Genomic DNA, 72,089 nt, shown 5'->3' with positions numbered 1-72,089 from the left:
ATGATTTTGAACATCTCAATTCGGATAAAGATTCAAGATTCATAAATTAAGCAAATCTAGTTGATCAGTTTGTCTCATGAAAAATATAATCAACAAAGTTACTCTAAAGGAGACAAAAAGATAGTATCTATAAAAATATTAGGGTTGAAATATTTATACAACTTAATATAAAACAAATTAGAATTTAGCATATCCTTTATTTAATAGAATTAGCTCTGAATTTATTAGGTACTTCATCAACAACCAAGAGAGTTCTTTCTCCATTAAAAATACTATTATGCTCTATAGAGGTGGTTCAGTTGAAGGTGTAAATAATTCCTAGTTTATCAGCAATAAAGTGCATTTTAAAGAAGACTGCCAGCAATTTTGTAAAAAGAATAGACCATAATAAAAATATAGTCTTTGGAAAAATACTGTTGTGGTATTAGATACAGATATACCTAGGAAATTGATTAAAATATGTGAATATGCACTGAATATTTAATCACTTATGATTAAAGATTTTAAATTTTGCTTTAATGTACAAGGTTATATGTTGTTTTGTTTTGTTTTTAGAAAACATGCTTTAACTTTTTGTTAGGGATTAATGTCAAACATACAGAAAAGCTGTTAGAATAAAAACTGTACAGAGGATAGCTATATATCCTTTGATCACATTCACCTGTTGTTAACATTTTGTCCCACTGCTAACATTTAGTCATTTGAGCCCTCACTTGTCTCTCACCTTTGAGAGTAAGTTGCATATATCCTATCATTTTTTTGCCTTCTATTCCTAAATACCTTGGCACGTATTTCCTAAAAGTAAAAATATCCTTTTGTAAAACAACAGTACAGTTATCATTACCAGTAAATGTAATACCGATATTAGATCTTTATCTAATCTAACATCCATATAGTAATTTTGTCAGTTGACCCAAGTCGATTTACAGCATTTTTTTTTTCTTCCAGTGCAGGATTGAAGATCCACTGTAGGGTCAGATATTGCATTATTTGTTGTACTAATTATCTATTTCTGCACAACGAGTTATCCCACAACTGGATGGCTTAATGCAATAAACATTTATTTTTTAAATATTTTATTTACACTCTGAAGAGTTTTAATCAGGAAAGGATGCTGTATTTTGTCAAATGCTTTTTCTGCATCAATTGAGAGGATCATATGGTTCTTGTCTTTTCCTTTATTAACGTGTTCTCTCACATTCATTGATTTGCGAATGTTGAACCACCCTTGCATCCCAGGAATAAATCTCACCTGGTCATGATGGATAATCCTTTTAATGTACTGTTGGATCCTATTGGCTAGGATCTTGTTGAGTATTTTGGCATCCATATTCATCAAGGATATTGGTCTGTAATTCTCCTTTTTGATGGGATCTTTGCCTGGTTTTGGGATCAAGGTAATGCTGGCCTCATAGAATGAGTTTGGAAGTGTTCCTTCTGTTTCTATTTTTTGAAACACCTTCTGAAGAATAGGCATTATTTCTTCTTTAAATGTTTGGTATAATTCCCTGGGAATCCATATCTGGCCCTGGACTCTTGTTTTTTGGGAGGTGACAAAATACAGCATCCTTTCCTGATTAAAACTCTTCAGAGTGTAGGGATAGGGGGAACATTCCTCAATTTCATAAAATCCATCTATGAAAAGCCTACAGCAAATATCATTCTCAATGGGGAAAAGCTCTCAGCTTTTCCCTTAAGATCAGGAACACGACAAGGATGCCCACTCTCGCCACTATTGCTCAACATAGTACTAGAAGTCCTAGCAACAGCAATCAGACAACAAAAAGAAATAAAATGTATTCAAATTGGCAAAGAGGTCAAACTCTCTCTCTTTGCAGATGACATGCTACTTTATGTGGAAAACCCAAAAGACTCCACCCTCAAATTACTGGAACTCATACAGCAATTCAGTAATGTGGCAGGATACAAAATCAATGCACAGAAATCAGCTGCTTTTCTATACACTAACAATGTAACTGTAGAAAGAGAAATTAGAGAATCAATTCCATTTACAATAGCACCAAAAACCATAAGATACCTAGGATTAAAGCTAACCAAAGAGGTAAAGGATCTATACTCTAGAAACTACAGAACGCTTATGAAAGAAATTGAGGAAGACAGAAAAAGATGGAAAAACATTCCATGCTCATGGATTGGAAGAATAAACATTGTTAAAATGTTTATGCTGCCCAGGGCAATCTACACTTTCAATGCCATCCTTATTAAAATACCATTGGCATTTTTCAAAGTGGTGGAACGAACAATTCTAAAATTTGTATGGAACCAGAAAAGACCCCGAATCGCCAAGGAAATGTTGAAAAAGAAAAACAAAGCTGGGGCATCATGTTGCCTGATTTCGTGCTATATTACAAAGCTGTGATCACCAAGATAGCATGGTATTGGCACAAAGACAGACACATAGACCAATGGAACAGATTAGAGTATCCAGAAATGGACTCTCAACGTTATGGTCAACTAATCCTGACAAATCAGGAAAAAATATCCAATGGAAAAAAGACAGTCTCTTCAATAAATGGTACTGGGAAAATTGGACAGCTATATACAGAAGAATGAAACTCAACCATTCTCTTACACCATACACAAAGATAAACTCTAAATGGATGAAAGACCTCAATGTGAGACAGGAGTCCATCAAAATCCTAGAGGAGAACATAGGCAGTAACCTCTTTGACATCGGCCACAGCAACTTCTTTCAAGATACATCTCCAAAGGCTAGTGAAACAAAAGCAAAAATGAACTTTTGGGACTTCATTAAGATAAAAACCTTCACACAGCAAAGGAAACAATCAGCAAAACTGAGAGGCAACCCATGGAATGGGAGAAGATATTTGCAAATGACATTACAGATAAAGGGCTGGTATCCAAGATCTATAAAGAACTTCTCAAACTCAACACCCAAAGATTTTATTTATCTATTTGAGAGAGAGAGCATGCAAGAGTGCATGAGCAGGGGGAGGGGCATGGGGAGAGGGAGAAGCAGACTTCCTGCTGAGTGTGGAGCCCAATGTGGGGCTTGATTCCAGGATCCTACGATCATGACCTGAGCTGAATCACATAGACCAACCCTGATTCATTGTGGGTTAAGACTACACAAAGGTGTGAATACCAGGAGGTGAGGCTAATTGAAGGTCATCCTGAAGGCTGTCTACCAAACTTGTCATTCATGTCTCTTTTTACCTCTTTTAATTAAAAATATTTATTTTTTAAAAGCTGTTTCAAAGAACTAATTTATATTTTATAATTCTTTTATAGTGCTTTAGCTGACCAGTATAATAAAATAAGATGGGATCAGCCAAATAAATTATTTAATTACGTTTATTGTCATGTTTACCCTCAAATTTGTCCCAGTTTGGACAATAACTTATTTTGGTCACCCTAGTCTTAGCTTAAAAGGTATTTCTTCCTAGAGTTTTTTTCTGAACCCACCCTAGAATCAATTATTTTCCCCCTTTATGGTCTCTCCTTTTATCTTGAACTTTTCCTTACATGACACTAATCCAACATTCTCTTTGTGTTACTTCCACAAAGGCAAGAACTATGTTTAAAATGAATAAATAGATAAAATACTACCCTAATTATCAACATTGTTTAGTGTTTGATCATTATATTTAACCATAACTATACTCCAGGAAAATGTAATCATATAACAAAATACAAAAAGTAAATTTAGCCAATTAAAATGCTAACTAAAAACACTTTATTTATTTATTTATTCATTAGACACATGTTTACTGAGCATCTCTACTATGTGCTAGAAGGTATTCCAGAGGCTGCGGACTCACTGCTTAGGGGTACATATAAGGTTCTCTCATGAAGCTTCCATTCAGGAGTATGACTAAAAATGAAGCAAATAAACTAATAAGTCAAAAAATAATTCCACATTGTGATGAGTGCTACATACAGTAAAATATCTTAATGTGATAGGTAGTTACCAGGAGTAGTGGTAAGAAATGGCTACTTTAAACAAGAGTTTATAGTGACTACTCCGAGGAGGTAGCATTTGAGCTGAGATTGGGGCAGCAAGGAGCCACCCATTCCAAAAATAGGAAAGTGCTGTGCATGAAATATAGAATAATCTGTTTTAGAAATGTCTATGTACAAGAACGGCTAAAGATTAAGCTATATTTGATGAGAAATATCCTTAATTTTTTCAAAACACATTTAATTTCCTTAAATGGAAAAGTATTTCTCTAGATTATTGCTATTACTATTATTATTACAGTATCAATACTTGCCTTTATGCAGTTGCTGTTGTCTGGTGAATACATATGTGGCTAACTGATTTCCTCACCATGTACTTTGTAAATTTAAGCCATCTGTGAGTGTTTAATAATATGTTAATACATGCACCTGGTTGTGTCTCAGCTCATAATAGAGTGTGAATCATCACATTCTCAGTTCTAAGGGATTGCAGAACTATTCACACTGCTCAAGCACGCTGCTCAACAAATAGGATTCTGATATAAAAATACAGCCTTAACTCATTCAATTCAGGTCATGTCCTCAAGCCGATGCTTTTGACACATGTGCTCTTTACCAGTGGTGGGAATGTTTACTTTATAAACCAACTCTGACATGGAGTTTTGTATCAGAATAACCTCAAACTGGAATTTCAGATTGCTAAGTATGCACCTGGGTTATAAATCTTGATTATATCAATACATTGTCCTTATTCTGCAGTGTAAATAACCAAAATAAACTAAATATTTGGTTATGTTGGGTTGTCCATATGAGTTTATTATCCCAAATTATTTCTTCTTTAATCCTCTCTAAATATTGCATTTATTCAAGTACACTTACACATGGCTTATGGTACTTTGTGCAGCACATATATGTCTGAGAGATCTCGTGCAAATCCAACTACTGTAAATGGAATTGTTTTTCGAAAAGCCTAAGAAGAGGTTGGATTTTAAAGAAATCCTGAAAAATCATTTTTCTAAGTAAGAGTCCTTCTATAAAGCGACTCATCACTTCTTATTTCATCTATAGAGAGGTCAGATTTTAATGAATCAGATTTTCTTAGAATACATTTATATACATCACATTCCCTATTCACAGATACTGCTGTATGTTGAAAAACACTTTAATACCTGCATATAATCTATAATCATGCGATCTATTTTAGAAATGATCAAAGATGATGACAAACAGACCCTGTATCTGTTATTCATGAAACAATGTACACAGTGTTGATCTTTGATCTCTCACCTTCTCTAACTGATTTTGCATGTGGATGGCCTCAGTACTGCATGCCAAGAAAGTCTGTCATGTTATATTCTAATTTTTTTCCCAGCATTTTATAACTATTTATACATTTCTTGAAGTTTGACCTTAGTGTGTTCTAAGAGTATTATCTCATTCACACTGTTTTTGGTCATCGTGCTTCCATTTGACATAAAACAGGTAATTCTTACGAGCATGCAATAGTGCAAAGAGCATGGATTTTAGATTCAAAAAGAACTAAGTTTTAATAATGGCTCTGTTTCTTATAAACTGTGTGGTCTTAAGCTGTTTATTTATATTCCCTGGACTCTGATCCCTCATCTAAAAGCCAGATAATGATAGCTCATGGGGATTTTGTGTTGATTAAAGGCACTAAGTGGTAACTATAATTGATATTAACAAGTGGTATTATTACTGGAGAGATTCAAAAAATTATGTTTTCCTTTCGTATATATGTAAATATACATACATACACACAAACTTGTGTGTATCTTTCTCCCAAAACATCATTACCCAGAGGGAGAAAATCAGATAGTGTCACATTAGAATTTTAACTTTCAATCACCTTTTAATTTTTTTTTCTTGAAACCTGAAAAATAGCTGCATGAAAATAAACATAATTTAAGAATGAGATCAACTTAGAGAGATGCCCACTCCACATTCTAAATACTTCAGCAGTCTCCCATCAATTAACAGTATCACCGAGGCACCCCATCCTTCCTAAACACCAGTTTGTTTCAAAAGGGTGAGACAATACATTTGCATTCATCTTGCCTCAACATAACCTCTTCCACCCGGTGTTTATATATGTCAAGATATTGCCAACAATTCCCTACACAACATTTCACCACAAGTATTTGTCTTACCTTGTTGACAGGCTAATTAATATTTTCTTGTTGAAAGGAGTCCTACAACCACTTTTAAGGTATGAATCCAGCATATTTCACTATGCTAGAACTTACTAAATGGTGCTCAAGTCAATTTTTTCTGTTGCCTCTCATTAAGATAAAATAGAGGAGACTTTAAGACTAAAGTATTACTAGAGATAAAGAGGAACATTTTATAATGATAAAATAATCAGTTCTCCACAGTCATAATAAATTTGCATATAACTTAGCATAACATCAAAATATATAAAGCAAAAAGAAATAAAAAGAAAAATAGACAAATTCATAATTGTAGTGGACATTTTTGACACCGATTTTTCAGTAACTGAAAAATTTAGCAAGGATATAGACAATTTTAACTACATAATTAATATTTCACCTAGCTGACCTAAATAGAATACTCCCAGCTATTATAGAATGTACATTTTTTCATTTTAAATCTCAATAAATTGCCAAGGACAGTAAGTTAGAAACTAATAATAAGATAACTAGAAAATCCCAATACTATGGAAAATTATAAATGAAATTCAAAACAATCTTGGATAAAGGTGACCCTAAAATGAAAAACAGAAATAGTTTTGTGCTGAATGAAAATAAATTTGGAAAACATATATCAGTGTGAAACAAACAAATGAAAGTTCAAACATTTAGGTATATATGAAAACTACTGAATAAATAGTTGTGGGTCTTTTTTTTTGTTCTGAAATTATTTGTACTTTTGTTGAGAAACCAGTAATTTTGTAGAAATTTTGTAAAGAAATTTTGTAAGGAATTTCAAGTGAGGTATTGGTATGATCATAAAACACTATTGAGTCACTAGGTACAATAATAGCAACAAGAAAGTATCACCAACATCAAGTATTGTAATTCAAAATATTCATATGTTAATGTGTTCTTCTTTGGATTGGTAATATTTCTTTTTATTTCTTTAACTTAATTTTTTTACTAGCATAATTATATATCAAACTTCAATAAAGAGAAGTTTTACTGTCTCATTACATCATTTCTTTGAATTCTTGATTCTTACTGAAAATTATTTAGTTTATAGAGGAAGGGTGTGAAATACACTGAGTAAAAGACTAATAACTGAGTAATCAGTAAGAACTGTTCTTTCAAAAGATACCATTAAGACACTGAAAAAGTAAGCCATAGACTGGGAAAAAATCCTTATAACACGTATGACTGATAATGGGCTTAAATTCAGAATAATATACTCAACAAGAAAAGATCAACTCAAAAAAGGAAACTGGCAGAAGACTTAAGTAGCCACTTAAAAGTCAAATACTATATAAAATTAATGCAAATTACATTCACAATGAAAATCCCACAAGTATCACTAAATTAAAATAACTGACAATTCCGAAGGTTGATGAGGAGGCCTGCCAAAATGATATTGACACAGTAAAATAGCATCATCACTTAGGAAAAGTTCTAAAGTTGAACACATGCATTTTCTACAACTCAGCAATTTCACTCCTAGATATACCAATGCTTGTGTATACCAGATGTTCATAAGAATATCCAAAGCAAGTACAAGGATATTCACAGCAACAGTATTAATAAAGTCCAAAAAATGGAAGCAATGTTAGTGTTCATCACAGTGAATATAATAAACTTGGGTACAAAGGAATACTATATAGGAATAAACATGAGTGAATTACAGCTACAAAGAGCATGGAGGCATCTTGCAATCATAATCAGCTAAAGAAATCAGAAACTAAACAAAATATAATGTGATTCTTTTCATAAAAGCAGATTAAACTAAACTGCAGTCCTTAATGATTCCTATTTAAGTGGTAATTTGAATGAAGAAAAGCAAGAGAAGCTCTACTATTAAAGTCAGGACAGCATTTATCTTTGAGGAGAAGGGGATTTGGATAGGGAAGGAGCACATGGGGAAAATGGTGTGCTGGCAGGCTGTTAGCCTGGGTGTTTGCTTTATAGGAATTCAATGAGCTGTTCGTTTTTATTTTGTGTACTTTATGTGTGTCTTATTTCACTGTAGAATGTGGAATTTTTTTTTCCTCTTAAGGAAAGAGCTGTGGCTGATAATCTCTGGCTTCCATTTCTTGGTATTATTTTTTGTAACCCTGGCTGAAAGGTAGAGTGCCTCTAGCAGCCATGGCAATGGAGTTTTTATGAAAACAGCAATTAACTCATCAGTCAACAAAACACCAAACCATAACATCTGGAAGACATCAATGAACAGATCAGCCCTATAGCTCTTTCTTGCACAATGCATGAGACCAGAATAGACTTAAATATTTCAAGCTTCTACAACCTAAAGTCTGAGGTAGTGGGGGCATTTGAGGGAAAGAGCATAAAAGGTTTCACTTCAAAGCATCCTACCATCCTAGTAAACTGGTATAAGATCTTGTGAGTCCCTTGGCTGAGTCTGAAGCATTGTACACATAGTTACGTATAACCCCAATCCTAAATAGTGGACTGTGATGTTCTTTGAAGTGTTAAACACTATGCTTCTTGGTGGAATAGTTTCTTTATAATAAAGGGCTTTTTAGTGAACCATGAAACAGTTGTTGGTTCCTTCCCAATTTAATTGTAAAGTCACTTGCCTCATTGATACAAGAGAATTTTGTTCTAGAAAATAGGTTCTGGACTATAAGCTGTGTCCTTTCTTATCTCCAATAGCTTTCTTCTTTATTAGTAAACAAAGAACCATTTTCTATGATTAAAAATAGCAATTCTGGAGTCCCTAAACATATTCCGCTTTCTATAATGAAAAGATGACTATAATATAAGCGATTGTAAAATTTGACAATCAAATTATGAATATTCATGTGGAACATCTGAACTAAGGAACTTGGAAAGTGCACTTTAAATGAAACTTCATGTTCTGACAATAAAATGCCAAATAAAGTACAAAAACAATCAGGGCTATAAAATGAAAAAACACCAACATTCTACAAATAGCAAGAGCAGAAGAATGTTTTCCATAGATAAATGAAAATTATCTTACTTCCAGTTTTCTCAGATAAGGCCTTCAATTCATAACCAACCATGAAACAAAATTTCTGAAGAGAGAGGTAGTAAGAGGAAGAGGAAGGAAATTTAAGGAAGAAATAAGGAAGAAATCACTTACTAAGTAAATGGATAAATTGAAAAATAACAGTCCTTTGGAAATAATGACATAAACTGCATTTTGCTTCAATATTTAAAAATGTAAAGAGTCAGTCCCAATATGAAAAATATTTATGATTTTACTATTGTGGGCTAAGTAACAGATTCAACAGTAGAGATTGCCAATAGTATTCATAGTAGTCTCTCCCATTGGATAAAAGTGGTCCAGTTTCTCCACAGTCTGCAGGGACTACCCTCCTTCCAGCTACTGTACTCTTGCCCCTTCCTCTTTTATATGCTCCCTATGAGCACTACTTATGCTCCTCTTTCAGGCATTTCTATTCAAATTTAAAAATGTTTTTCATGAAATGAAAAGATCCCATTTATTCTCTTTTACCTTTGTTCAATATAAAAGGCACATTAAATCTATCCTTTCTTTTTATTATAAATGGTTGATCTTAAATATCAACATGGTCATATTACTTTTCTGCCTGTTAGGTCCCAACCAATATTTCTAGCCTGATATTTTCTCCATTTTCAGCTTTGGAAATCTACTATCACTCAATCTAAGTGGGTTACTAACCTAGTCATCTTCCAGTCTTGTATTTAAGTGACTATTAGGACATACTTTATGAAGTTTGAAGCGACCCTCTATTCTTTCTCATATAAAATATCTATAAGATATCAGTGACAGTCAGATACCATTTCTAGGGAAAAGTTACTGTATTTTCTCCAAGGTCATAATTGTACTAAAACATCCAAGGGCAATGTTTTCAGACTGAATTCTATTTTTTCCCTGAGACATATAAAAGAGGATTGATAAGCCTATAATTCAGAAGCCACTTACAGACTTACAGGAAAATTATATATTTATAACATTCCTGATGAAAGACCATAGGTCAAAGGCAAAAAGGAAACAGGGGCAAGAAAAGTAGAAAGTAGAAAAAAAATCCCTGAATCTTTCTTGACTATCGAATAAATTTCTGGGGATTTGAAAGTACTCTTAAAAAATACTGAGGGCATGCCCTGATGGGCTAGCCATGTTGCAGCTGAGCATGGAGAGAAGCATCAAGTAGACTGCATTTGGAGAATAAAATAAATTGGTGAGCTGTACAATCTTGATTTCAAAATGACATCCCCACATTGTCCATGTCACAGGTCTGCATTCTAAGTTTCCTGCATTTAAAGTTTCCTGAAACTGATTGGTTTGGACACACAATTCTCTGTGAATATCATTTTATCTTTCATGCCATACTTTAAATTCTTGGAAGTATAAGGATCTGAGTGTATTTCAACTCCTTGGGGGAGGAGGGGTTCCCCTAAAGTCTTTTATCATTTTGCTTCATTTCACTCAAGACACCTTTAACCTGAGGACAATGAAGTCATCCAGTGTAACTTTTTTTTTATTTCAATCTTTGTAAAAACCAAAATTTTTTTTGATGTAGTATTCCATGATTCATTGCTTGCATATAACACCCAGTGCTCCATTCAATATGTGCCCTCTTTAATACCCATCACAAGGCTAACCTATAACACCCCCCCAGAACCCTCAGTTTGTTTCTCAGAGTCCACAGTCTCTCATGGTTCCTCTCCCCCTCCGATTCCCCCCCTTCATTTTTCCCTTCCTACTAACTTTTTTTTTTTTATACATATAATGTATTCCATCCCCTCACCTTAGTCCGCACCAACCACATATACTTCCTCTCTCATTCTGGCCCCTTTCCTCCAAACTAGGAGATGGTTAGCCCTTCTCCTTGCTAAAGCCAATCTCTCCATCTTTACCCTGGATAACATTCATTCCCATCTCCTTAGGAATCTTACTCAATCTAGTGTCCTCTCCTGCTCCTGAACTGCCCCCTTTCCAACTCAACTTTCACTTTTCCTTAGGCTTATAATCTACCTACATTTCTCTTATCCTAACAAGAAACCTCCTGGCTGCATATATATTCTTCATTAATACAGTACAATGAGAAATTAATGAGTCGATCCCATTTACAACTGCACGCAAAACTGTAAGATACTTAGGAATAAATCTAACCAAAGAGGCAAAGAATCTGTACTCAGAAAACTACAGAATACTCATAAAAGAAATTGAGGAAGACACAAAGAAATGGAAAAACGTTCCATGTTCATGGATTGGAAGAACAAATATCATGAAAATGTCTATGCTACCTAGAGCAATCTACACATTTAATGCAATCTCTATCAAAATACCATCAACTTTTTTCAAAGAAATGGAAGAAATAATCCTAAAATTTATATGGAACCAGAAAGACCTCGAATAGCCATAGAAATGTTGGAAAAGAAAAGCAAAGCTGGTGGTATCACAATTCTGGACTTCAAGCTATATTACAAAGCTGTAATCATTAAGACAGTAGGGTACTGGCCCAAAAACAGACATATAGATCAATGGAATAGAATAGAGAGCCCAGAAATGAACCCTCAACTCTATGGTCAACTAATCTTTGACAAAGCAGGAAAGAATGTCCAATGGAAAAAAGACAGTCTCTTCAACAAATGGTGTTGGGAAAATTGGACAGCCACATGCAGAAGAATGAAACTGGACCATTTCCTTACACCACACACAAAAATAGACTCAAAATAGTTGAAAGACCTAAATGTGAGACAGGAGTCCATCAAAATCCTAGAGGAGAACACAGGCAGCAACCTCTTCGACCTCAGCCACAGCAACGTCTTCCTAGAAACATCGCCAAAGACAAGGAAGCAAGGGCAAAAATGAACTATTGGGACTTCATCAAGATAAAAAGCTTTCGCACAGCAAAGGAAACAGTCAACAAAACCAAAAGACAACCGACAGAATGGGAGAAGATATTTGCAAATGACATATCAGATAAAGGGCTAGTATCCAAAATCTATAAAGAACTTATCAAATTCAACACCCAGAGAACAAATAATCCAATCAAGAAATGGGCAGAAGACATGGACAGACATTTTTCCAAAGAAGACATCCAAATGGCCAACAGACACATGAAAAAGCGCTCAACATCGCTCGGCATCAGGGAAATCCAAATCAAAACCTCAATAAGATACCACCTCACACCAGTCAGAATGGCTAAAATTAACAAGTCAGGAAATGACAGATGTTGGCGAGGATGCAGAGAAAGAGGAACCCTCCTACACTGTTGGTGGGAATGCAAGCTGGTGCAGCCACTCTGGAAAACAGTATGGAGGTTCCTCAGAAAGTTGAAAATAGAGCTACCCTACAACCTAGCAATTGCTCTACTGGGTATTTACCCCAAAGATACAAATGTAGTGATCCGAAGGGGCACCTGCACCCCAATGTTTATAGCAGTAATGTCTACAGTAGCCAAACTATGGAAAGAGCCTAGATGTCCATCAACAGATGAATGGATAAAGAAGATGTGGAATATTATGCAGCCATCAAAAAAAGAAATCTTGCCATTTGCAATGATGTGGATGGAACTAGAGGGTATTATGCTAAGCGAAATAAGTCAATCAGAGAAAGACAAGTATCATATGATCTCATTGATATGAGGAATTTGAGAAACAAGACAGAGGATCATAGGGGAAGGGAGGGAAAAATGAAACAAGACGAAACAATAAGAGACTTTTAATCTCAGGAAACAAACTGAGGGTTGATGGAGTGGAGGGGGGTGGGAGGGATGAGGTGGATGGGTGATGGACACTGGGGAGGGTATGTGCTATGGTGAGTGCTGTGAATTGTGTAAGACTGTTGAATCACAGACCTGTACCCCTGAATCAAATAATACATTGTATGTTAATAAAAAAATACACTACATGTCTCCCTCATCTCTTCATTGAGCTTTTCCAAAAAAAGTCTGTACTTTCAAATTCTGTTTTCCAGATTTTCATTCTTAAAACACAATCAGTTGTTTCTAAGTATCCAATCTATTGGCCACTTTCCACTTTTTTTATATTAACTTATTGATAACAGATTTGACTACCTTCTTAAAATATTCTACTTTCTGTTAGTTTGAACGTTGTTTTCTTCTGTCATATTTCACTGACCATTTCTTCTCAGGTTTTGTAACTCCTTTAGGAAGTTCGGATTAGGCAAGCTATCTTCCAAGCTCATTTGAAAACTTCTAGGTTTCATATGATAGACTGATTGACATTTTTCAAGATGTGGAAATGAGACCCTTTGGGGGAAAAAAAAGTCATTAGGTAGAATCAGGTGTTTCTGTAAAACAATTATACTTATTTCCCTGAGTAAAGTCACCTGAGAGATGCCAATTTCAAGATGTAGTCGGGAAACTGTCACTTGGATATAGACTTTAATATTTTGAACTATAGCAATTATCATATTATTTTTTAATATCATTTAGTTTCATCTCCTATTTTCCCACTGGAGTATGAAATGAGCCCTGTGTCCTAGGAAAGAATCTGTAAAAGTATTTTAATGGTTTTTCTGAATGCTAATAGGGCCAGTGAGGAATATTTCTGCACTTACAATCCAAAAGTTCCATATTCTTCAGCTGAGATGATCCCATTAGATGCGACTACTTTTTGAGCTGTCGCCTTCTGCAGGGATTCTAGAAGAACCTGACCAGAGTTTCCTTGTCTATTAGATCTTTTCCTAATACAAGGCTAAAAGTAGCATTTTAATTGCACACACCACAAAGCTAGTCAATACTTTGACCTACTCTGGAAATTAGCCAAAATATATGAACAAAACGGGAGCTGGTCAGAAGGCCACAGAAGATGAAGCTCCACACCCTTCGCAGTGCTGACAGCATTGCTGACTGCGGGGTGTACTACCACTGTGGTGTTTCCGGCTGGCATGACCGCAGGCCAAAGTCTCATGTGTTCCATGGACCTTTACCCCTACCCATACATTGAGAATGGGATGCACTGTACTGAAAATCACTAACGCCAAGACAGGTGCCAATTTAAGGTTTCTAGGAATTTCATACTTTGTGAACATCATGTTAATCTTAGTAATCATATCCAAGCCATAAGACTCAACCTCATGCAGATGTCCTTTCACATGATGAGTTAAATTATTCCACTAAATAGGGTAAATAAATAAATGATCACATATAAACAAAATATTATACTCTATACAAAGTAAAATATATATTACAGCATATGGAAATATGTATCAAAATATATGCCATATATATATATTTAATGTGTATACATATATATATATAATATACTTTGAGTAAGTTGAAATTATTATGTGAAAAAGAACCCCAGATATCTGCCATATTTTTTCCTAAAGAAAGTACTTGGTTTCCAGGAAATTTATGCTTTAGCAGCCTTGTAATAATAAATAAAAATCTGAGAGTTAGGATGTGATTCAGAGATATCCAGAGTCTACATTTTATTCCCAACAGAAAGAGTCAATATAAATCCTGTGAATTTCATTGTCTGCTGCCAGAAAACCTATTTAATTATGAATAAGAAATGCTTAGAAATGTTGTCTCTTTAGGGATTGTAGTCCTTATTTGGAAACAAGACCTTGTAAGTCCTTTAAAAATTACCTATCGTAACTACAACACTGTCATCTTAGTTCATCATTAGGGAACTCTGCACTGGAGTAACCCCAGTACTCCTTAGTATATTGGAAAGATGGCCATGAGAATGCACTGAGACTTCCTTTCATTCTCAGAGATTTTGATTACTGAACCTGTTTTTAGTTACTTCTTCACTTGAATCTGCTTGGTGTGATTTCCATATTATGAATTGGATCCAGCTGTTCAAATAGTTACTTAGACAACACTTCAACATTTTTTTACTGCAAAGGTATCTCCTCTGAAGATGCTAGCCTACCATAATATGCCAAAGCAATTAAATTAAAAGCACGGTATAAGTAAAAAGATAACATCCCTTTCTAACACAATTCTCTCAGGTATATTCCAGAAGACCAAGAAGTTTCCACAAGTTAAGGCAATCACAATCACAGAGTAGTACAAATGTGAACCTACTTTTATCAGACGTTATCCAATAGGTTGATTGGCTTCCATGACAAGAAATGGGTTTAAATCTGCACTTTGTACATATAATAAGTAGAATGTATTCTGTTTCCAATAACAGAATGTGTTTGAAACCAGAACTTCTCAACCAGTGTGCAACAGTGTGCCATGAATGGGGGGCAGGTGGCTGAGATGGTAATCTTAGGCACTGTATTAGTGGCTGGAAGGGGCTGCTTAAAGCAATCAAAAATTCCTATACAACTTGTCTCTGTCCATGAGGACTCTTACCTGTTTATTCCAGTGTACTAAACAAATATGGTCTTATACACATATAGCCATGATGTGTAAAGATTTAAAAGTATTGGTTCAATAATAGACTTTGAATTTTCACTAAAGCCAGATATTTGGAAGTAGGCTTTCCAGAATTGGTTATATGGCTCATGATGTCATCAAGGACCTAATCTCATTTCTTTCTACTATTTCACCTTCTCAGTATGTTGATATTTGTCTTCAGGCTTGTCACCTCATGGTTGCAAGATAGCTGGCAAAGCTCTAGACTTCACATTCTCAAGAGCATCCAAAGCAGGAGGGAAGGAAGGGGTCAAAAGAAATCTTTTTGTCACGTGACCTTTTCTTTTATAAGGGAGAAAAACCTTTCCTTAAAGTGCTCTACCACACCTTCCTCTCCATCTTTACATTGTATTGACAAGGGATTACTTATTTTATTTATTTATTTAACAGAGAGAGAGAGAGAGCACAAGCAGAGGGAGAAGGAGAAGCAGGTTCCCCGATAAGCAGGGAGCCCAATGCGGGACTCGATCCTAGGAGGGGAAGGCAGGCGCTTAACTGACTGAGCCACCCAGGCATCCCAACAAGGGGTTACTTTTATGTGGACATTGGGAAACCATTACCATGAATGGCTTGGGCAATCATGATTCATTCATAAGGATGGGCATACTACCATCTGCATAGAATAAAACAGGAGTGCCATTAGCAAGAAATATAGGAGAATGGCTACTAGTTAAGCAACAGCATCTGTTGCTGGGAAATTAATCAAAAGAAAGGAAACATTGTTGCTTATACTTCTAAGGGTCATAACCAATTTCAGGTGAAAGGGAATATGTAATTGCCTTTTTTAAAAATAGATTTATTTATTTTTGAGAGGGGGAAGGGGCAGAGGGAGAGGGAAAGAGAAACTTAAGCAGACTATGTGCTGAGTGCAGAGCTCCATTTGGGACTTGATCTCACAACCCTGAGATCACAACCTGAGCTGAAACCAAGAGTCCAATGCTTAATCGACTGCGCCACCCAGGCACCCCTGGCAATATGTAATTTCTTAAGTCTAATGGGCTTTTCCTCAAACCTTCAACTCTATCTGCTTCAATTTTTATAGCAAATTTAGGATTTTCATTAATGTATAAATAAAATGTTAATGTATTATTGTAACCACAGCAATATTTACAAAAATATTTGCAAAAAAAGATACCTGATAAAAAAAACTTGTATCTAAAATATACAAAGAACTCTTAAAACTCAAAAAAATATTTAATTTTCAAAAATGGGCAAAGAAGCTAAACAGACATCTCACCATAAAAGATATATATGGATGGCAAATAAACACATGAAAAAGTACTCACATTATTTGTTGTCAGGGAAACTAAAACAATGTGACACCATTATACACCTATTAAAATGACAAAAATTCAAACAACTGAAAAGGCTAATGATGATGTAGAACAAGAACTCTCATTCTGCTCCTGGGAATAAAAAGTGATAAAACCACTTTGGAAAACAATCTGGCACTTTCTTAAAAAGCTAAATGTAGTCTACAATCCAACAATGATATTCCTAGGGATCTAACCAACAAATCTGAAAACGTATGTCCACACAAAAATCTGCATGCAAATGTTTACAGTACCTTTATTTATAATCACCAAAAATTGGAAGCAACCAAGATGTCCTTCAATAAGTGAATGGATAAACAAACCGTGGTGTTATCCATATAAAGAAGTCAGCCTGATAAGGCTGTGCAGACGGTCAGCCAGTCAGTGGTGGCCAGCAGTTAGGAGAGGTTCAAGGTTTGAATTGGAGTAGCACAGGGAATTGTTTTTTTAGAGTAGTGAAACTATTCTGTATGATTATTTAAGGGTAGAAAATTATGCATTTGTCAAAACCTATAGAAATTTATAGCACAAAAAGTGTACCATGCTCCACATAACATATAAAAAGGGAAATGGAAATTAAAATAACAATGAGATACCACTACGCACCTGTGAGAATAGCCAAAATTTAGACACTGACGACACTAAATGCTAGTAAGGATGTGGAGCAACACAAACTGTCATACATTGCTGATGGGAAAGCAAAATGGTACAGCCACTTGGGAAGACAGTTTCACAGTTTCTTACAAAACTAAACATACTCATACCATACAATCCAGCAATCACACTTCTTAGTATTTACTCAAGAACTGAAAACTTATGTCCGCACAAAAACCTGCTTAAAGATATTTATAATAGCCAAAACTTGGAAGCAACCAAGATGTTCTTTAGTAGATGAATGAATAAACAAACTGGTACATCCAGATAATAGAATATTATTCGGCACTAAAAAAAAAAAAAAAAAAAGCTATCAAGCCCTGAAAAAACAGAGAAAACTTAAAAGTTTATTACTGAGTGAAAGAAACCACTCTGAAAAGTCTACATACTGTATGATTCCAACTATATGACATTCCAGAAAAGGCAAAACTATGGAGACAGTAAAAAATCAGTCAGTGGACGCCAGAGGTTTGGGAAGGGGATGAACAGGTCAAGTGGAGAAGAATTGTAGGGCAATGAAAATACTCTGTATTACACCATCATGATGGAGACATGTCATCATAGATTTGTCTGAACTTATATAATGTACAACATCAAGAGTAAGCCATAAAGAAACCTACAGATTTCAGTAATTATAATTTGTTAATATAGGCTCCTCACTTGTAATAAACATACCACTCTGATGTTGGATGTTGCCAATAGCGGGGGCTGTGCATGTGGGGTGGCAGGGGAGGTATATGGGAAATCTCTGTACCTTCTGCTCAATTCTGCTGTGAACCTAGAACTACTGTTAAAAAAAAAATCATCTTAGTTTTTTTAAAAGACTGAAACTTAGTCTAAAATTGCTCTGAAAAAATTAAGTTTTAATTAAAAAATGAAGAGTTGGGGTGCCTGGGTGGCTCAGTCAGTTAAGTGTCTACCTTTGGCTCAGGTCATGATTCCAGGGTCCTGGGATTGAGCCCTGCTTTGGGCTCCCTGCTGAGCAGGGAGTCTGCTTCTCCCTCTCCCTCTGTGTTCTCTCTCGTTCTTGCTCTCTCTCAAATAAATAAAAAATTTAAAAATAAATAAATAGTGAACTTCAGTATATGTAATTTAAAAAAAATCATTCAGGAAATCAGGAAGTCCTGGAACAGAAAGCGGACTGTGACAAAAAGAATCTGTGTAACAAATGTATAAAATAATCTCACTGAAGGAGGTTGAGCAAAAAGATGCATCCCTAAGTAACTTTGGAAGTGGGTAGAGACTGCAAGACTGAAGATAAAAAGGAACTGTACATAAGAACTGCACTTGTTGTTATCATTTTAGAGGGGCACTAGGGGCACTGTTATCAACTGCAATAGTTGACAAAGTTCTATTTTTCATAAGAAGTACAAGCTAATTCTGAAAGGACTAACATGTATATTGGAATCAAACAATTAAGTAAATGCACGGTAGATCATGGGAGCTAGATTTCTCATTATTGGAGTGAGAGGTTACATATAAGCAAGAGGGGAAGGCTAGAATGATCCATGTGGTAATGGATTAGAATTGGAGGCATAAATATAAACTCATATTTGTCTAGATACAGATGCAAATCGATACTTAAACATATATGTATAGACGCAGACTAGTATGCTCACATATATTTCCTTCCTTTGCCAATTGAGAGGGCCTAGAAGCAACAACACCCTAGTAGCAACAAGCATACCTAGTGCCCAGATCTTGGTTTCTCCCAAAAAGAACTAAGGCTTCTTAGAGAAATGGATGACGTTATGGCTAAGGTTGGAAGTATACTAGATGAGTAGGGACCATCTGGAAGTGCCAAAAAGTAAGGAAGTGCTCAAAAGCACAGAAAATAGTGTTAAGGATATGTCAAAGAGACAAAAGAGATAACTGAAAGAGTTTCCAATGGCCAAAGCCAGAACAATTTGAGCTACAAAATAAAGAAAGCAGTATTGGCTTATAACCCAAAGTATAAACTAAATATCTGAGTCTATACCAATACAAATAAATAGTTAAATCAATAAATAAATGGTGAAAAATAGACAAATCTTCAATGAAGACGATTCCAAATAATTATGTAGGTCCTCTTCAAGGAGATGGAACACAGCTTTCCTAAGAAGATAGTATGGAAGTGAGGAGAAAAGAGTAACTTTGCAGTGGAGAAACCTGACAAACACTACCATAACCACGTGATTATGAGTAACATCCACAGTGTTAAGTCATGTTGATAAGATGTACCACTTATGTGATGAAAATGGTACTTGCTCTGTGGTCTTCATCCCTAAAACTCATAACTCCATGGGGGGGGGTGGACATGAGTTTAATCATGAGGAAAACATTAGTTAAATATAAATTGAGTGGCATTCTACAAAACATCTGACTCATATTCTTCAAAACTGTCAAGGTCATCAAAGAAAAGGAATATCTGAGAACTCTCATGGTTGAGAGGAGCCTGAGGAGACATGAGTAAATGTAGTGGATCAGATCCTAGATAAGATCCTAGAGATGAGAAAGGACATTAGGTACAAACTGAGGGGATCTGAATGAAGTATAGACTTTAATTAATAATAATGTATCAATATCAGTTTGTCAATTGTGACAAAAGTGCCATACTAATAAAAGATGTTGATGAGCTCCGTGTACTATCTTCACAATTTTTCTGTAAACCTAAAGCTACTCCCAACTTCAAAAGTTTCTGTATTTTACAAAAATGGGAGAAATTAGCATTGTCACTTTGAGGAAAGGTTCCTAAACTAATTGTAAAGTGTCAAACCACACACAAAAAAATCAGATTAATGCAAACTGGCATACAGCATAGTGTAGTGAAAAAGACCAGTTTCAGACCTGAATGCCAGTTTGCCCCAGCTAGTATAGGCATGACACTCAACAAATCCTTTAATCCTTGTGGACCTTCAGGTTTTATCTGTAAATTGTGGAAATTGGATGCAATGATATCCTAGTGCCCCTCTAAAATGATTCTATAAACAAGCAAAATACATAATCAAAACCAAGAATGCCAATGGGTTGTTCTATCATATCACGCAGACTTGGGAAGTACTCAGCAGCTTTTTCACTGATAAATTCCAGTTTTAATTTTATTTAATGAAGCCACTCTTCTGAGATTTGGATAGTAAATCATACTGGAGTATAAGAGGAAACAATGCTGCTTTATTGTAGTAAGTAGTAGTATCTCCTTTAAAATTATATTTTTAGGGCACCTGGGTGGCTCAGTTGGTTGGGTGACTGCCTTCGGCTCAGGTCATGATCCTGGAGTCCCGGGATCGAGTCCCGCATCAGGCTCCCTGCTCGGCAGGGAGTCTGCTTCTCCCTCTGACCCTCCCCCCTCTCATGCTTTCTCTCTCTCATTCTCTCTCTCAAATAAATGAATAAAATCTTTAAAAAAAATAAAATAAATAAAATTATATTTTTATTTTAAAAACATATAAGGTAGGGGCAAAAGGCAGAAGACTTTATACCTGTCTTATTGTCCACATATTCTCAAATAATATCACATTTCAAATAATATGACCTTCAGCTCCATAAAACGTTGTGCTGCACTGAGAAACCGAGAAACCATAATAAGACACGAGGGTGTAAAAGGTAAGTATGTCATCAATTTTCAGTACAAATAAAAGATTAAGTCTGTCTTTTTCTCACAAGAAAGATCCTGACAGAATGGATGGGAGTCTTTCATGACTCACTTCTCTAAACTTGGTAGCCTAGACTCCCAGGGAGACTACAAGGCTACTTAGGAGGTAGACGTGAAAGGAAGTAAAATGAAGAGTGAGTCAGACTGGAGTCGGGACACCCAGGTTCTAATCCCATCCCTTTCATTACTTAACTATCAGTTTTACCTTGAGCAAGTATTTTTAATCTTGCTGAGTTTCTTGTTTGACAAACATGATGTTGGATTGGTCAGATGCTATAATAAATGAAAAAAACTCAACAATGCTGTGGATCTGCTCCCTTTTGTGAATAGCAAGGTCTAGGGAGGGAGCACTGTCTGTTGGGGGCCGGCGGAGCTACCCCTGACCTCTGTGCTGAGCAGTGCGGCTGACATTCCAGACACTCCAGACGCGGAGAGGCCACAGCCCACCTGGAGGGCAGAGGAAATGGTCCAGGAGCAATTGTTTCCATATGCATTTCCAGAGCTGAGACACAGGAGTGCTTTGGCGCTGGCAGGAAACGGAAGCAATTTATCCTCTTTCACATCCTTCAGAAAGCTTCCTGGGGAGTTCATGACCTTGGTCTATCAAACACCTTTCTCAGTATTGATTCTTGGAAGGGAGTCAGAAGCAACCTTAAGAGGTAAGGACATTTAATTTTGAATCTCACTATATAAACCTTGCTTAGAAGCATAGCTTATAAACCAATCTCTTTGTACACAGGTTTAGCCAAATCTGTTTAAACAGAATTTGGAAGAGTAATTTTGTCAATGATATTAGGTGATACATATTAATGTCATAAACAATGAAGTGTGTGAGGTTATTGCAGTTTGCTTAAGTCATGAGTAATAATTTTTTAGGCTTTGCCCACTATATTATGTAGTCCAATTGCAAATCAGGAAGTAAGAATTAGCAATGCCTTTGCTTCTTCCATTGAAGCATGAGTGTCCAACCAATGGCCTGTCTAGCACACATGGAGGAGCATTCATCTTGTGACTTGAGATTCTTTTCACAGGCACGGGTTCATATCAACCCACTCCTTACCAACACACAGAGGGAGAAAATTGAATTTCCACTAATGATATATTTTTTAAAATTCTTACAGTATAATCACAAGGGTGCACTGGAAAAAAAAAAAAGGTATCTATGGCCATGGATGCTCATGCCCTCTGATAATTTTCCCCATCCCTCAATTACACTGACTTTTGATTGCCTTTTGGGAAATTTATTTTCGGTGGTGCCTGAAGCCAACAATTATGTGCTTTAAATTGTGTACTTTAAATACATATTTCTTCTCAGACATCTCAGGCTGCCACCAAGGGTTCTTGCAGTTCCTGTGTCCAGTTTGGTTTTATGCCCACAGCACAGGAACAGAGGGCCAATGCTAGCACTGCCATTTCTAGAGGACAGGCAAATATACCATCTTGCAAATATAACTGGAATGCCCCACTTAGCCCAGAGTACAAATAACTGACTGATACCTAATAATAGTGTTGGAGGCAATAATACATGTTTGATTTTACATGGACGTAATTAAAATTGTGGCTTGGTTGTTTTTAAGACTAAGTGAATATCAGTAGGGAACACACAGAACCTATGGCTTTGTTTCTTCAACTGCAGCTTGGGAACTGACTAACCAGTGTCATATCCATCACAGGAAAGGATATTTTCATCATACATCTATGTTGGAGACTTAGAAGCTATCATCTTGTGGCACAAACATTTTTAAGTAGATGTTACTCAGTTTCCATAAAAATTGTTCTATAAAAATTGGGAAGTGCTATAAGCTTATGCTTTACATTAAATGAAGGCCTCATGAGGAAAAAGGGTGTCACAAGAGAGAATACTATAAAACTAAAATTATATAAAAAAAGGAAACAAAAAACTCCGCAGAGCTGTAAATGTCCTAAGGACAACACACAGTATTCCAGTACATTGTATATAGTAAACCTCTTCTTTGGAATGGGTTACTGGAACAAATCCCAAAGAAGCAAGACTTCCCCAGGGAGGACAGGTCCCTGAGATGGTTTCTGTCAATATCTGGGGAATGATCCTTTCACAAGACTACAGGTTTGCCACTGAGTTCCTCTTAACCTGTGGGATTTAGACAGAAGTGTAACCAGGTGTACATTGTACCGTCTGTAATAAAGCAAAACCCAAGTCTTTAATATATTTTAAACAGGATGTTACTTTCCTAGATTGAGCATGTCATGTACCCTGAGAGGTACATTGTTCTTTCCTGAAAACAGACCTACAAAATAGAGCTGCTGAGAAAAGAGGTAATAGGGCCTGACAACGAGGGAATTGGATTGCTTTTAGTTACCAGATGTCTAGATTTTTTATTTTTGTGTGTTGTTTTTTATAAGATCAGAATCATGTTTAAGAACTGGATCATCAATATGAGAATGGCAACAACCTGATTCTGTTGGAATGGTTCTCAAAAAAAATAGTTATCATCATTTGGGGAGCTTACTGAATCCTAATAATGAAAGGGAAAATTAAAAAATGATATAAGATAACACGGAGGGATGAGTGTAAGTCAAATATGTTGTTATTTACTTGAAAGGTACTCAACTACTTTATCAGCTCCCTCCTGAATATCTGGATTTGGGTACTAAAATACTTATTATTTCATTAAGTACTTAAATATTCTTTATCAATCTGTCTATCTCTCTCACATACACACACACACACACACACACACACACAGAAATACACATCCCCATAAATGTCATAGTATGATAGATAAAGGCAGTTTCTACTTTTCTAAAGAAATTGAGAAATAAAGGTTCCTATGAAGTAAACTAAAAGATCACACTGTGCTATTAGGGACCTTCTAAATGACTGTAAGTATTAAATTTATCATAGGTATGTTTTATTTCTTGAAAAAGAAAAAAATCTGGAGTATTCATTAATGTATGAGTTTACTAATACCTAAATGTTAAATACAGAGACTAAATTTTATTCAAAACAAACTGGGAGTTGAGGGAGTATTGACTTATTTTTCTTCTTCAGGGCACCTTTCAATCACATCAATGACATTTCCCCAATAACTTCATATAAATTTATATTACAGATTGTATCCTATTTGCATACCTTGTTTTGTTCTTTTGGCAAGCTCCAAGCCATCTCAGTCTTGTATATTTGTATGTAACTCTGATCTCAGGGTTATGTACGCATGATGCAATAAATCAAGGTGGGAGAGTTAGGCAGAGACCTTCCCAGAAGGGCGGCTACTGGTTCTAGAATACCTTTCTGTTTTGTGCCTAGCAGAATTCCTGGCACTTAGTAAAAATTTAATATTTATCGAATTGAAGATAATGTAAAAGCAACTGATCAGAAATCAATATTATAAACTTTGTCTTTTTTATTTAAAAGATGCTCCTTCAGTGTGGCTCAATTTGTCTCAGATTCTAGTTCTTCAAGTGAATCTTTTTAATGGGCACTCACTATTTTGGATTATGCATCTTAGTTCATAGAAACTGATCTGCTGGCTAGTGACTTTCTGTATTTCATATTTTCTCACCATCATTCCAATGGCTATTATTTCCAATATTTGCCCTATTTTCAAGTAATAAGACTAAAATAGGGGCGCCTGGATGGCTCAGTCGGTTAAGCATCTGCTCAGCAGGGAGTCTGCTTCTCCCTCTCCCTCTGCCCCTCCCCCTGCTCATGCTCTCTCTCCCTCTTTCTCTCTCTCTCTCAAATAAATAAAATCTTTAAAAAAAAAAAGACCAAAATAAAAGTGATCCATTTCTATTAGGCATTATGTGTTATAATTTTAAGCACTTTTTTCTGACAATAATTATCAACTTAAATGACTTTTTATAACATACAGAATGGTCAGATCATCTTTACACTCAAAGATCTAGTAAGAGATACTGAAAATTTTAAACTGTAGATTACACTCAAGAAAGTTCTAGAACGAACAAGCCATCATTGCCATGTAACATGAACTATGTGGTAAAATAATGTGATGAATACATCTTTAGTAATATTAGGACATGAAATAAACAAAAACCTCAGTCCCTGGAGAGCTAATGACAAAATTCACAGAACTAAAAGGGGCTCACTGTACTTGATAGGCTACATAATGACTGCAGTTATGTTTTATTTTATAACAAGTGAATGAGTCATTAAATACATGTATACCAATTTACATTTCATGATAATGCTTACTGGAGGGAAATGGTTTAATAAATGTTTTATCTATGTACCCGACTCTCCCAATCACTATTCAGAAAGAGTGATTTTATTTGTGGTCTAAAACCACATTCCAAGCTTGCCTACCAATCCTTGTTAATATTGCTCTTATAACATATTTCCCTGCTATTAATTCTCTTTAGCATATTTACTTCAAATTCCATTTAATATTTCCTATTCCACGAATTTTTCTATTGCAAAGTTTATTTTTATTTCTACTGGTTTTAATGCCGCTTAAGTATTTCTGAATTTTATTTTTTATTTTTTATTTTTTTTTAAAGATTTTATTTATTTATTGGCCAGAGAGAGAGAGAGGGAGAGTACAAGTGGGGGAGTGGCAAGCAGAGGGAGAAGAGATGCGGGACTCGATCCCAGGACCCTGAGATCATGACCTGAGCCGAAGGCAGACACTTAACCATCTGAGTCACCCAGGCGCCCAAGTATTTCTGAATTTTAATTACTAACTTCTAGTCGTAAGTATGCTATATAGGTTTGACTTGTCACTAGAAAACACTATCAGAGGGCTCCTTTATAAATCTTGCCATGCCCATTGGCACTACCACCACGCTCACTGGCAATGCCGCCATTTGTACTTACGGTCTCTAAGATTCTCGCTACTTCCAGTGCAGTCCTGGAGCTAGCAGCATGGGCATCACCTGAGAGTTTGGTAGAAATGCAAATTGCCAGATCTTGCCCCAGATCCACTGAATTGGAACTGGCATTTTAGCGACATCACTGGGTAACTTGTATATATATTAAAGTTTGAGAGGCAGTGTCTTAGAATATTTTTAAAGCGTCATTAAAAATCACTGACTACATGGTTTTCAGAAACACTTTTCAGGACATATTTAAATGTCCCTGCCCTTCTACTATCTGAGCTCTGAGAGGGGAAGTGCCAGACCAGACCAAGTAGCAAATTTATCCCTCATCTCTATGTCCCTAAAGCTGCATCAAGTTGAATGATACTCAGATACTACTCTGTCTTTTGAGGCTTCTTCAAACGGCTAGTTATAATTCATTCAGGAAATCATCTCCAGGCTGTTGTTTTGTTTCCTTTTTGATTGAGTGTTACTCTGCTTTTCATGTTTAACCTGTATTCACTCCAGCAGCATTTTATTTATGGCTGAACTAAGCTCCCATTCTTAGGACTACTTCTTTCCCACTTTGTGAAGTCTGCCAGTATGCAATATGCAAATACAAACAATCAAAACAGCAAGGTGTGGGATATGCATGGCATAAAAGAACTGGTGTTGGTGCACTGCTTTAGAACACGAGCCTTCTTTTAATTGTTCAATGGACAGCAGTGTGTACCACTGTTATTTTTTACAGGAATGTGTGTGTGTTCTGTAACTATAACTTCTTTGAAATCAAAGGATATCATCTGTCCATTATTCCAGTGACTAGCATAGTGCTTAGTACAGAGTACACATTCCAAAATAAATGAGGTAAAGAATAGTCTTCTCTTTTCATTCTAAAACGCAAAAGATTAAAATATGCTACGTTAAGCAGAAGTAAAAATTATTTTGAAGTTTACAATACATGCAACCATAACAAACTCAAAGATCCCTCAACGGCACTAGCACTTTATATCAAAGACAAAAACAAAAACAAAAACACTTCTGAGGCAGAAAAATAAGCCTGAAAATAAGGGGTGGAGAAACAGTATTGCTAATTTCTTCTCCTTGACATTTAAACACTGACTAACATTACCTGGCAGATAGTGAGGTAAATCAAGCTTATGGAAATATCAAGTTTTATCTTTAAAAATGTAATTTCCTCTCATCCTGAAAAGTCACATTTGAGAATTGACATAGAATGTACTTCAAAACACAAGTGAGTCAGCAGACATCAAATAAAAACACCCACCAGCACTGATGTGGCGCTCAAAACCCCCAGCTAATAAACAAGGTTTCAAGGCCTTAATAGCCTCCAGCAGCTGGGAGAACATAAGGGGGCGGAAGAAAAATGCCTCCCCTTTCCCATAACCCTGTTCTCTAGTAGTTTCCCATGCTGCCCACCCACTCAGTTAATTTACTAAAAGCTTACTTATATGGAGGACAGGAATAAGAACTCCCCGGTGCAATAAAACTCAGACAGTGATGAAATTAGAGGAATAAGCAGACTTTCAACAAGAGGTGTGTGACATTTTATACTTCTGAAAAGTCTTCAGCCAGGTAAAGGCACCACACTGCCTCTTAGATTAGCCTTGATAGCAAACAGCTGGAGCTCAGCTACATTCACACATCTCAAAGTGACAGCCTGGCTTTGGGCTACCTAGGCTGAGCCTTTCACAGCTGGAAAGAGTATAAACCAAGTATAAAATGTAGGTGGGATTCCTAAGAAATCCTTTGCTTTCATTCATTTTATCTTCCAAATATGCCCTGTCCCAAAAACAGATTATCCTAGTAGCCTGTCTAATCACCTCCAAGCGTCCACACAAATCCCAAAGACATCAGTATGTCTTTTATTGCCCATATTTCTGCCGAAAATCCTGCCTGGGTAGCAGTATCTAAAAATGCTCCCAAACCCTGTTGCTTGTTCTAAAGAGGCATTCTGAAGAGTGCTTCTGTGTAGTGGAATTCCAGAAGGATTGTTTTACCTGTTCTGTTCATTAAGGTCAATTAACTTTATGTTCAACATCATTCACAACGCATATGTGCATAAGTGTGTTTGCAACTCACCCTGGAAAAGGTAGGGCAGGAAAGTAATAACTTGTATTCAGATGGCATTTATTTTCCTCTGTTGATATCAAAGGGATGAAACAAAATGACCTAATTCCATGTTCTGATGTTCCTGTGAAATTAAAAAGGAAAGTAACGTTTTCCCTTTCTTTTAATATAAGGAGGGTGTGAATGTGCTGTTTCCAATCATATCGCATAATCAGGTTTTGTTTTATTTTGTTTTGTTATGCCATCTTCCCTACTATGGGCTCATTTTCTCCCTAGCCAAGCCGGTTCCGGGACTGGACCTTGTTTAAAAGGATTTCTGTCTTTTTTTTTCTTGACTCCTTGCAATTTCTTAACAGATATTTTGCCTTTTCTTTTTCTTTTTGATTATTTGTCGATCCTCCATCCCCCACACCCATTTCTGATTCTGGGTCTCTATTTACTAAGAACTTCTGAGCACTTCCAGGCTAGGGCACCTTTGCCCTCAGGCTAAATGTTGCTTACTATTCCACCCAGAGTCCGACCTTGAAATTCAACACGTGTCACTAATGAGAAAAACCTGTTCTGTAAAAAGGAAGACGAGCTTAAGGAAAGTTTTAAAAGGAGCCATGTAAACAGAGTGCTAGTTGTTGAGGAAACCATATTGCTTTAGCATCCTCTTTAAGAATTAGGGCTTTTGTGAGTTTCAGGAGGGAATTATTGCCACAGCAAAAAGAAGGTATAATAGTGCTTAAGATCAAAGCTTTTCATTTTAACCAGAGATAAGATAACCTAAACTTTCATTCAGTTAGTACCACCATATTTAGCTTTAGAAAATGCCATCCGCAATACAAAGAATGGCCTCTTACATTCTCAGTTCTTTAAGTGTGCGGCCTATTAATTGTGCTGCAGAGCCTCATATAATATTATATTAATTTTCCACTCAAGTAAGAGCACTGGCTATCTACAAAATGCAGAGCCCACACAGCGGACCACCAGAGAGTCCTAGTCTTCAAAGAAGATTTTAGTCCAATGAAAGAGGCAGAGGAGGCCACTGGGGAGGGCAGGGAAGGCGGGCAGCAGTTTCTAGCAGGAGTTTGGTTATGCACTAAGAGCTGTGTAATTATTTTTAAAATGTGAGTTAAACTTTTACTGACCACTTACTGTGTGCCAGCCACTGAAAGGATACACGGATCAACAAAAAGAGACAGTATCATGCTACGATGAAGATGACGACGACGATGGAAGTGGTGTTGGTGAGGCTTTGGAACTTCTGCCTATCTCAAGTGGCCTAGGTAAAGGGGCGCCAAAGCAAGTGTTACAGGAAGGTCATCAGTATTTAGATTGGATTAGAAGAAGGAAAGTTGGAGGCCACTGGGAACCTATTTTGATGGTCCTGGTGAGATGTAATGAGAATGTATCCTCAGAAGGTAGTCACAGAAAGGGTGAAATAGATTGCATTCTTTTTTGAAACTAGAATACATCTTTCAGTTTTTGAAAATAAAATATCCAGCCATGCGCCTAATATTGATGGGAGATTAGGTAAAGAGTTTGGCTTGGACATATCTGAGCATGATTTCTGGTTCTGCCACATGGCTGTGCACCACTGGATAAGATAACTAATCTCTTTAAGCCCCGATTTCCTCATCTATAAATATAACTAGTTATATAATCACTGTCAGGATTAAAAATTATATAAAAGATGTAGCACAGTGCCAGACATTTAGCAGGTTCTCAGAAATAGTAGCTATTATCAATGCCATGCTATAGCTTTTATACTCATGTGTTCTCTTTGTAATATCAGGCACTGAGATGGAACAACTGGATTGGGATGAATCTGTCCACAAGAAGGTCTCATTTATCTGTTCAGATTATTAGCCAGAGGATTTGTCATATGGTTAAAATCAATTATTGAGACAACTGAAATGAATGGGTAAGAGAGATTGAAGATCTGGGTCCCCAAACTCAGCTACCTACAACAATGAAGCAGGTAAAATTGTGTGCATATTGAGCAGGATGACACTACAGTCTGATGGGACCTAAAGAATGTGTGCCGTAACTTGTGGGCTTCAATTTTTGTTTGTTTGTTTGCTGGCCAAATAAAATGTCTGCAGTGCCTAGGCTTGCAGCTTTTTATAGAGTGTAGTGGTTTAGAATAACTGTTTTGATTGTGATCCACAGTAAGATGGGATTTTAATGGATCACAACAGCATATGTGTAGATACACCTAAAACAAAATTTCTCAAAACAATACTTAAAACATGTAAATCTTACTGATATTCTCTATTCCATTCTGGTCCATTCCATTTCACTCCACTTCTTTACATTATTTTCTATCTTTTCCCATCCTATCCTATCTCATTCAAATAAAACCCTGGGCCAAATCTTCTAAATTCATTTTTCTAGCCAGTGGGTCACAACCCACAGTTTATGAAACTCTCATTTATAACAGCAGTTTAAAAATTTTTTGTTGTACTCCTATCAGTAAACATTTTGAAATAAAAAGCATAGAGATATTAATTATTAATCTGTTCATTAAATGTTATGAAAACTTTTTAACCTATTTAAATAAAAATATAAGTAGAAGTCATATAATTTTCTCAAAGCATCCCTTGGTGAGGTCTATGCCAAGCTCTCCCTATCTGACCACTTGTGTGACTTTGAGCCAATGAGTTAAATTCTCCAAGCTTAGAATTTCTTATCTGTAAGCCGGGAAGAGCAGCTTTCATAGATTTGTTGGGATAATTTAATATTGTTTTTAAAGCAAATAACACAGCACTTGGCCTCTCCACAAGTAAATAATGTTATTTTTAAGTTAATGTTAATTGAACAAACTTCTATTGACTACCCAATATCTGCTAGCCACTGAAAGGAAGATATGATAAAAGATATGATGATGACAGTGATGACAGAATATGAAGAGGAGGATCAGGAAGAGGAAAGAGACATTATAATCTAATAGGAAAGTCAGTTATATAAATGCTAGAAAATGAAGCTGAATATAACATATCTTCAGACATATTTAGCACTGTGCTTAACATTTAGTGTGAAATAAATATTTTGGGGAATTAATATTTTTGGATATATGCATGTAATCATTATTGAATGAATGAATGAGGTTCAGCTTTGGCCACTGCCCTGCCACCAAAAGAATGACATATTGCGGACACCTCATTAATGCCACCTGGCCATCAAAAATAAAATATACAGTGATTTTTTTTTTTAAGATTTATTTATTTATTTATTTGACAGAGAGAGAGATAGCGAGAGAGGGAACACAAGCAGGGGGAGTGGGAGAGGGAGAAGCAGGCCTCCCGCGGAGCAGGGAGCCCGATGCGGGGCTCGATCCCAGGACCATGGGATCATGACCTGAGCTGAAGGCAGACGCTTAACAACTGAGCCACCCAGGCGCCCCTAAAATATACAGTGATTATTGAATTTCTCATAGAAAGTTTTAAAATTAAAAATGCCACATTAAATGTGCATCTCTAAAACAATGATTAAAAGAGAGAATCACAACTCTTTTTGTTTTGAACAGATTATTTTTTTATCAAAATGCTATGCAGAGGGGGGCGCCTGGGTGGCTCAGTCGTTAAGCGTCTGCCTTCGGCTCAGGTCATGATCCCAGGGTCCTGGGATCGAGCCCCGCATCGGGCTCCCTGCTCGGCGGGAAGCCTGCTTCTCCCTCTCCCACTCCCCCTGCTTGTGTTCCCTCTCTCGCTGTCTCTCTCTCTGTCAAATAAATAATAAAATCTTAAAAAAAAAAAAAAAATGCTATGCAGAGGAAATCACTGCTATTAAACTTTTCTTCTTACTCAGTAATCAAAGAGCAAAGGCATGAAGCTACATACCAGTTAAAGAAGCTTAAGGTCATATATTAATAACCCAAGAGTTTCTTCAAATAAATTGAAAATTAATTTAAATATTTTTTATAGATAAGTCACTTATAAATCAACAAAGCTATTATAAGTATATTACTAGTTCTTTTCACATAAATATTAAAGGACCACCTTCAAACATGTTCATTTTTTATCTTCTCTCTCTCACCACTTCTTTTCTATTTCAAAGTCAATAGGAAATCTCCTTAAATAGGTCTCATGTTATGGAGAAAGTAGAAATGGGTTTCAGATTTACTTTTTGATGCAGTAAATTATGTTTTATCATTCAGAGGATGCAACCTATAAGGTGACACATTGTAGCCAGATAGAGAAGTGACATTTTTCAATTGCTATTGGCTATAGTCCTGTTTTTATTAACCTCTTGCTGGTAAATCTAAATGCAAGCTCTATGGAATCAGATGTGAAATAATAACTTTCTTTAGTGCCATTCAGTCAATGGAGGAGAATGATTTTCCATTTGTGGAAATATCATCTAGGAAATAACCTGCAATGGCAATTTGTCAAGAAAAGAAATCCATCACCAAACTTGATAATGCCAGTAAAGAGTGAGGTATGTGTGTAGTTTCACAGTTACCATTTGACCCTAGGTGTCCCCAGGATTATCAATCTTCCCACGCTTCTCCCACTCCTCCTGCATTCTCTCAGCCTCCTCTCACCCTTCACCAAAGGGGCTAGCAGCTGTGTTTCTTTATTCAGCATGTGCAGGCCATGCAATAGCTTTTGAAGCACTGTCCTAAATATTTTCTCATTCAGTACAATAATCCTGTGGAGCTGACAAGATATCATCATGATCTCTGTTCCATAAAAGAAGAAACTGAAGCCATGACTAGGGCCTAACTCCATGCATCTAGAAAGAGCCAAATGTATAGATAACCCTGCTTTCTGGATCATTGCTCTTTAGAATACACTGACACTCAATGGGGCATTAGGGAAAAAAAAATGAAAGGAGTCCAAAAAGCCAAGAAGCCTAAGCCCACGAATACTGTTTCACCACTTTATTATTACCTAACATTATGTGTTTGTTTTTGAGTAATTCATCAATTTATTTCAGGAAGCGTATCAGTTACCTATTGCCACAATAATGCTATGTAACAACCACCACCCCAAACTCAGTGGCTTAAAACAATAAGCATTTATTATTGCTCATGAGGTTCTCGATCAGCTGGGTGTTTCTTCTGGTCTCAGCTGGGCCTACTCATGCATCTACAGAATGCTGTGGACTGGGTAGATGGCTCTGCAAATCATACCTGGATCCCCTTCTATGTTTGGATGCTGACTGGATATAGGTTGGTTGAGGACAGTGTCAGTTGGGACAACTGGATTCTCCTCTGTGTGGCCTCTTACCATCCAGCGGATTAGTCAGTCCTATTGATAGAGTGATGACCGGATCCCAAGGAAGTGAGTAGAAGTACAGAAGACTTCTAGGTCAAGGCTCAAAAACAGAACACTGTTACTTTCATCACACTCCATTAGGCAAAGCAGACAACAAAAGCAGCCCAGTTTCAAAAAGCAGAAAAAGAGAATCTCCCCTTCAATAGGAGGAGCTATAAAGTTAGAAACATGGAGTGTGGCTACTGGGCGGGGAGTCACTGTGGCCACTTTTACAATCTATCTAATATGGAAACAATCCTTCATCATGTCCAGTGTACCAAGGGTTTGGGGAATACAAAGATGACTAAATTACTGTCATTAATAGGTAGGAGTTTATAGCCTGGTAATAGAATCAAACATATCAGAGATCAATATAGAGCAATACAAGTATAATAGGCATAAAAACAAACAAACAAACAAACAAAAACACCTTGCTCTACAAAGCTCAAGAGTGTAAGACCTGTGGGCGCCTGGGTGGCTCAGTTGGTTAAGCGACTGCCTTCGGCTCAGGTCATGATCCTGGAGTCTCTGGATCGAATCCCGCATCGGGCTCCCTGCTCGGCAGGGAGTCTGCTTCTCCCTCTGACCCTCCCCCCTCTCATGTGCTTGCTCTCTCTCATTCTCTCTCTCTCAAATAAATAAATAAATAATCTTAAAAAAAAAAAAAAAAGAGTGTAAGACCTGTGGGGCTCCTGGTGGCTCAGTCAGTTAAGTGTCTGACTCTTGATTTCAACTCAGGTCAGGATCTCAGATCAAGCCTGGTGTTGGGCTCCACATGGGCATGAAAACTGCTTAAGATTCTCTCTCTAAAAAAAAAAAAAATATATATATATATATATATATATATATATATATATGACCTGTAAATTTGATTTTTTTATGATCAAATTTGTGTCTTCAGTCCTATTTTAATCTATAGCCAGATTCAATCAATTCTAGGTAACAATTCTGAGTTTCCTAAATCAATTCAGTGTCTTCTCAGTGAGGTATGAGGTTCCTCTCTCCCCCTTGCCTCGGCATCAAGAGCCCAGACCTTGTCCTTAATGGTCTCTCATTGGTATCTCTGGAGATTGAGTATCCATGTGGTCCTCATTCTAAATACACAGAGCCTTCTTCATTCCCTAAGGAGTTAGTACCTAAACTCAGTCAAATATGCATGACTATGTTACAAATGTTAGAATATACAACTTAGTGACCCAGAGATTAAAGAGATAATAAAAAAGGATAGAGTAAATTTTATTTTGCACCAACATTTAATAAGTAAATATTCATGGATATGATAATTTTGATATAAGCACCACTTCAGAGTGAAGAGCATATTTATTTTTTAAAAGCCTAAACAAAATTGAATATGAAAAGAGCACTAAGCCAGGAGTTGAAAGAATATTATCACTTCTAGCCCATATTTCTTCACTAGTTAGCCATGTGGCTCTAGCAGAAGCTTTTTGCTTCTCTGGCCTCAATTTCCTTATTTCTTTCTTGAGGGGTTGGACTGGAGGAATATTTCAATCCCTCTCAGCATTCAAATCCCATAGTTCTTAAGAAATTGAAAAGAGCCATTTATGACATTAGGGAAAAAGAAAGAAAGAGAGAGGGAGAGAATCAAAACAAAAATCGAATAAGATAATAGGTTTCAGGACATTGGAGGATGATTTATTAACCTAGCTGAGCTGACTGAATAATGTATTTTAAAATTACATAGGGATACTTGTTCTGAAAAAATTTTAGGTCAGACTCCCATATACTCCATTACAGTAAAAATATTTTATTGCAAAGTAACATAGCTCACTCTAATTGTCTTAATTAATGATGTCCATCTCTGCTTTGCTCCTCAGTGTTAATCGTTGTCAACAACTAAAATATAGAAAGAAAGACACTTTTAGATTCCCTAATAAGCATAAATGCCAACACATTCTACTTTGAAATATTATTATTTTATAATACAGTTAGTCATAAATCATTCCTAACAGAGTTATAATTGTGAGCTTATTTCAATACTGATAACTGCTACTTATTGACCATATGGTTAGTTTCTCAATTTTAATATTATACAGGTATTTCAAGAATATTTGGTAACCATAATTAACAATGATCCAAATGAATTAGACTGTGATTAATGCTGATTTAATGTAATCATAAGCAAATAACATTTTCAGCTAAACTTGGCAGAACAGGCTTTGGGCAGAAGACATAGAATATTACTCAAACTGATGTGAGTTCTCTGCTTATCTTGCTACACAACCTATAATCTCATGTTGAAAAGCATTAACTCTAGGTTGTTTTTATAACCTTACCTTGGAAACAGACTATTGCTTATGCTCTAGTTGCTAACTGCTAAATCACACTACCCCATGCCTTTGAGATTGACTACTTCCAAACATCTATGGTATATTTTATTTAGTCTGCTGTCAGTATCAATCCAGATAAAAATATACATATAAAAAAGGTATAAAAGCTAATTATCAGATATAGTTCTTACTGACCAGTTTTGTAAAGATACTAATTGTCTAGTCGAGGATAAAGAAAGTCAAGTACCTTTTACTATTTCATACTTCAAGAAAGCTAATAATCTAGCAAATCGATGCTGGAGTTGGAGGGATATGTCCAGAGGTGATTCTTCAAATATAAAAGATGTAAACATAACTCCCTTCTTTCTCCCACTCCTCCACCCCCACCCCCTGCCCATTGGTCACAATTAGGAAAGGGGCTAGGTATCACCATGCCCTTGGCAGATATTCAATAAATGTTGGACAATGATGAATTAAATCTTAACAATCGATGTTATAAAAGTTATTCCCCATCCCCAATAAAACAGAACATAACACTTTGTTCTAATTTTATGAACTTATTTAGATAAACCCTGCCATTGGTCTTTTTACTTCTTTTCTCTCTCTTCCTTCTTATCCCCCCTTAGTTATTTAGGCTAGTCTGTAATGGTCTCAGGTGTTCGAATTTGTTGGGACCCTCAGCCACCCCAAGCCTGCTGTGGTATAAACCAAAAATAGAAGGTTTTGAGTGCCAGTGCAGCATTCTCCAAAGTTTCCACCGACAGGGGCCCCACCACTGGGATGAAGTGGTCCAACGAAGCTGACTCTTTTCCCCGAAAAGCGTCCTAAAAGATAAAATGGCTAGAGCTGTGTTGGTGGCCCATCTTTCTGCATGTATCTGGTAATATGGAAACTGCCTATGCACAAATGCATTTTTTTAAAGGTAATGTCCTCTGAGGGGCCAGTTCAAATTCTCTAGGCTGCTAAAGTAAGCAGATGGCCTCTGTCTCTTGCATCTCTCCAAAGGCCTAAAGCCATAGGGACTGATAAAAGTGAAAATGCTCTTAAGCAGATATAGGTTAAATAAACCAGAGTAAATCCATATAATGTATTATAATGCAACTATAAAAATTCATGAGGTAGAAGAATATGTATTGGCATGGGAGATAGCTAAGGACATAAAAAGTGTTAATTCATGACATAGTATTTTTATAAAAACTCTAACAGACCTGTAGAGCTCATATTTCCTCTTATCTAAGGTACGTATTAATTTATTCTATATATTGATCATCAGTTATTCCAATTTAAGAAAATACTAAATTGAGGTTAAATATAGATCTTAGAATCAAGGTAATATTACCTGGTATACAATGTATGCCATATGGTCTATGTTGAATGCTACATATTACATTGTAATGTAGTTTGTATTACGTGGCAAATTGTCTACTTTATATTTTAAGTAATATGTATTATAGTTGTATTATATATTTTGTTCTATGTCTTATAAATATATCTTACATTTTAGGGGCACCTGGGAGGCTCAGTCCGTTAAGCATCTGACTTCGGCTCAGGTCATGGTCTCAGGGTCCTGGAACTGATCTCTACACCCAGCAGGGAGCCTGCTAGTCCCTCTCCCTTTGCCTCTGCCCCTCCCCCTACTTGTGCTCACGCTTGCACGCGCTCACTCTCTCTCTCTCTCTCAAATAAATAAAATCTTAAATATCTATATCTTACATTTTACATAAAGACTGGCATGAAATCACATTTGAAGGGTTTTTTTCTTTATCGTTTTCAGTATTTTTAAATTTTTTCTGCCATCAGCGGGTATTACCCTTATAATTAGGAAGAAAAGTTTAAACTTAAAAAAATGAATACTTAGGCCATTAAATTAAACAGCCAACAGGCTTACCTTTTTCCCTCTTCTCCTGATTTTCTATTTCTCTCCTGATGATAAAAATGAGACAGAAGGACTGTGGGAGTGCAGCCTAGACCTCTACCTTGGAAAACCCACCCTCTGGGGAGCTGCAGAGTCTGGCATGCTGTCTGCACAGAGCCTTTGCAGGGAATGGGGAGGGGATGATAACTCAGGAGACAAATGTGAAACAGGCACAGTGGCCAAAATCAGACTGTTTCCCCAGAAATGGAGCTTGGAAACCTGCCACAGTTGGGATCTGGTCCATGCCAGCCACCATCTCCATGGGCGCTGTCAGCCCCTTCAGGAGTGAGCAGTCCTCACAGGTGGGCTGTCCCTTTGTCGGTGGCCATAATGGAAGCAGCTGCACCCTGGCCTTGGCAGCTGGCTGGAGACTAACTGCAGTGGTCTGGGGAGCTTCTGGAGCACAGTTAGTCACGTCTCCTTCTCTTCTCAGAACACAACCACAAGGTCCAAGTGGGAGAAGCCGACAAGCAAACTGACCATCACCTTCTCTCTTTTTAGAACAAGGGCAAGCCAGCGTGCATCCTCTTCAGACAGACTGTTGGCGGCCAGCTGGCTGGCCCTCTTCTGCCTTCTCTCCATCTCCTTCCTTATTCGCTTTCCCTTTCAGCCTCTGGTAAACCCCCGTCTTCTTCCAAACTGTACCCTCCTTCCCTGACCTTGGGCTTTACTTAGACTGCACTACTGCTTCTAATAAATCAGGGTAAGTTACAGAAAAAGAGAGAGTAGTTTGTATTACGTGGCAAATTGCCTACTTTATATTTTATGTAATATGTATTATAGTTGTATTATATATTTTGTTCTATGTCTTATAAATATATCTTACATTACCTTGAAGAAAGGGAAGGCATTTAGACATGCTATTGAGCAGATATGTAATTTCCGAATTGGGACTGTTGAGCAAAAAGTCTGAGTTAGCCTCCATTGCACTTGGCTTGTTGAAGGTATTGCCGAAAGGGTCCACGGAAAGCATTACGTAGCAGGAGTAAGATCAGAACCGTGGACCCGACAGCCTGTATCGGATGGCTGGGATGGAGCTGACCAGGCAAGGCCAGGAAGGGGCCCAGAGAAGACAATCTCCCAGGTTCTACACAAGTGGTTGAAGAAGGTAATTGTTCAAGTCCAGAGAAAGCAGAAGACAGATACTGGCAGATCTCTGCAAGTCTGATACATACACAGAGTTCAGTCAGGGTCAGACATGTAGGAGCCAGAAGGCTGACTCCAGATACATAAGGGCAGATCTGTGAGGAAAGAGAGGTGGGAACAGCTAATCCAGGACATATCAGGAGGAGAAGACCCAAGGTGACAGGCAGAGGTCCTGGCCATGAGGAAAGTCAAAGACGGAGAAGGTGGCCAAAAAGACTGTAGGGAAAGAAAATATGAACAAAGTGGCTAGTAGGGCAGAAGAGTCAAATCACATATAATATCAAATAATATCAAAAATAATATCAAAGATAGCAAGGAAACTGCACTTGTGTTTTCTTCTCCATAACAGGGGTCTGAGGTATGAGGAGAAAGTTTAAAAAGAAATAAGAGCAAGTAGAACTGTATCACAGACATGAGAACCTCCCCATCTCTGAAAATGTCTGGGGAAAGTCCCATAACTTCAGCTCTGGAGAAGATAACTCGATTCTCCTTACCTGCCCACCTCTCAGCCACATGGGTAGAGTGAAGAATTTGTGAAGATTGAAATTTGAGGGGCACAGGGGGATTATGGCTTCCACATGTAATTACCAATGGTATTTGCTATGTTTTCTTTCTGATTCTTAAATTTTGGTTCAGACGATTCTGTTAAAATTCCTCTTGTACACTTCAGATATTCCAGTAATGCTGCGCAGTGGGGCAGTGGCAGGGTTGGGGTAGGACAACAATTTCTTCAGTTTCTTTAATTTATGCAACTTCTTTTCTGGAATATTTAAACCGGTGACTCATGGACAAAAGCATTATGCAAGGATTTCTTCATAGGAATGAAAAGAAAGGAGTGACTTGTCAAAGGGCATTTAAGAATCATGATAAAGCCATAGGATATGAATATTGGGAAGAGTAAGAATTAAATATTCAAGTTATATCACCTGCACACAATTATTTGTTGAACACCTCTGTATGCTAGAACTATATTAGGTGCCAGTCATACAAAACTGAATAAAATGTGTCCTACATCGATGGCATTCAGGGTTAGTGGAAAAGACAAGCTTGTAAAAGCAAAGAATTAAATGCCATATATCGTGACAGGTTCTCTTTAAAGTTAAGAGTATAAGGTAGCACAAAGGAAGGGATTCTCTACTTGCTTACTCTATCTTTCACAGCAATAAAAAATTGAGGAGAATTTCAAGGAGGAAAATACACTGAATAGCTTTGATCATGTTAACATTGAGATGCTTCTGACTTTTTCCGTCTGTCTAATGAATAAATTCCACCGTACATAACCTATTCAATTTATTTATGATTCCTGTGGCAGAAAGTAAACTTACATATTTTTTCTTTGTAGCCACAGAAATGTTTATCAGTATGTAAATGATATAATGATTTTCTATGTTTTAAAAATATGTCTTAAAATTTATTCTGCAACCTATCATTTCCCTACTTATACCCTCACATCCAGGGACCTGAAAAAGATATTCTTTGAAATGTTTTATTTTCTATCCATTTAAAAAACTATCATTGTTTATTCATGATGTTTTGTCCCTTATGCAGCTGAGTTGCTTGAAGCAAGAGGAGGATAAACGTTCTAACCCATGTTTCAGGTTGAGTTTGAACTTGAGTGTATAACCAATGCTCTGTGTTTAACAGAACGTCTTCTCAATAATCATCACCTCTTGCCAGAGTTTTTAAATAAATGAGTGACTTATTTTCCTGTAATTAAGTCCCTCTGGTTGCTTTGAATAATTCTCTAAAGCTTTCTTCTTTCTTCTGCTTTTTCCTTCATAAACATTTTAGAAGAAAATGCCATGGAAACACATGGCTTTCATCGTCGACAATACTCATTAAAAATTTTACAAAAATGGTTATTTCTCTGTATAAAATCCACAATGATTTATAAATTCTTATAATAGCCCACTGTCTCTCTGTTTAGAAAAACAACTCATTAGTCTAAATAGCCCTTTAGTCTAAGAATTGTAAGAATATTTTAAACTGCTATATCTCATAATATAAGTAGAAATCTAAGTATTATATCAACCTGCCCATTATTATAAAGTAATATGAAAACTTATGTATAATATAAAACACAGATTCAGGTCTATCAAAAAGTAACATTGATCACTAAGGGATTGCAAAGTGCCAAGGCAGAAAGGTGTCAGTCAGGGTCCACATATCCCACACATAGTACCTGAGCTGTTAAGATCTGACAGAGAGGATATAAGATGACCACTGAAATGGAAATTTTCTAATGGCATCTGCAAACATTAAATGCATGGAATATCACAAGAGCAAATTGGTCCATGTAGTGATTAGATTTTCTTCTACACCCACAGTTTTCTTGTGGGCTGAACCCAAGAATGTTTGCACTTACACATCAAGAATTTGAGACAAATAACAAAGGTGAAAAAATTGAAAAGGAGAGGAGTCTTTCAGAAGAAGGCGAGGAAATAAATAAATATTAAGCAATTTCCAAGGCATATAACTATCACTGCTGGCATATTACCATATTAAAAATATTAGGCATATCTCTGGTGCTGTGCCAAATGCTAGGTAGTTCTTTTCTTCAAAAAAAAGCAATAGCCAACATAAGTTTTATGACTTGCTAGAAGTGTCTGGTTATCATTTATTACAACATTTTTTAAAATTAATATTTACAATAGCTAGCTTACTAGATATAGTATGAATCTCAGTCCACAAACTCAGGTGTGCAGGAAATATGATATCATGATTTTATGATATAATAATTCAATTTCTATATAGCATGGTCCCTATCCTCACACAATTTAGAAGCTAAGGGAGGATAGCTTCATGAAAAGAACACACATGGTGTAAACAGAACAAAGGTATGTGCATGGTTGTATAGAAACATGCAGGAGGAAGTCATTACATTCCTTAGCACAAAATTTTCTAGACTCTTCTTTCCCCTGCCCTGTTCCAGTCCTAAAATAAGCTGTAGCTAATGGGAGCTGGTATTCAAAATCTAGACACTAGAGATGTTCGTTTTTACTGGAGTGCCCTTGATTTTAGGCCTTTTCAGCTGACCTAGTGATGTAAACAAATTAAATTAATATAACATAATTTTAATCTAATATCACAGGGTTCTTCCTCAACTTTCCTTTTTCCATGTATATAACTTTCTCCTCCCACAGTGAGAACTGTAGCTCCCCAAAAAACAAGAGAACTACAGACCAATATTCCTAATGAATATAAATGCAAAAATTCTCAAAACATTAGCAAACTGAATTCAATAGCACACTGGAAGGATCATATACCAAAATCAAATGGGATATAACCCTGGGATGCAAGGATGGTTCAACATATGCAAATCAATAAGTGATACACCATATTAATAGAATGAAAGCCAAATATCATATGATCATCTCAATCGATGTAGAAAAGGTACTTGACAAAATGAAATATCCTTGCATGAGAAAAAGGCTCAACAAATCGTGTATAAAAAGAATATGCCTCAACAGAATAAAGGCCATATACAACAAACCCACAGCTACTATCATACTCACTGGTGAAAGCTAAAACCTTTTCTTCTAAGATCAGGAACAAGACAAGGATGCCCACTCTTCCCACTCCAATTCCACATAGTACTAGAAGTCCTAGCCAGAGTGATCAGGCAAGAAAAAGACATAAAAGTTATCCAAATTGGAAAGGAAGAAGTAAAACTGTCTTTGCAGATGATATGATCTTACATACAGAAAATCCTAAAGATTCTACCAAAAAGGAAAAAGAAAACACTATTAGACTAATGAATAAACTCAGTAAAGACAAAATCTATATATAGAAATAAGTTGTGTTACTATATACCAACAGCAAAACATCTGAAAAGTATATCATTTACAATAGCTTCAAAAACAGTAAAATACTTAGGACTAAATTTTATCATGGAGGCGATAGATCTGACATTGAAAAGTACAAGACTGATGAAAGAAATTGAAGAAGACACAAACAAATGGAAAGATACCTGTGAAAGCTGGACTCACCCTGAATGAGGGTACATGGGGTCTTCAGAGAATAGAATGTAGAATGAGAAGGTGGCCAGGGCCAAAATTTGGCAATAAAATTAGTGGAGAAAAAGGAAATAAGAAAGGATTATTTAGGATGATAGGAGGTGAACCAGAGGTGTGACACATGAAATCAACTAGAGAGAGAGGAAGGAGAAAGTGGGCAAAGATGGGCCTGGAATGAGAAAAGGAATAACAGTGCCCCTTCTTCCCCTCACATGTCCACACCTTTTTCTACTGGGCTTCAGACCAGGCTTATGCACAGCCATGTGTCTGATGAAGTCCTACTGTGTATTCCGAGTTTCCTGCTTCTCTACCCCTGAATAGAAAATAAACATGATGAAAAAGACCCCCAAAACACTAACTTTCTTCCCAGGAAAACAACCACCACCACAAAAATTTTTTCCAAAGAAAAAAATTCCCATACTTAACCAGAACTAAATCCTTATTCACACAGCTACTGGACACTTTAAGCTCTTGGAAAAGCCTGTTTAATTGCAGAATAAATACTTTTTTTGTTAATATGAGCCAAACGGACTACAGCAGATAAAACCTCTCATGCCATCTCCCTATCTGATAAATTGCTTCCCAGTGACAATATCCACTCCATCTCTATTTGGGTGACAATGTTAAATATTAAAGTTAAGTTAGTTTCTTTTATGATTTCACAATTAGGAACCCTGAAGTGTTTGTATTCTGCCTTGACCTTTTCTTTCCTGTGGACAGCCCCTAGGATACTATACACCCATGGAATAATAAATAAGTAGAAATCACAGTGCCACTTTATTACCTAAATCAGCATCCAATGCCTCAACATGAGGTCTCTTTGGTAAAGTATCCTGGAGCACGTAATTCTAACTTGAGTCTAAGCCACCCATCTCCTCATTTCATCTAAATCTTAGAACCAGCAATCTCAGGTGTGCCTGGAGGCACAGAGAGGGAAAGATGGCTCTGCTGACCCCTTTGGGAGGTAGAAGACTGAAGGTTGAAGGTGGGGATTGGAGAAGAAAAAGTAACAAAAGCCCAGCTAGAGTTGCTTTGAGGAGGCAGGTCTGACTAAGTGTGCTCCCATGTGCACAAAGGCAGTGCCAAGGAGCAAGGTGCTGTCTGAGTTTCTGTCTTTTTTTTTTTTTTTAATTTATTATGTTATGTTAATCACCATACATTACGTCATTAGTTTTTGATGTAGTGTTCCATGATTCATTGTTTGTGTATAACACCCAGTGCTCCATTCAGTACGTGCCCTCTTTAATACCCATCACCAGGCTAACCCATCCTCCCACCCCCCTCCCCTCTAGAACCCTCAGTTTGTTTCTCAGAGTCCATAGTCTCTCATGGTTCATCTCCCCCTCTGAATTCCCCCCCTTCATTTTTTTTTTAATACAGCCATTTATTTGGGTAGGCTCCCCAAGGAGCAGGAAGCCCGATGCAGGACTCGATCTCAGGATCCCAGGATCATGAGCTGAGCTGAAGGCAGACGCTTAACTGACTGAGCCACCGAGGTGCCCTGTTTTTTGTTTTTTGTTTTTAAGATGTATTTATTTGAGAGAGAGAGAAAGAGAGAGCACACAGGGGGGAGGGGCAGAGGGAGAGGGAGAGAGAGTCTTAAGCAGACTCCACACTGAGCATGGAGCCCGACACAGGGCTCAGTCTCAAGACCATGAGATCACAACCTGAGCAGAAATCAAGAGTCGGATGCTTAAACAACTGTGCCACCCTGGTGCCCCTGAGTTTCTGTCTTTTAGGTAGAACAATCCACCCTACTAGCCAAACCTAGCATGGTGAGTATCATGGGCTCAGGAGAGGTGGAATAAGAGCAGCTCAACCTCTTTTAGGAGAAAGCCAAAAAGGGACTCAGGCAAAGCTGGTTTGCCATGCAATAAGGACAAGTAATAGTAAATTACTGAAGCTATGTACTTTTCCTATCAACAAGTCTTTTTGCCATTTAGAAAAAAAAAAAAAACAACAATTGCTCTTATGACAGGTTGGAGAGATTCATGGGAAATCAGAGGCAGTATCTTCACAAATGCAGAGATTTTGATTTAGTCTCACATGACCCATCACTTGTTAGACACATAACTGATTTTTAGGATCCTACCCTATAAAACGTCTTTGAGTAAATTAATGTCAAATTGGAGGGATATCAAGAAAATGATAATACACTGTACTCAGTGCTCTTCCACGTTTTAATCTGGAGTGATCTGAATGAACACTTACAGGTGAGTAACTTTGCAAAGAATGTTGCCCTTAAGGAGCATGCTCAGCATTTCAGAAGGTAAATGTAAAACTAAAGTGACCTTATAAACAAGAACAGAAGAGGTTTACATAGGATAATTGCTACGAGAAAAGAGACTTTCTGCAAGTTCGATAGGCAAAGGTTCAACAAAGTATGGGTTAGACAGGAAAACAGGACACAGTGGGTGACAAGCTTGCTTTGAGTCTGCAATGAAGCTCTGTCTACAGTGTAAAAAACAAGCATGGGATTGCATGCATCAGAACAATTTCATAAGGTAGTCTAGCCATTGTCTCAGGGAAAAATCAGTAAGAACATTATTGGCATATGTTTGAGAAGCCAATAAGGGCTGTAGAGGATACACAAAAGAGCTGCAAAGATTCTTTAATTGAATGTCATACCTGAAAGAAATACTGGAAGAACAAGGTTTATTCTGCTTGCAAAAAATAAAACTGAGAAGAAATAGTTATCTAATAGAAAAAGGGCTGTCAGACAATGGCCAATAAGCAATACTCTTCTCCCAAAGTTGAAAAAAAATCAAAGAAAATTGCCTTAAACTACAGCAGCATGAGAGAGATTTATAATCACCTCCCTACTCAGCCAAACTTAAAAAAAATCACTCTATTCATAAAGTGCAATTATTTCTTTGATTAATATATGTGTGTACGTATATGTATGTATACGTATATTATATGTATTTTATATATGTATATATATGTGTGCATATAATTTGTGTCATGTGTGCTAAATGCATGCATGGTCATATTTTCGAGTTTATCTGTTTTTTAGTCCAAGTCCTGTCATAAAGTGTTTAACACAAACTACTTGCAATTAAGCCCTTAATATGGTCTTTGGCTATTGTAATAAACAATAAAGATTTTCCTGTCTTGTAGCTGGTGAACATTGGTTAGGTATGGACTCTCATTCCCCAAAGCAATTCATTATATTTTTAGCTTAAGAAACTTTAGGCTTCCTTGGATATTGATTTACAGAAAGAAGCCAAATAGAAAATTAGCTCCCATGTGAATGTGTCTGCTTTTATGATAAAGTACTTTGGGTAGGTATTGTCATTTTTTAAAGTGGTCATAGTCTATTATGCAAATTAACCCTTCAGGATCTAAAATTACACCAAAGTATAACAGTATCACATCCTTGTGTGCTATAGACATTAATTTTTATTTATGATGTATGTATTACAACGATAATGTAACTAATTTACAAAGTTATATATTTTGCCAATTTAAATGTTTAAAGATGTGTCTGTATAAAAATCCTTAAACAATATATGAACTATTTCAGGGTGGTCTTCCAGGTGATCTTGAAGAAGGGAATGGATTCTCATGTCTGCAATAGAGCTTAAGAAAAGGTAGCACACTTCTGTGGGAAGAAGGAATGTAGAACGTTCTTTTTAGTTCTGTGTTTAGCGTGTTATTATTATTACAAATAAGGATGTAATGTATGGTGATTAACATAACAATAAAAAAGAAGAAAAAAACAAATACATTAGGTGGAAGTGACTGGTGATACAATATAACTGACAGATCATGGGTAGATAATAGAGAAATATTTTAGACATCTTCCTCTTCAATTCCTTATTTCACTGACAAGTATGGAAGAGAGGCCCAGAGGGTTCAAATTTCTGGTTAATGCTTAACTCAGGCTAACTTTTAAAATTTCTTACTCATATTTGTAATACATGGTGTTATAAAAGACATTATCTTTTAATAACGCTAGAAAATAGACACCAACTTCTTTTGTAACTCTGCATCTTTTAACCAGGGTACGATAATTTCTTTTAACTAGTAAGACAGTTCTAGTCTTAAGATTTGCTACCAAATTTCAATCTAGAGAGCAGGATGCCTTTGAAAATTTATAATGAAATTCTAACAGAGTTTTAACTTACTAACTACTATGAGTCTCTGCTATAAAACCACCCATGCAAAGAACATGGTTCATTTATCTACACTGTTATCAACATAGGCCTTAAATTAAATCTTCATACAATTTAACAAGATACAAATACAGCAGCCATGATTTATTTATGATGTATATGACATAATCATAAAAACATCAGGTCACCAGAGCCAGCACTGTGCATCTTTGTAATTCTTTAAATTATTTTTTGTCACTTATAAAAAGTCAAAATAATTTTACATGCTATCAATATGCATAGGATACAGTGCATCTAACAGTTAAAGTTTTCCAAAATATTGCTTGTAACTAAAGTAATTTATTAAGTAATAAACCAGGGAGCTCATTAATGCAAAATCATTAATTTTCTTCTAATATTGTTATGAGAGATTCCATTTTAATTTCAACTGTGAGTGGTTGATGTAAGAATGCAATTTTTATACTAGAAGCTAAACAATGATTACATTTGTTTTATCAAATAATTCTCAAGGTTTAATAATTTTTGCAATTTTACTTAGCATTCTATTAATAATAATAATGCCCCAATGAATTACTAATTCTTATAATGTATCTGATGTGTGCCAGATGGGATGTAAGGATTTGGCAATAAGCAAAGCACAGACTTTGCCTTCAAGGTGCTTCTAGTTTAAATAGTGACCAACAGGGACATAAATAGCACTAAGAGGTCTTATAACTGCAATGATTGAAGTAAGACATTTTGGTCATACAAGGGTATCATTTCATGTGGCCTTCTGGCATGCTGGCCAGCTGGTCTTCACAGTTTGACACCCAGACTCTTCTAAAAAGTATTTCTTGACTCTCTGTCCCACCCCAATGCTCCCGCCACATGAAACCATGCACTTACTATCTGGTCAGTGCCTCATCTATGTAGGATTTCTGTGGTCCTCAGTGAAGATGTCTGTTAAACTATTGTAATTAACTCACTTTGGCTCAGGGGCAGGTTCTCAACCACTCAGGTTGTCAATCTGAAAGAACCCTTAGTTGAGGAGTGTGTTTCCTGCAGACTCATGCTCACCAGAAAATGAGGTTTGTAACCAAATGATATGAGCTATCATTGAAAGCCCCTTTCTTGTTTCTTTGGGCTACCTACTGGCCCTTTCCACTCCTGTATAGAGGAAAAGTGCAGAGGAGGACAAATGTTTATATTACCTAACTTATAAAGCTCAATGAAGCACCTTTTCCAGATAGCCAGACAATTTACCTCAGGTCCCCAAGCAGAGTTAACAAATTATTTATGATGTTATGACATCAGTTCTGTGAATCCACCACTCCCATTAGCCCTTTTTTCCCCACTCTATGGCCAATATACACATGTCTAGAAAACTGGAGGAAATGAGAGTCAGGAACAGAGATGAAAAGTGATATGTATGGCCTTTTCCTGTGTAATCTCGATAACAAAGAGTAGATGAATTTCCTTCCAAACTTAAGGGTGATTTTGAATATATGACTGCTTCTTTCATGGTGTTTGCGGTTAGAAGAACTCCAGATCCAGCCAAAGTAGTTGGGCAATAGGGAATCACAACAATAGGGAATCACAATCACACAAAGGTAGAGTGACAGAGTGAGGTGAAAGAAGACAAGGGGTACAAGGTAGGAATGTGTGCAAGGTAGGAATTCTAAGGTTCCAATGGTCATAGGGTAGGGGGCAGGTGTTAACTGGGAACATAAGCTTGATTGCTGTCAATGAAAAACCTGCCTAAAAAGACAAGAAGACCCAATGAATAGAGAGCTCTGGTGGGTAGAAAGCTCACTAGTTGGCAGATTGAGAGAATTGGGGTTATGAAAAAAGCCCAGTACGCCTAATCAAGAGTAACATCTCCACTTAGTTACCAACAAGACCCAGCTGAAGGTTATAGGAGTATCCACTATGCCTCATGAAAGAGCCAGTAGTGCACTCCACACACACTAAGACAACCACCAAGGCCTTGAAATTGAGCATCAATAGAGCCCTAGGCAGTGCTGGGTTTTGGTCTTGCTCTTCCTCTGAAAACTCCTTCTTATAGTTGTGTGTGATTGTGCAAGAACACCATGCACTATGCAACCCAGAGGCAGCAGCTGTGCATTAAACACTCCCTCAATAATAGTGCCTAGTGTAAACTGGAGTCTTTTTGGATTACACAGAGTTAACGAAAATGGAAAAGCATGATTAGCTTACTCTAAGCAGATGGTGGCTCAAGAGTCGAGGGTAGCATGTCAGGTGCAAAATAAAGCAAAGTCCTTGTCTGCAAACATCTGATTTGTGAAAGTAAAATTTATACTTGCTATATGCTGAAGGAATATTCATTGCTTTGCTTTTGGAGCATGTGGGAATTAACTATTTGGAAGAAGAAGATTTGGACAGAGTTCCTGTTCCTCAATTCTGGGGGAGGAAAAGCAAGATAAAAATTAAGATTAACCAGGGAAGGACATGCAACAGCACAAAAATATAAAATGCTATTTTCTGTTGTAGCCTTTTGCACTAAATCCTCTTACCAGCTCACTGAACTCTCTCAAATTAATCCCAAAGGACCATTCACCCGCCTCTCCAGATGCCCCTCTCCTTTGCAACTCATTCACACTGAATAACCACTGCAGAAAGAGAAACAAGAAGGGGCAAATACAGTTTCAGATCTGAAGGGTATCTGCAGAACCAGTGTTTCTGTGATGACAGATTTGAGGAAATGGCTATAGGCTGGGGAAGAAAAAGAAAGAAGTCCATAGAGAAGGACGAAGAGACTTTTTTTTGGACTGAGAAATGAGAAACTGCTTGAGAGTTCCAGAGAAATGAATCTGAAGGCTGACTCAGTGCTAAGCTACCCTCAGAGCCAGTAGATGGAGAGACATTCTTATTTTTAATCAGTCTCTAGGACACTGGTTCTGAAAATGTGATCCCTGGACCAGCAGCAGTAGCACCATTTGGAAACTTGTTAGAAATGCATTCTTGAGCCCAACACCAGATCTACTGAGACAGAAACTCTGGGATGAAGTTGAGTAATGTGTGTTTAACAAACCCTGCAGGTGATTCTGTTACACACTCAAGGCTGAGAACCACTGCTCTATGATATGAAGGGTGTTGGTGATGAAGCCTGTCTTTTTTTTTTTTTTAAGATTTTATTTATTTATTTGACACACAGAGAGAGAGAGGGAGAGCGCAAGCAGGGGGAGCGGCAGGCAGAGGGAGAGGGAGCCCAATGCAGGGCCTGATCCCAGAATCCTGGGATCATGACCTGAGCTGAAGGCAGATGCTTAACCCACTGAGCCACCCAGGTGCCCCGGTGATGAAGCAGGTCTTAAATACTTCACTCTCATCTTCAGCATTTCTTCTAACCTGCTGGCCCTCTTACTGCAAATTTTGATCTGGGAGTGGTGGGTATGGAATGCCACTAAGGATGAAGGTCATCCAGAGGCACCATAGAGTAATATTACTTCCTTCACAATTCTGCCTTCAGGTTGCTCCATCTATCTCCATCTAGGCCCAGATAAATGAGAGCTATGTGGGTAATATATTTTCTCCTTCTTGTATGAGATTTATATACCTCAACCGGGATTATGGGCTCAATTGTCTATACCTGGAGTAAAGAAAGTGTCTTAGTCTGTTTGGGCTGCTATAACAGAGTACCATAAACTGGGTAGCTTATACACAACAGAAATTTATTTCTCACAGTTTTGGATGCTAGAGGTCTGAGACCAGGGTAACACCATAATGGTTAGGTTCTGATAAGGGCTCTCTTCTTGCCTCACAGACTGCTGACTTGTCATTGAATTCCCACATAATGGAAAGAAGGCTGGCTAGCTCTATGGTCTCTTATAAGGGCACAAATTCCATTCATGAAGGCTCTACCATCATGATGTAATTACTTCCCCAAAGCCCACTTTCAAATACTATACTTACACGGGAGATTAGGTTTCAACATAGGAATTTGGGAGAGACACAAACATTCAATCCACTGCAGGGAGAAATGCTTAGGTATTTTAAAATTAGAAATGGAGGTCAAGAAAGTATCAACTAAAAACAAGTTTTAATCTCTGATCTTTAGTTCTTACTAAAGCTATCTTTCCTAAGTATATGACTTCAGTTTAGAAGGTCAGTACTTTCCCCCTTATCCTCTCATGGGTCATAGCACCATGGCATGCAGGAGCTAATTTTCTACTTGGTGACACATAGAAGGTTTTGAGACAGGTTTATCACAAATTCATATCACCTTCTCATTGTTAGCTTCTGAAGAAGCCTAAAATTTTTGAACTTGAAGGTCACACTCAACTCCATGAAAAATTCAATCTTTTATATTCCAGCTAACTCTGCATATTAAAATAGTCACAATATTTCTTATGGGTATTTTTAAGGAGAATTTTAGAATAGTTTTATTAAATACAGTTGACCCTTGAACAACACAGGTTTGAACTGCATGGGTCCACTTATATATAGATTTTTTTTCAACAGATATAGTACAGGACTATAAATGTATTTTCTCTTTGTTATGATTTTCTTAATAACATCTTTTCTCCAGTGTACTTTATTCTAAAAATACAGTATATAATAATATACAAACTATGTGATAATCAACTGTTTATATTATCAATAAGGCTTCTGGTCAACAGTAGGCTATTAGTAGTTAAGTTTTTGGGGAGTCAAAAGTTACATGTGCATTTTCAACTGCATGGAGGGTCGGCACTCCTAACCCTCGTATTGTTCAAGGTTCAACTGTATTTTAATTAAATAAAATGATATGTAACAATCTGGAATGGGAATGGCCTAGTGACTCTCTTCCAAGTGGTTACTCAGGGATTCAGGGTCCCTCATCTTTTATCTCTACCATCTTCAACACTCTCATAGTCACCCTGGACATCAACATCTAGCTGGTAGATGAGGAAAATGAGTGGAAGAAGGCATACTGATACTTATCTAGACCAGGAAGGGACACATATTATTTACAATCATCCATTGTAACAGTGCAATTACTTAGCTTTCATTGGTGATATCTATTCAAGTGATCCACCTACATGCAGGAAGGGCTAGGAAGATATCTCCCAATTACATTTCTACAATGTGAAAAGGTAGCACAAAATCTTTGCCATGAATCATCTCACCCCGAGAGTCTAGCTCTTAAATGTCCAAGCACACCTTTCATATAAAACACACTCACCACCTCATGAGAGACAATCCAAAATTCATCCAGTTACTATAGTTAGCTCAAAATCCAGGATTTCTAAATGGTTTGCTCAATATTCCATCAAGATTGTATATGGCTCCATATACCAACATATAAACTAAAAATCAAGTTATTGAAACCTCCTCTCATCCTAACATACATACACAACCAGTATACAATGACAGAAAAGGGACAGGTAAGAGCCATGGGAACCTCCACTGAATGGCAATGGGAGATACACAGTGGATGCCTATCCCTGGCAATGAGAACACCCTGCTGGTCAGGCATTGGGAAGAACCCTAGTATGGAGGCAGGGATGGTTCTTAGACTAGATCTTGGGCTGCTCCCTGGGAATAAGTCCCTTGTCCACTGCTCTCCTTGGTCCCTGGCTCTGCCTTCTGGGAGATTATCCCATGCTCATTACTCTCTGTGCCCACATTTCAAGTAAACACTGAAAGCTATGGCTTCTTCAGTGACTTCTAGTTCTTGTGTCCTTCTTGTTGCTGATGCAAATTTGGAGGCCCAAAGGCTGTTAAAAGCCTCAAATAGTCAAAGGTGTGTATCTTTGGCAGTGTGATTACCTCAAAAGCTTAGTAGAATTTTAAAAAACCTACTTGCTTCCAGATAGTGCTCACATTTAACATTCTTACCTAGAAATAATTATAAACCAAATAAAAATGTTTGTTTCTTTACCTCCATACTTCCTTCTCTCAACTAAATGTTTATTACTTTGAGGTCATCAGGTTTAGATGAGAAGGCCATGAAACAATGCTTGTCCCCTCTCTGTACTGTTTGGAGATTTCCTGAGGACCAAGGAAAGTGGAGGCACAGGGGATGGGGGACACCATTCTCTCCTCCAGTACTGAGAACAGGAGGAAATTCTTCTGCCTCTAATTTAAAGCTTCAGGAGATTAGGTACCCCTTCATGGGATTGGTGATCTATGAGACTATGTCTTCTTGGAGAGCATGACTGATTTATTCAGCTTTGCATCTTCAGCAACTAGCATTGTGCTAGGCACACAGAAAATGCTTAATAATGTTTATAGGATAAACGAATATAAAATTAGATATTAATTAGTAATATATCTTACTTTAGTTCAATGGCTTTCAAAGTATGGTCCCTGGACCAGCATCACCATGATCAGAAAATTTGTTAGAAATACAAATTCTGGGTCCTACTTCAGACCTACTGAATCTGGAGTAGGACCCAGAAATGTATTTTAACAAGATGATTCCATTGCACACTGAAATTTGAGAATCATTGCTTTAGTTCATTAACAGTTTTCCTAAGAATGTCTAGATTTAAAAACTACCTACAGTTTTCCTAAGAATGTCTAGATTTAAAAACTACCTACAGTTTTCCTAAGAATGTCTAGATTTAAAAACTACCTACAAGTCAGCTAAAACTGCCTTTTCCTTTAAAGTAAGTGCCAATTAAATTTGAGAAGTGAGGAATTTCCTTAGGTATTTTGGAAATATCTTTTATTTGGTGGACAGCATTCCATGAATTTATGAAAAATGTGTTTTGAACCTGACTTTTTCTAACATTTCCAGAGACATCCTGTCATTGTTTCATACACAGGATTTCCACTGCAATTAGGTGAAGTTCAAAGAATAGGTCAATGGCAGGATGCAGTCTCAGATTACCTAGGCAGAGATTATGTCACCCCTCCCACCACCCGAGTTCTTCCATACATCCTGCTTCATTGTATGCTGTTCTCCTGACTTCCTCATCCAGAGTTATGAGGCTGCTTCATAATCTCATGCTGTCACTTACCACCAAGGTGAAGTTTGAGTCACATTTTGCCAATCTCTGAAGAGACTGTTACAAGTCAGGGAGATGATTGTACTTTTTAAATTTTCAGTTTCATCTAATAGATGGTATTTAAGTCATTAATCTTTTCTAACAGACTAAGTTAACCTAATAGCCTATTTATCTAAGACTAAATTTAAGATTAGCTAATACAATTTTATCTGAGACATATGGTTTCAATTTAATTGGCACTGAATATCTTTTTTAGCTGACTTTATGATAGTTAATCAATACCTTTAATGGATACTTCATAATATCATCATTTCTTTGAAGTAAACGTCCTAGAGTAATAGGGCAGTGTTTAATGTGATTAGACCAAACACGTTTAAACTACACTGGTTACAAATGTGTAAATGCACATTGTTTTAGTATTCTTATAAATGTAATAATTCCAGTGTTACCCATTTCAGCCGAAAATACTCAGAAGGTTTTTAACTCTTCCTTCAGAATCCTCATGTAGGTTGAAACAGTGACTGATGGTTTGATTACCCAGCAGCCCTTGGTAAATAGTATAATCAGTATTGCCTGAAATAAATAATAGGTGTAACTAACTACAGAACTTAAGTTTTCTTGACGGTAACAAGACAGTTTCTAGAATTTAAACCTGTGTGCTAATTACCTGAAGATCTTGTTAAAATGTAGATTCTAAATAAGTAGGTCTGGAGTGGGGGCACCTGCGTGGCACAGTTGATTGGGCATCTGACTCTTGGTTTCAGCTCAGATCATGATCTCAGGGTTGTGAGATGGAGCCCTGTTTCGGGCTCCCTGCTCAGCATGGAGTCTGCTTGGGATTCTCTCTCTCCCTCCCCCTCTGCCCCTCCCTGTGCTCGTGTGCATTCTCTCTTTCTAAAATAAAATAAAGAAAATCTAAATAGATAGATAGATCAGTCTGGAGTGGAATGAGAGAATCTCCATTTCTAACTGATGCCAATGCTGGAAATCCACAAACCACACTTTTGGGTGGCAAGTCACTAGAAGGCAAAGAAAGAAAACCAAATGTAAAATAATTTATAGGTAGCTATTCTGTCCTGCTCATCTTCTTTAACTGAAAATAAAGTGATTAAAAATACACTGATGCCCTGACAGAACACTGCCACTGATTTTCCTCTTACAGATTGTTGCAATTTCTATATGTGTTGGTGTGCTTCAATTGATATTTGCTAACCATCCAACTTCTAAGAATTTTTGTAGTGTATACTGATGGTGAAATAGGTCTGCATTTCTGGCCCATGTAGAATAAAAGGGCTCATACTCTTTACTTCCATGCTAACATGGAAACAAAGGTGAATTATGGGATAAATAGAGAGGGCAGATTCCCTTTCAAGCTTGTAAGGGTAAATGCTGCATATACCTCTTTCTCTGGATTGTTTACTATGCTTGTGAGAACTGGCAGAGCAGTCACTTGCTCTGAAGTGCAAGCCTTTTTCCTTTCATAAACATCACGTTTCCCACGGCAACCCACACTTTCATAAAGACCGCAGACCTGGGCTTTCACAGAAAATTATTTCCAGCACATGTCTTGGCCAGTTTTACTTGAGCTTCCAGGTATTTCCCATTTCTCCTCAGTTACAACAGAAGCCAATCTATTTTCTTACTTCCACAGACTGCTCCTGCTTCACCCTGCCCCTCCCCTTTGAGTTCTTCTTGATGATCCCGATTTCACAAGCATTAGTCAACTTTGAGTGGCGCTCTCCTTTCTTCCCAATCAGTTATTTTTAACTTGAGAAAACCACCTGGTCGGACTACTGCCGGTTTGCCAGGCAGAGACAGCTGCTCTTGGGGTCTGCCACAGCCCTGCCGCAGCCTGCTGGGAAATATGCCACAAACACGAGTTTGGCGTGGGGTCAGTTTGGACCTCAAGCCTCACTGAGAGCTCCTCTTCACTGTGGTTTGCTGGCATTATGAGCCATGTTCCACCAGCTCAAAGAGATGCTGTTGTTCTCTTGCTCTCTCTCTTCAACACACACACACACACACACACACACACACACACACACTCTTTTCTCCCTCTCTCTCTTTCACTTTTCACATACTCTCCTTGGAATAAAAAGGAAAGTCTTGTGAGGAAATTGGCTGTGTGCCACATTACCATAGGCTATACTGTAGGCACTTTGGATAAAGCTCGTGAAAGAACATATGGACCTCATGAAAGAAACACCTGCTTGTTCAAAGTGGAAAATAAAAAATAAAAGTGGCCCCACTGTTCATTTGGAACCCCTAGAAGGAGAGCTGTGATTAAATGAAGGAGGCCACTGGAGGCTCTTTTCTGCCTATATCCTTCCAGCTGAGGCATCTCCATTCCCTTGATTTTTAAACAGATATTATTAAGGATGTGTTCTGTATTTAGATTCTGGGAACAGAGTTAAGAAGTCTTCATACTAGGCAAGTTCCAAAATTGGATCACCCCTTCTTGGGATTCTCTCTTTGCCTTTCTCCCTGCCCCCCACCCCCTAATAAATAAGTAAATAAAATCTTCAAAAAAATTACAAATCTAGCACTCAGAAATGATTTCGTAGAAAGAAATATATACATTTTTTTTAAAAAACTTACTTGCACACTTAAAATTATCTAAAAATACAGTACACCATGAATACTAAGTTGCTTTCAATTCAAATTAGAATTTAAGATCAAAAGAGGGAATATTAAGTCATTCTTATCTCTATATTCTTAGGTAGCAAATAAAGGCTACAGTCTTTCAATTATACTGGACAATAGAAGATACAGGAAAATACACTGCCACGTGATTAGTCAAATAAGGGTTCTTAGAAGGTAATGAAACTCATCAGGTGTCTACCAAATGGGTTACCAAAAAAAAAAAAAAATACACAGACACACATGTACACATACATATACATAGTATAATGCATTTTTAAATAAAATTATGTAGTATTTTTACAAATACATATTATTTCTTTACATAGTGTAAAATATTATAAAACTAAATATTTTTTCTGAGGAATGAGATTAAGGATTCTATTTTCTTCTTTTTGTTCAACTGTACTTTCTGATTTTTCTAGACTTAACATTTGTTACTTTTGTAACAAAACGATTAAGGGTAAGAGGAGGGAAATAGGGTACAAAACATATTCCAGGGTAGTAATTTAGACCTGCTTTCAGGTCATCCTGAGATGTTCTGGAGTTCAACCATGAGGAAGAGCACTGATGTCAAGAATCTTCTCTAGCAGGATACACATCTAGTTCCTGTTAGAAATCCTTTTTTATTTAAAGCAAACTAATGCCCATGGGGTAATCCAGTTTTATAAATAAGGTTTAAGTGGAACACAACTACACTTATGTTCTGTCTACAGCTGCTTTCCTACTGCCACAGCAGAGTTGAGTAGTTGCCACGGAGGCTATATGGTCTACATAGTCTAAAAAATTTGCTATCTAGCCCTTTACAGAAAGTTTACTGATTCCTGATCTAGTACACATCTCAGGGCAGAGGACCTCTAGAATGTTCTTGTACTGATACAGAACTCACCCACTCCAATGTTTAAAAGCTGTGGTTTGTGATGTCCAAATCTGAAACACATCATTAAGTTCTTTAGCCTCAAAATTTAACACCATTGTTTCAAGTAAATTTAATTCATGTGTGTCTAGTTCAATTAAATATAATGTGACGAATATGCTTTTGGAAAATTTGTTTAATGTTGAAAAAAAAAAGCACCAATACCATTCTCAGATTCTGGAAGTGTCCTTCTGCTGGAGTGAATTTCAGACCCTAAAAGATGAGTTGTACTTAAACTCAGGATCAACAAGGTCAAGGATGTATGAGCATTTTTTCTCTCTTTAAAGACAATAGTTTGAGCACAGACTGGCCCTGATAAAGTGGGCTTAGGCTCCTGTTTTAAATTTGAATGTCACCAGCTTTTTTCCTTAACAGCAAGATACACCCCTCAATCAGGTTTCTTCCCTACATTTTATTTAGCTTGGGCAAATACATTAACAAAATACTATGTGTCAAAGCATTCACTCAAAATATACCTGTTCTACTCAAGAATTACCATCAGCTCTTCAAATTCAGAGTAGACAATCAAAGGGACACAAGTACAAATTTACTGATCACAAACCCAAACCTTGAACATCCCAATTAAATTGACAAACATACATCGTTTACTTAATATGTGTTCAGTCCCATAGATATTCAGCTGAAAGACCAACTCAGCATATAAGGAACTTCCACTCTGATTAATTTGGGGGTCCATAGCTCACCATTTCTTTACGGTAAGTATGAGACTACCCTGAAGGGGCTTTTCCTCTCTATCACTCTTTTTCATGGCTTTATGTCCTAAGTATTGTCTTACCAAGTTAGAAAGGTTTTGTTTTTTTTCCTAAGCCTCTATAAAGGGTTTGCATCTGTGCTTAGTCTTTGATTTGCAATTGTCTAAGTGTTGACTACTGTAAAACCCAAAAACTAGCCTCCAATTAATGTAGCACAAAAATAAGATCATCACAAATTATAGGAAGACTTCCATAGAAATATTAAGGTAGTATCATGAATGGAATTCTTATGGTTTAGAAAATTGGAATTTAATATGAAATTAATAATAATAATAATAGATTTGCATTGACCTAGGTATTTTACATGAGTTATCTCAGATATTCCTTCCAAAAATTTTATGAGGAAATTTCCATTATCTGTGTTTTACTTAAGACTTGGAAGATTACACAGCTTTCTGAAAATCATAAGTTAGTAAAAGGCAGAGCCGTGCAGACTCAGTGCCAGGACTGATCACATTTCCTGTTTCACCATCTCCCAACTCTACATCTTGCACAACCTTAGGGTTGACTCTCTATTTTCTTTCTGTTACATAAGAAATGCCTGTTCATTTTAGAAAAATATTAAAACATGAAAGTGGAGGTAACTGGGTAGGTCTGAGGGAAGTCAAAAAATTTAGATAAAATTTGTATCTTCATGATACTAGAACAGAGTGGTAGGAGGTAGAGAGAGGGATGCTTTAGAAAGATATGACCTTAACATTTTTGAAACTGAAACAGTTAAAACTATCATTTTTAAAGTAATAAGCAATTTTTTTTTCCTAGGGTGCAGATTAGAGTTTATCTTTCTTTTGAAAAAATTACTTAAATGAACATTTAGTGGAGCATATCTAAGGGCAAGTTCCTTGGGAAGCCATGAGTTCTGTGAGTTTGCCCCAAATAGATGATTTAGGCTGAGATAGTAAGCATTCTACTCAGTAAATGTGTGGTCCTAAGAGCTAGAAGAATTTTCCCATTCTTAATCTGTATGTGCAGCATCCATGCCTAAATGCCATGGTCCATTCTTGGTTGCTAGGTGTATGTGCAATAAAATATTTGGTAAGAGCTTAGGAAGGGTAAACTGATTCACACCTTAACATCTCCCCTGGTACCCTAGGGAAAGGAGAGTGACAGGAATTAGACTAGGTTTTGTGTTGCAAAATTCTAGTGGGACTGTTGGTGTTTATTTTGGATGGAATAAACCAGATTGGAGGGTAAAGTACTCTTCTGCTCTTGAGGCAGTTTGAGGGCCAGATCAAGCCCATGTATGTGGGAGGTGGGATTTCGCTTGCATGGATATTCCCATTGTAAATTGTTTTAGGAGAGTCTTAATAATGAGGTGGGTCTGACTGGAGGAAAGAAAGTCTTCTTTACTCCCTTCTCTGGGTCCAGGTGTTAACTGGTTCTGGAAACTAAGGCAACATATTGCTCTGGCAGGTTCTTGGTGGTGACCTACCCTCTGCCACATGGAAGCACTCCAGGAGCTGGTCAAGGAGCTAACCGAGTAAGGAATTAGGATGTTGGCTTAGACTCTAAGAGTAGCTATCTTTATTAGATTTCACTTACCATCTACGAAACTGTTTTCCCTGCTGCTGCAGTATAATCAGTTGCCTTGCGAAGAGCTGCAGAATGACAACCTTAGAAAGGGATGTGGTGTTCTTCCTCAGGCTGGTGTGCGTGTGTGTTGGTGGTGTTCTTCCTCAGGCTGGCGTGCGTGTGTGCTGGTGGTGTTCTTCCTCAGGCTGGCGTGCGTGTGTGCTGGTGGTGTTCTTCCTCAGGCTGGCGTGCGTGTGTGTTGGTGGTGTTCTTCCTCAGGCTGGCGTGCGTGTGTGCTGGTGGTGTTCTTCCTCAGGCTGGCGTGCGTGTGTGTTGGTGGTGTTCTTCCTCAGGCTGGCGTGCGTGTGTGCCGGTGGTGTTCTTCCTCAGGCTGGCGTGCGTGTGTGCCGGTGGTGTTCTTCCTCAGGCTGGCGTGCGTGTGTGCCGGTGGTGTTCTTCCTCAGGCTGGCGTGCGTGTGTGCCGGTGGTGTTCTTCCTCAGGCTGGCGTGCGTGTGTGCCGGTGGTGTTCTTCCTCAGGCTGGCGTGCGTGTGTGCCGGTGGTGTTCTTCCTCAGGCTGGCGTGCGTGTGTGCCGGTGGTGTTCTTCCTCAGGCTGGCGTGCGTGTGTGCCGGTGGTGTTCTTCCTCAGGCTGGCGTGCGTGTGTGCCGGTGGTGTTCTTCCTCAGGCTGGCGTGCGTGTGTGCCGGTGGTGTTCTTCCTCAGGCTGGCGTGCGTGTGTGTTGGTGGTGTTCTTCCTCAGGCTGGCGTGCGTGTGTGCCGGTGGTGTTCTTCCTCAGGCTGGCGTGCGTGTGTGCCGGTGGTGTTCTTCCTCAGGCTGGCGTGCGTGTGTGTTGGTGGTGTTCTTCCTCAGGCTGGCGTGCGTGTGTGTTGGTGGTGTTCTTCCTCAGGCTGGCGTGCGTGTGTGTTGGTGGTGTTCTTCCTCAGGCTGGCGTGCGTGTGTGTTGGTGGTGTTCTTCCTCAGGCTGGCGTGCGTGTGTGCTGGTGGTGTTCTTCCTCAGGCTGGCGTGCGTGTGTGCCGGTGGTGTTCTTCCTCAGGCTGGTGTGCGTGTGTGCCGGTGGTGTTCTTCCTCAGGCTGGCGTGCGTGTGTGCCGGTGGTGTTCTTCCTCAGGCTGGTGTGCGTGTGTGCTGGTGGTGTTCTTCCTCAGGCTGGTGTGCGTGTGTGTTGGTGGTGTTCTTCCTCAGGCTGGTGTGCGTGTGTGCTGGTGGTGTTCTTCCTCAGACTGGTGTGCATGTGTGCTGGGCAGGCGGGCTAGAGGAGAATGAAAAGCATCAGACTGAGGCTTGGCTTAACAAAGAAACAACATTGCAAGGGTCAACCATGGCTGAAGTAGCTAGGTGAATAGAGGATGAAGAACCAGAGCCCAAACGTGCATGAAATGGTACCATTAGATTGCTAGAAACATGTTGGGAACACTTTGCAGGGGGGGAGGGGGAGCAGTTTCCAGCAATCAGGCCATTTTAAAAAAAGAAAGAAGTTATTGGGTAATCAGACTGTTGAGACCTAGGCTTTATGTATTATAAGATGATGAGGAAAACAGGGTCAGAAACAGCATTATCTTTAGCAAAGACCTCTGCTGCTGCAGAGGCAACTCTAGGGCAGCTGGCCCCGACTTTTCTCAAGCCCATTAACTGCCCTGCCCTGCCCACCCAGGCGTCAATGTGTTCAATTCTGTAGAGCAAGGCAAATTAATAGGATAAAATGCAAACATACTCTCAAATGAAGATTTACTCTATCTCTCACATCCATGTAGTGACCTGCTCACTGCTACCTTCTGTGGTATAAAAAAAAAAAAAAAAAAAGAGGGGGGACTCCTTCAAATAAACCAGTGTTCCAAATGCAAACTTGCTCCCTTGATTCCATGCTCCTTCCCCAAGACTCCTCCACAGAGAGTCACATAAAACATTCACTACACTCAACAAGTTTGAGCATAAGGAACTTGTATCACAGTGTGAGAAATGTGGCTACAGATTCCATGTAATATATGTTAATATTTTTATTAATTCATTCAGTAAATATAGAGCCCGTCTTTGTACTAGGTGCTACATTAGGGGATTAGGAGGTCAGTGTTTGCTTTCATGTTGCTTTTGAGCTATTTCTGAAAGGATTTAAGAAGACATATATGAGTGACTCTAACACAAAACATGGTAATTTGGGATCACAATATAATGGAGACAATACAAAGCTTGAAGGAAAATTAATATTTCTGATTTCCTGAGGGAAACCGCTTTCTGCCCAAACTTTGAATTTCTTCTTAAGGGTTTTGAGCATATAAAAGAGATTGGGAAGAGCAAATGTATGGCATATGCTCTGTGAATGGTTTCTTTTTAACCTAAACTCAAATTGAAATTTTTCCTGTAGGTCTTTGTGCAGGAGAACCTGTAAATCAAAGTGGATGTTATTTTCAAGTATGGTTTTGTAAAATACAAAAAAATTGGAGCAAATAACTTTTTTCATGCTCCTCTTTTTTCTGATATAACTTCATAAAAAGATACAAAGCTGTGATGTAAGGATCTCAAAGTATATACCTCAGAGCAATTATGATCTCAGAATAATTAAATAACTTGTTAGATAATCTCTCTCAAATATGAGATATTTTAAATATATTCTGGTGGGTGTTCTACCTACCTACATACACACCTACCTACCTACTTGATATACTTGGAATACGAAAGGAAAAACTGTCATCAATTGTGAATATTTGGAGAATGGATTTATTTGCTCACCCAACATGGACCTTAGTCACTAGAGCAACCTATACAGGGAACCCATATTTGTCTCAGAAAAAAATCTTTGGATTTGTCCTGGCAGTTGCATAATTGTTATCTGAACCTCAAAATTCTATTATGAATGTAACTGGAAAAAATATGTCAGGCTCATGATAATGGCAAGTGTTTCAGCTATTAAAAAATAAGCAAATACACGTGCAATACCAGAGCCCAAAACCAAAATCTTCAATTCGGTTCCAGTGGAACATTTAATTCCAGAGGAAGATGAGTTGTCTTCTTTCTGGTTCTGCCAGTATTAATAAATTTCAAAAGTACTGCACATCTCAGAGAAGACCCACTTGTAGTCATTAAGTGTTGGAAGTTTGACTATTTAGGGCTCACCTTTTTTTTTTTTTGAGGCATAATAGATATATAATATTATATTAGTTTCAGGTATACAATGTAATAATTTGATATTTGTATGTACTGGAAAACAATCACAATAAATCTAGTTAATATCCATCATCATACATAGTTATAATTTTTTTTCTTGTGATGAGGACCTGGAAGATTACTCATAGCAACTTTCAAATACAATACAGTCCAGCCTGGTGACTATAGTTAATAATACTGCATTGCATTTTGATATATAAATATCAAATCATTATGTACAGCTGCACAATAAAGCTATCAATGCAATCACAGAGCCCATCAAATTCCAGTTAATTAGCTATGGCTAGGCCCTTTTCAAAAATGTATCCTGCTTGTCCCCAAAGAAGCCCTTTGTTTCTCTGATCCCTGGTCTTTAAAGCAATGAGGGCCTGTCGGATTGGCTCTAGAGCTCATATCCCTTCTTGAACAGAACTGTTCTTCTAGGCAGTTCTGTGGGCCAATGCACTGTCGTTTTTGGTTCAAGTCCCTGAAACAATCCATACTTCACTAGCCTGTTTCAATTTTTCAGTCTGATGCCCTCCAGCTCCTGCCTTTCTTAACTCAATCTGTTGTATATTCTTTAAGTTTTTGTAAAAAAAAAAAAAAAAGAAAGAAAAAAGAACCTTCCCCATCCTTACACACACTCCACACTTGCACACACACACACTCCCTACTGCTCTGGTGAGTCCCTTTTGCCAGACAGTGCATTTGGATATGCAAGTAGGTGTATTTACATGATATATGAGAAGTAAATCATGATGCATGCAGTTCACACGCAAGTATTCCTACCTAGCATTGTGCATTCATTTGTCTGGGAAGAATGTTTAAGACAGGTTTTAGAGATGTAGGAAAGACTAGAAGGGGAAATAGTTTCTGCCACAAAAGACAAGAATGGGAAACAGAATGGAAATGATTTAAAACACAGGATTTCATTTTCCATGAGCTTGAGAGATAAAAACTATTACATCTCTTTATTTTAGTCAGAAAAAATGACACATTTCACCATAAAAAAAAAAAGGCAAAAGGAAAACAGTTTTTAAAGGTGTAAAGACTGCAGAAGAAATCACCTGAATAACAGTGAGGTGTTTTTGTTTTTGTTTAGAAAGCAATAAAGCTGAAAGATAACTGCAGGTTATGACAGAATCAGCTGATAAAATGTACCTTACAAGAAATATCTGTGATTTGGGAAAAAGCTTGTATTATAATGATTTCTTTTTATAATCTGACCTGCCCACCCCCCTCAGAGCACATTCCATCTCTCCTGCAATCAGTAGTGGTTCTATCAAAGTCTTCCTTGTATAAATATTAACTCATCTTCAGAGAAGCATGGTAAGTACTAATTTCAAATCTATGTTGCTTTTCTAGGCAGGTAATACATTATAACTATCTGCTTGACTCCCTGTCACTGTTTCCCTGCGACCTTCAGAACTGAGATAACTAAAATCTTAGAGGTTCAATCTTGATCAGTTTTTTTTTGACTAGACTGGTCTCCCAGGACTCGGGGGTATGTAAAGAGCCCAAACCTGACAGCACTCTGTCTTGGCTTCTGTTCAGGATTGCTGCAGGTTTGGCTCTGACCCTAGAGTCTAATAAAGAACCTAGATTCACAATCTATTTCTTTATCCCTCCCATTTTTCATTAAATGATCCCCAATTTTTCCTCTTCCCCATAAGTATCCCACAATTGGGCTTCTATCCATGAATTCCAGCCTCTATGTAGGTACCTGCTACCTGTTGTGTGAACTTCCTAATATCACAAAACACGTCCTGCCAGATCCCAACCATTGCCTACTGTTGAATCTCACCCTTTGCCAAAGCTAACTTCTCTCAGGCTCTACAAGTTTCTCCCTATCAACTTGCTCTGCCTCCCACCTTCAGCCTGGTCTCTAGATTGCACCTTTCCACACAGGCCTTCTATGTCACTGGGAAATAGAAGCACTCCCTGCCCAGAACCACCCAGGCTGAGCTTTGCATGGTTTCCAAAGAGTTGTTGCATGGGCCTTCTTATGATAAGATACATCATATATTTGGAAGAACCCTTAGGGATCATGTGTTCCAGTTTCCAGAGTAATGTAGATAATCTAAGATCATATATCTTGTTTGTAATTTTTATACAAAGGAACACTCAAGGAACATGTATGTTACTAGATATTTCTGATCCTACCTATCTCCCAAGACCAGTAACTCACACTCTAGATGGTAGTATTACAATGAAAATGTACAGTTTATGTTATCTAATATTGAGGGCTGCAGAGCAAATGAATCAATAGATATTTATTTCCTCTAGGTTGTGGAAATCTAAAAGACATAAAATAAATTCCCAAAAAAGCTGGGAACAAAAAATGTTAAGCACTGGAGAACAATATGTGGCAAATATTAGGATTCACACCATCAGAACCATGGGACTCATCTGGGACTCAAGCTGGGCTTTGAAGGACCTACGTGGATTCTTTAAAATGGATAGGAGAAGAAAGAGAAGTAAACCAGGAGAAAAACCATGGGACCAGACTGATTAGAACGTGGCTTGGTGCTGGACCAAGAGAAGATGCTAACAATACTTGTCAGAATCTATGTATCAAAGCTCCTACTGCCAGAGGGGATTTAGGGGAAAGGCTCTGGGTTAGAAAGAAGAATAAGAACTTATGAGACTTAGGAATTTTTTTGACCTATATCTCGACTGTGACATGGAAGTAGAAGTTCAACCTCTGGACTTCGTGTTTTTGGTTCCTGTTTTCATTTCAAGTAGACATAAGAAAACTACCGTTGCTTACATCTTGTGTTTATACAGAAAGAGATATGTAAAATGTAGAAAAAGGACTTTAAAAAATTTTTTGAGTATAGTTGACACACAATGCTACATTAATTTCAGGTGTACGCCATGTTACTTCACCACAAGTTATTCTATGCTCACTGCAAATGCAGCTGTCATCTTCTCTTAAAGGACTGTCATGTAACATTGTAAAATGCATTGTTGGTACCTTGATTTCATGGACTTGGCTACTCCGAATACCAGGCTCAGTTTTGTTTAGGGAAATCATTACTGAGTGCCCACAATGAGCCATCCTGTTTAGGGTTGGCCACATATGAATCTCATCAGATCCATCAGGGTTTTGAGTTAATTCTGTTGCCTTGAGGTTAGTCTCCAATGAGCCTAGGATAGTTCTTGGGTCCTTGGTTGCCCACAGCGCCACAGACAACTGTAGGCCTACTATCTATTAAGCCCCTATGGTTGAGTCTGTGCCTTGGATTTTAACTGAGTTCAAGTGCCCTAGAAAAAACTAAAGTCCAGTCTTAAATCCCAGGCTTCATATTAGAGCATGACTCTTGCCACTCCCTTGCCAACTTCTAGAAACAGGACACTGTCTTCTATGACCCAGACTCAGACCAGTGTTCTAAAAACTGTTGCCTGGAGACTTAAAGATCTTTCTTTTCTCACCATAAATTTTCTAATTACTAATTAACTCCTGAGCAGCAAGTAGCCTTTGGCTACTCCCCGCCTCTCCTAGCCTGTAATGCTTTGCAGCCATGCCCACTGTATGAACAAGATATGCCCATGTTGTATGCACAGGTTATGATCCCAGTCCCAATCTCCATCCTGTTGAAAATGTAAGGGCCTACTCACACCTTGAATTCTTTCCCTAATGTAAAGCCCCCAAGCAATGTGTCTGTTGCTCCTTTAGCTTGCAATAACTACATGCTTCTACACATTTCTTCTTGATTTGGCTGAGAAGCATCTTGTTTCCAGTGCAGTACTATATCCCATTGAAACCAAAGCCTTAAATCTGAATCCTCAGGGCTTGCGCAAAGGAACATTCAAGTAATCTCGGGTGCTGATAGCCCCTTGGGACAGTTTCAGCTCCATAATACATTCAGATAGTACATTAGTCGCATATTAAAAATTCCAGCCCTTCTATCAATGACAGATTTCACACACCAAGCCAAAAGATTCAGACTGGATTCCAGTACCCTAGCTTTTCAGGAAACACTGCCTCAAATTAAATTACTTTGCCTTGACCTCAAGCAGAATCTGGTACTCAGCTTTTCTTTTCTGGAGCAATACTTCACATTTGAAGATGTTCTAATTTCCCCCTTTAGAGATGTTGCTTGTTGTAGGCAGTTCCGGTTCCTGAAGCAGGAGATTTGCTGTATTGCCAGGCAGGGTAAATCTTCTACAGAGCAGCTGGTAAAGTACGTGTTGATTGTAGGAAAGCAACACCCAGGCTGATTTTCAAAGCCTGACCTTGTGATTTCATCAGCTCACTGTGAGGATTTTCAATCATTAATGAGTAAAATGCTCAGGAAAAATTCTGATTATTGCCGTAGTTCCCTATCTCTGGGAATAGCTCCTTTATAGACCCATATTAAATATAGCTTCAAAGAAAAGCATTGGACATAGGTTTTTAGAAAACCTCACATATGAATTGGCATAGTTTTATGTGCCTAAACTTTTGCAAGTGTGAATTTCTGATTTGGTTGATTTCCAATCTGCTTTATCGGATCTGAAGAAAAGGCAACAATTTATTCTACAAGAAAAGCAAATATTAACAGCTGCCTTGCTGGACTTTTTAACATGGGTACAATTTTTTTTTTTTTAAAAGGAAAATTTCCAAGTTTGACAAAATTATTAGATTGATCATGAAGTATTTCAGTTATATTGAATTAAATTTCACTTCCACATAGCTAAATTTTTTTCCTAAAGATGTTGCTGTTTGAATTTAAATAAATAATTCATCTTAAATATAACACTAAAACTAGCTTGTGGGCTCTGTGTATTATGTTGGCCTTGGGCATTAACTTGAGAAAGGGAATTAGTGTGATTTAGATAGCTTAAGCCAAATCCAATTTTTAGATTTGTCTGTAAACATAGGATCATAACTGTTTTTTGAAGACTTGCTATGTTTCTATAGTTATGATTATACCACAATGAAATGACATAAGATAACAGGACAGGGAAAAAATAAATCTCACATATGAAATTGATCTTGGTATTTATTATAGGTTTGAAACTGCACAATCCTCTTATCAACTTTAAATCCTATTTCCAGTTTGAATGACTTTGTTACTATATACCTAAAAGTGGGGCATGATACTATAGAAAGAGTACAGAGCTAGTAGCTCTGTTCTTGCCCTTTACTCACTAGAACAGATGTTCTATCTCTTTGGATCACAGGATACCCCTTTGGAGAATGGACGTGATGATTTCTAAGGATATGTTAGTGCAATATTTTATAATAGTCCCTGTAAATTATTACACTGTTTATGATAATACTACCTAGAGCCCTCATTATTAATATTCAAATATAAAATAGTAATTTATCACAATAATAAATATAAAAGTGACACGGACCATTGTTGTGTAGCAAAATGGGTGAAGTTTCTTAACATCTTTGTCCTAGAGACCTTGCCTTGAGTTGACCATGGAGATATTGCTCTGGTATTTTGAAGGAGAACATGGTTTACCAAGAACCCAAATAATAAGGTCCCTGTGTAAAACAGTAATATGATATATAAAGTACTATTCTAAACCTGAGTATGGAGGTATTAGAGTTGTTTTCCTTGAAGCTTTCTATGGGAAAGCCCCAAGACATATTAACAATTCTTCCCACAAATTTCAACTTTTTTCTTTAATAGCCTCAGGCATCAAATCCCCAAAGTAGAGGAAAATCCAAAATTTGTGCGATTCTATTGCATGAAAATTAAACCTCAACAAAAGTTAGCTTTAGGTACCTCTTGCATTGTTCTTCCTGGAAGCTATTTGCCAGTGTAAGAGACCCCAAGGGAATTTAGGTGGACAGATTTTATAAAATTTCTAATAATTATCAGTATGATTTTTTTTTTAAGGACAACTACACGAAAAAAGAAGTTTTAGCTATACTGAAAATAAAAGCTGTAAAGGAGAAAAAGGGGAAATCTTATCAGATGATTAGCCAACAATTGCTCTAGTAGGTAGGGATGTCTATGGGGAATTCAGGAGTCCAGGGGCTGACTTGTAAATATTTGGATTATGGGAGAAAGTGGGGATAGGTGATTCCTTACCTTACCCATCTCCTGACAATATTATCCAGATAAATCCCAATTAAAAATCTACAGGATGGTCTGCCATTCTGATTTTGTATAAGGTTTTTCTTGACCAACAAAAGTATCCAACCATGAGTGGGAATAGAGAAATAGAGCTGACATATGTTAAATGGTCTTTATCTGACACCATTGGACATGGGTAATCTCATTTATTTCTCACACTGAGCTTCTGAAGAAAGTATTATTAACTCCATTTACAGTTGAAAAACCAAGACTTAGAAAGACACGTAACCAGTAAGTAGCAAGATCAGGTTTTTTTCTGGCATCAAACTCCTGCTTTTTTTCCTGCTATGCTTTGCCACTTCCTGAAGCAGTTGGATTAAGCTAAATTTAGGGTTTGGCAGGGGCAATGCAATTAACAGACAAGAGGTCCAAGAAATGTAGCAGATCCTGAAAAGGTGTGTCCGAGGACGGTTAGCTGGATGCAAATAAACCTTGTTTCAGCAGTGCACATTTTTTCAGAGTTGTATGTTCCTTTTTCTCTCCAAAGAAAAAGATTTGGGGGTGCTTATCTACCCCCCCACTCCAAGACCAAAGGTGAACTACCTATAGAGAAGGCAAGAGAAATAAGCTATTGTCTATACCTAGAAATCATGCATCATGCACCACAAGCTGGAAGAAATCTTTGCATTTTCTTGCAGTGGAACTTAATGCTTCAGCAGGTTTAAAGAGTTTCCTCCTCCACTCCTATTTGGGGAATGAGAGCTGAAGAAGAGCCCCTCATCATCCTGAGACAGAAATCCTCTTTAACTTCATCATTAGCTGCACTCAGTGCTGTCATATTTACAACCTCACAGGAACTAGTTACATCACAGACTATGTGAATGATGGTCCCTGGAGTTTGGCAGGGTGCAACCTGCATGGCCAAAAGTGATGACCTGGTAGGACTCAGGGCCTGAGACTGGTTCCTATATTTGAGACTAAGCCGTTTGTCAGCGTTCAAAATACCAAGATGCAAATGGAAAAAATTTATGCCAGCAGGCAAATAAAAACTACCAGAAAGATACATCTTCCAGTCATTGTTGGTGTCTTCACTTGTCCTTTGTCTTGTATATTCTCACCCCTCAAAGAGGAGTTACTAAATCTTTGTCACTCTCCTGGGAATATCTATGTCCCTACAAGGTTGACTATGTCTTCTCAACAGAGAAAACAGATGTGAGCAGTATGAACTTCCACAGCTTCCAGCTCCCCCATGTTCAGTCATCTGCAAAGGGCTTTAAACCTCAGGAAGGGCCTCATCATCTCCAAATTAATCCTGCACCTGTGTTTTTAACCCAATCCCTTTCACCCACTCTCAGAACACATTCATCAACACATTCCATTTCTCCCCTCATTCAGGCCCTCAGCATTTCCCGTATAAATATGGCAGAGCCTCCAAACTGATCTCTCAACTGCCAGGGTTTTCCTCTTCCTATTTATTTATCCTCCTGGACTAGAACTATCTTTCTAAAAAAATGTTTTCATCACATCAACTTGTCAGCGCCTAGCATTTCACGCAAGATTCTTCACAATTTGTCAGCATCATTTTAGCCTTGCCTCCCACCAAGTTTTGTCATCTATTTGACATTACGACCATACCTTTGCACAGAGGCATAAAGCAGAACATCATCAGAAGACTGCATAGTTTGTGGCATTTTGAGAACAGACAGTGTATTTTTTCTTTGGAATTCCCAGTGCTAAGTCCCCAGTGCTAATCAACTTCAGACAGATTATAAACAACCAACAATATTTATTTTTTTTAGAGATTTTATTTATTTATTTGAGAGAGAGAGAGCACAAGTAGGTAGAGTGGCAGGCAGAGGGAGAGGGAGAAGCAGGCTCTCCACTGAGCAGGGAGCTGGATGTGGGGCTCGATCCTAGGACCCCAGGATCATGACCTGAGCCAAAGGCAGCCGCTTAACTGACTGAGCCACCCGGGTGCCCGACAACCAACAATATTTATTAAATACATTTTATGCCATTCTGTATCTCTCTAACCTCAAATTTTCTTTTTCTCTCTGCCACCAGAGTCCTATTCCTGAGAATATTTTTGCTATCTCCCTACTTACAAACCTTCAACAGAGCTTCACTGCATATAGAATAACTAAGCACTTCTTCATCCCCATATCTGAGGTGGCCATAATTTCTCCTTCACTTTTTACTTCCATTAAAACATCCTTGGGATGCCTGGGTGGCTCATTTGGTTAAGTGTCTGCCTTCAGCTCAGGTCATGATCTCAGGGTCCTGGGATTGAGCCCTGCATTGGGCTCCCTGCTCAGTGGGGAGTCTGCCTCTCCCTCTGCCCCCACTCATGCTCTCTCTCTCTCTTTCAAATAAATAAATAAATAAAACTTGAAAAAAATCCTTATCTGATAGCATACATTATGAACTATACTTCAGTAGTTCCCTGAACATTCTAAACTATTTAATTCCTGTCTTTATATAAACTATTATATCTTAGATTGTCATATTCTTCCATGTCCACCTATTACAGTCCTAATCTTCCTTTAAGGCCCAGTTGAAATCCTACTTCATTTAAGAAGTCAACTCAGATCTTCCCAGGCAGAACTAAACTACCCGACCCATGCTGTCATAGCTCTGCATCTGTACCTTTTTACTGCAATGAGCAATTTATGTCTTGAATCAGATTTACAGATGTCTGTCTCCCCTACCAGAATGAAAATTACTTGCTGGCATAACCCATATCTACATATTCCTCAAAACACCCAATACAGTGCTGTGAGCATAACAGTTTCTCAACAAGTATTTATTGGTTTGAACTAACAATATTAAACTTACTTATATCAAAGCAGGGTGTTGATGAGAAAAAAAATAATATATTTTTTATTACTTTAATTGTGAGGTTTCCCGAAGAATGAAGTTAATACAGCACCACAATGACAACAGCTTATTTTAATTTTGTTTAAATTTGAATGATTTGAATGACTTGGGAGCACTTATTGTGGTTGGTATTAATAGCAGAGGAAATGCATTCCATATTTACAGTATGAATCTTATCACTTTTATTGGTTAGGTAATAGGACCCATTACTCCCTCACTCACATTGGAAAATTATTCACCCAAACAAGTTTTACATAGCACAATGGAAAAGACAGTGGTTTATTCATTTATCCATTTGTTCATCCAAAAGCAGCACTACTAAGTGTGAATGAAAATATTCTTGCATCACACTATTCATAGGATCCCCTCAACTACAAATTTTTCTGTAGCTCATCTACCCTTAACTCCTACCCAACTGTGTTATTAAAATGGTTGTTCCTTCTGCTGTTATGATGGCTAATTTTATGTGTCAATTTGACTGGGCCATGACATACCCATGTTATTTCTAGATGTGCCTGAGAAGGTGTTTCTGGAAGAAATTAGCATTTGAAAGCAGATTA

This window comes from Halichoerus grypus, chromosome 4 (genome assembly GCF_964656455.1).
Source record: "Halichoerus grypus chromosome 4, mHalGry1.hap1.1, whole genome shotgun sequence".
In the NCBI taxonomy this organism is placed as follows: Eukaryota; Metazoa; Chordata; class Mammalia; order Carnivora; family Phocidae; genus Halichoerus; species Halichoerus grypus.
The sequence above is the reverse complement of the archived record's forward strand: the minus strand, read 5'-3'. Positions refer to the sequence as shown.